The sequence below is a fragment of the Pelodiscus sinensis genome, unplaced genomic scaffold (genome assembly GCF_049634645.1).
Source record: "Pelodiscus sinensis isolate JC-2024 unplaced genomic scaffold, ASM4963464v1 ctg38, whole genome shotgun sequence".
NCBI lineage: Eukaryota > Metazoa > Chordata > Testudines > Trionychidae > Pelodiscus > Pelodiscus sinensis.
In genome coordinates, this window is record NW_027465857.1 from 2398586 (window position 1) to 2469950 (window position 71365).

The window sequence follows — 71365 nt, forward strand, 5'->3', positions numbered from 1 at the left end:
CACAAAATGGGGCCCGAAGCCGAAGGCCCGCAGGGTGCCCAGGAGGTACCCATGGCCCATCCGGTCGAACGCCTTCTCCTGATCCAAGGACAGGAGGGCGAACGACAGACCGTCCCTACACCAGAGCTCTAAGAGATCCCGGACCAGAAAGAGGTTGTCGAAGATGGTTCGGCCCGGGACGGTGTAGGTCTGGTCTGGATGAACCACGTCCGCCAGCACAGACTTTAGCCTTAGGGAGATGGCTTTGGCAACGATTTTATAGTCCGTGCTGAGGAGCGAGACGGGACGCCAGTTCCTCAGATCGCGGAGGTCCCCCTTCTTCGGTAGCATGGCAAGCACGGCTCGCCTGCACGATAAGGGGAGGACCCCGCTCTCCAAGGACTCGGACCGGACCTTGGTAAGGTCCGGGCCGAGGACGTCCCAGAACACGCGGTAGAACTCCACGGTCAGCCCGTCCATGCCCGGGGATTTATTACCGGGCATGAGACGGAGGGCTTTCGAGAACTCGGCCAGGGAGAGAGGCAGCTCTAGCCGGTCCCGGTCGCCCGCGCTGACCGTCGGGAGTTCGTTCCAGAGAACCCTGCGGGCGTCGGCATTGGTCGGATCCGGGGAGAAGAGAGAGGCGTAGAAGGCACGAGCCCCCTCGCGCATCTCCACCGGATCCGTGAGGGGGGTGCCGTCCTCCGCCAGAAGGCAGACGATGTGTCTTTTAGCCCCCCTCTTTTTCTCCAGGGCATAGAAGAAGCGGGAACCTCAATCCATCTCCCGAAGGAGATGGATACGAGAACGAACAAAGGCACCCCGGGCTCGGGCCCTCGAGGACCTTCGGAGTTCCTCCCGCTTCTCCCGGTATGCTCCGCAGAGGGGCGGATCCTCAGAGCCGGTGGCAAGCCGCCTCTCTAGCTCTAAAACCTCCTGCTCCAACTGCTCTATGACCGCATCCCTCCGCCGGCTGGCCCCCCGGGTGTAGTCCCGGCAGAAGAGCCGCATGCGCACCTTCCCCACATCCCACCACTGCCGTGCCGAGGGAAAGGCGCACTGCCACCCGCGCCAGGCCAGCCAGAACTCCCGGAAGGACGCTACAAAGCCCACATCCTCCAGCAGGCTGTTATTGAAATGCCAGTAGGCCGGCCCCGGCCTCTCAGAAGAAAGAGAGGCCTTCACGGCCACTAAATGGTGGTCCGAGAACGGGGCCGGCCTAGTGCCAGAGGAGTGGGCCCGGAAGAGATGATGGCGAGACAGATAAATGCGGTCCAACCGGGATTGGAAAGTCCAATGACCCACCACCTGGACGTAGGTAAAAACCGTTTCCTCACCCAGGTCGAGGTCACGCCAGACATCCACCAGGGAGTGATGGTCTATTATCTCCCTGAGGACGTCCGCGGTGGCCGGGCACTGCTCGGGCCCCGTACGGTCCCGGTCCTCGAGGGTGCAATTGAAGTCCCCGCCCAGAACCAGGCACTCGCCAGGATCCAAAGAGCCGAGGAAGGCAGACGCCCGCTGATAGAAGCGGAGCCTCTCTGAGACGGATGACGGGGCGTAGATGTTGACAAGATTTAATACCAGCCCCTCTATCCGAACCTGGAGATGTAGCAGGCGACCCTGCACGACCTCGGCGGTCCCCAGCACCTCGGGCTGCAAGTTTGGGGAGAACAGGGTAGCCACCCCGGCTTGACGGGCCGACAGGTGGTTGAAATAAACCCTGTCCCCCCACTCCAGCTGCCAGCTAGCCTCGGCGGCCGGAGCTGCGTGGGTCTCCTGGAGGAATACGACAGAGTACCTCCCTTTCCGAAGGAAGGAGAGTACCTGACACCTACGGAGGCTGGACCTGCAGCCCCTGGTGTTTAGAGTGGCAATGATGAGCGCCGGCATCGAGAGGGCTGGGGAAGATCCTTCTTGGCGGAAGTGCCAGCGGCCCCCATTGGGCCTCGCAGCAAACCGTGACTGTGCCCAAAGGTAAGAAGGGCGTCACGGAAGCTGCGGACCCGCTGGTAAGCCGTGGCCTCCCGGTCCCTTTACCCTCCCCTAGGAGGGCCCTTACTATTTGTAGGATGAGATGAAAATCTACCCAGCGCTGAAGGGTGAGAGCGACTTTGTTCTTGGAGCCTCGGATGTCTTCCAAGAAATCACGCATCTCGCCCTTCAGCGCATCTGGCATCGGGCCCTCCAATGCCTTGGGGCCAGACCTCTCCCTGAGTCCCATGACCCATTGACACCAGGTTGTGGGGTGTCTGAGGTCCCTGCTGGGAGGACAGTGGCGGAGGGAGACCGGCCCCAGACGTGCTGGGAGCAGGAGAAACGAAGACCGCCTCCCGGGGGCCAACGTCTAGAGTAAACGTGGCAACCCCAGGGGCGGCAGTAACAGAGTAAGGGGAGGAAAAGAGTTCAGGCAGGGGATCAGGAAAGGGAGGGAGACGAAGAAGAGGGGTAGGGGGAAGAAGCAGTGGAGGACTGGGGAAGAGACAAGGATGGGGGGGGAGGAGGAGGAGGAGGGGGGGCGGGAAGCTCAGTTGGGAGGGGGTGGAACAGGGATCAGGAGAAGGAGGTGGGCGAGAACCCTCAGCGGAGGAGGCATCGGGATGCGGTGCCTCCTTGCAGGGCAGAGAATCGGTGGCAACGGTAGGGGTAGTAATACTTTCCCCAGTGTTGGGCTCCAGTGCCACAGAGAGTGCAGCACCAGAGGCCTCAGCACCGGGGGTGACGGATATTAACGGGACCTCCCCTCCGCTGAGAGCCCCAAGGGTTTCGGCAGCCGCGGCCGAAACGCTGCCAATGGCCGGGCAGACGGTCACACCCTGGGGCAACTCAGAGGCAGGGAGAAGGGATAGCAGCGAGTCTGAAGGGGAAGGAGAGGTCTGTTGTTGTCCTTCCAGGACCTGATGATCCCCCTCTGAGGCAGCCAGGGTCAGCCCCAAAGCCTCCACCTCCTGAGAGAGGAAGGCGAGCCCGCTGCCCGCCTCCAGATGGTGATCTTTGTCGGTGGCAAGGTCAGCGGCCGCCCCCTCAGCGGAGGTGGGAACAGTGGGAGCATCCTCCACAGATGCCTCCTCTTGCAGGGACCCTGGGAGGGAGCTGTTCACCTCTCCCGCAACCGCCGCGGTCACCTCAACCGCTTCGCAGTGCTGTGAATCGTTCGAGGGCTCAGAGGGTGGGACAGTTTCAGCGTCCATCCCCATAGGTGCAGGGAGGTTGTCCTCCTCCTCAGTGGGCAGGGTGGAAGGCCGAGCACGCTTTCGGCACCTCCCTGTTGTAAGCTCCCATCCCTCGGAAGAAGGGGGCTGGCCCTGATTGGAGGAAAAGCCAGGGGACAAGGGCGATGGTAGGAGGGCAAGGGTAGATGAGGGCTGGGCAGCAGGGGAAAGGGATGCCTCCCCCCGAGGCAGGTCCTGCCCGAGTCCCATCACTGACCCCGCCACCCTCTCCTCCGCGGGCCCGGCCTTGCCGCTTTTGGCGGTGGCAGCAACAGCACCCGCACGCTCGTCTGGGCCCTGCGGAACCCGAGCGGGATTGACGACGGTCACGGTTGGAGGAGGGGCGACCCCAGGGTCCGGACCGTCAGGGCCACCGGTGATGGTAGGGCCAGTGCCCTCCCGGGCGTCGGGGGTCCCGGGTGCCTCTCCAAACCGGGCCAGGGGACAGTCCCTTCGGACGTGCCCCGTTGCCCGACAGAGAAAACACCGGGCCTCCCCCATGGTGTAGTACACCCGGTACCGGGCCCCTTGATGGGGCACCAGAAACGACCCTTCGAGGGCTTCTCCGCCACGTCCCGCCGGCAGTAGTTGGCTTTGTACCTGCCGGCGAAAGGAGAGGACATGGCGGAGGGTAGGATCTTTGCAGCCCAGAGGAAGGGGACTCAGGACTGACAGAGGCCTCCCCAGGGTGGAGAGGAAAGGCAGTAGGGCGGCATTGGGGAGGAAGGGAGGAATGGAGGACAAAACCACCCGTACGCCCAGGTCCTCCAAAGGCTCGAGGGGAACGTGGACTCCCCCCACCGCCAAACCCCTTTCCACCGCCTCCTGGGTGGGGCCCTCGGAGGCCAGGAAGAATACCACCTTCCCGAACATCCTAGAGGCCGCCACCACGGCCGCGGGCCCCACCACGCGGGCCAACGCCCGCACGTAGGTTTCCACGTGGGGCGAGGCTGCCACCAAGAGACAACGGACCCCGTGCCTCCTGGTCAGGGTGGGAAAGGGGCCGCGGCCACCGGGGATGGTATTCCGGGAGGCGGCTTGGGAGCCGGCAGGTGGGAGGGTGGCGGCTACCTGGGCGTACGCCCTGGGGCCCGGGACACCGTTGCCCCCAGAGCTGGTGGAAGGAACAGGGGAGCGGGAAGGAGGGGGGGGCCGCGGCCAGCAGATGGGTCGCGGCTGGGGAGTGAGCCCTCGCCTCAGGAGGTTTTGCCTTCCGGGCGGGGCTCTTGCCCTTCTTGGTCCCCCGGCCCTTCCTACCCTTCAGGGGAAGTTCTTTAGAGGTGACTGGAGGTGCCGCGGCAGAAGCGGTCGAGGCCCCGGGGTCCTCGTCCATTTTTGCCCCCTCTACCATAGTGACGGGGGCCCCCAGCAGCCTCAGAGGGGTTCTTGTTTTTAGGGGTGGGCGAGGAAGGTCTGGCAGGGGTGTCGCTGGACAACCCCTCCATTGTGGTTATAGGTGGGAAGGAAGGACAAACAAACAAACAATTAGGGGAGGACCAAAAACACCAGGGGAGGGAACAAGGAGGGAGGGGAGGAAGGAGGTTCACCGCTCCCCCCCACTAGGCTGGAAGTGGGGTGGAGGGCGACTGTTCAGAAAGGGGAAAACAGAAGGAGTACGGAATACAGCTCCCAGCACAGGACGGTAAGAGCGGCTCCTCCGGCTGCACTGGGAATGAGAGAGGGTCAATCATTGAAAGGCATGTGGGAAGTGAAACGGTGTGTGTGTGGGGGGGGGGGGGGGGGGGGGGGTAACTAAAGAAGAGTGGGAGGCTCAGGTGCCGAACGAGATGCCAGAGGGGGCATGGGCACACGGGTAGAGGAGAGGGGATGCAGGCTGTGCTAAGGGGCCTGCTCAAGAAAGCAGGGGGGCAGCAAGATGCTTCAGGCCGGGGGGGGGTGGGGAGAAGGAAGCTAGTGTGCCCACGGGTACCTGAGTGGCAGGCTCTCTGTACCTGCTGCAGGACCCACCAGAGCAAGGGAGGGGCGGGGAGGCAAGCAGTGGGGCCAAGGAAGGAGATGGCCCCTGCAGCACCTGAGGCTGGGGAGGGAGCAGCAGCAGAAATGCAGGGGAGACAGCAGGGAGCAGAGGGAACCACCCCCAGTCCCAGCACCCCACAAAAGCTGTGCCAGCTGCCACCTAGGGGCCCAGATGGCAAGAGGCCCCTCACAAACACTCACCCCCCCCCCCCACAAACTTGTGGAGGGGAATTAAGAACCCCAGGAGTTGCTGTAAAGCAGCCCCCTTACCTCCTCCACTCCAGGGGGAGTAGCAGCTGCAGGAACGGTGAAGTTCAGGCCTGCAACTGTAAAAAAAAGGGGCCAGACAGTCCCCAAAGAGATGGAAAATGGGGGGTCCCGCTCCCCCCATCAGGGTGAGGCAGCAAAGTCCCCCCTGTCCACCCCCACACCCCCAGCAGCTCCTGCAGCCAGCTGAGGGGTGGGGGGGGGGGAGAGGCTGCCTGCAGACAGAGCAGGCAGAGAGAAAAGGGACCTGGCCCAGAATGTAGCCAGGGCCTGCCTGCCACAACCCCAGTGGCCCCGCCACACACTCCTCCCAAAAAGTGGAGGGAAGGAAAAAGCACAACAAGCCCAGACCAGCAGCCTGCCATGCTCAGTGGAAGAGGGGTTCCTTTTCAACTCCAGTCAGGAAACAGAGCTGGTGGATACAACCGGTTCCAGAGCTTGGTGGAAGGGAAAAGAGACAGAGAGAGTCTGCAATCCTGGCTAATTATGGGCAATTGAGACAGGGTGGCTGCAAAATCAATTAAGGCCCAGGTGAAATCAATTGGGGCTGCCTGGATGCCTATTTAAGAACCCTCCCTGTGGGTGAGATGGAGACCCATGTAGTAAATAAAACAGCTTTGACCTTGTTAAAAGATGATAGTGAGGGAGCAAATCTCAAACCAAGGCAAGTAAGCCATATTACTGTGACTTCTAGACTGTGGGACAGTGGGCTGAATAGGGGTTGGGGCCCGGGAGTGGGACTGATCCTGCCACAGTACATACTTATAGCTTTCTACACAGACATTATACATATACTTGAATAGCATATATGAAATTAGCAGACAGTAATCTTCTATTTGACATTTTGCATAACCCCCTATGTATTACTTCTGGGACCAACTCTCCCCCCCCCCCCCATGTTTCTGTGGGCACACTAGCTTCCTTGCCCCCCGGCCTGAAGTATCTTGCTGCCCTCCTGCTTTCTTGAGTAGGCCCCTTTGCACAGCCTGCATTCCCCTCTCCTCTACCTGTGTGCCCATGCCCCCTCTGGCATCTTGTTTGGCACCTGAGCCTCCCATTCTTCTTTAGTTACCCGCCCCCCCCCCACACACACAGACACACACAGTTTCACTTCCCACATGCCTTTCAATGATTGACCCTCTCACATTCCCAGTGCAGCCGGAGGAGCCGCTCTTACCGTCCTGTGCTGGGAGCTGTATTCCTTATGTAACCCCTCCTGTTGGCTAGTCCAGTGTGAGGTTATTCAGTGTAGGGGAAGCTTGTGACTTCTTACACCACTGTGGGGGGAGGGCTAGGCCTGAGGCTGCTTGGTGTGCTCTGTATCGTGTATGTGTGAGTGCACCTCAGACCAGACCCACTCCGACAAATCACCAGGAACAGGCTTTATTCTGTAAAAAGCATAGAAGAGGAAAACAGTTCAGCAGCCCCTTGTCTCAGCATGCAGCCTGTGTGCTGCTTCTAGCACAGTCCCTGCTGAGACCCTCCTGGGGGCAGAGGTTACTGCACACAACACAGCCCCCTTGGAACACATGTTCCAACTCCCACAGTAACTAAACCCCACGTAACCAAGTCCAGGTTCTCCCTTTGTGTCACTTAAACTCCTCTCAGGGTGCTCTATAGCCCTTTCTGGTCCTACCTGTAAAAACACAGAACAGGAAAACAGTTCAGCAGCCCCTTCTCTCAGCAAGCAGCCTGTGTGCTGCTTCTAGCACAGTCCTTGCTGAGACCCTGCTGGGGGCAGAGGGCACATCCTGGCAGGAACCAGGAAGTTCTCCCAACATGCCGCAGTTTGTAGTCCACAACTTGTAGTTCCCAGGGCTGCTGCTGAAACACACTGGACCTTGGGCTACACTTATTCCTTCCATTTTCCCCTTTCTGAACAGTCGCCCTCCACCCACTTCCAGCCTAGTGGGGGGGAGCGGTGAACTTCCTTCCTCCCCTCCTTGATCCCTCCCCTGGTGTTTTTGGTCCTCCCCTAATTGTTTGTTTGTTTGTCCTTCCTTCCCACCTATAACCACAATGGAGGGGTTGTCCAGCGACACCCCTGCCAGACCTTCCTCGCCCACCCTTAAAAACAAGAACCCCTCTGAGGCTGCCGGGCCCCCCGTCACTGTGGTAGAGGGGGCGAAAATGGACAAGGACCCCGGGGCCTCGACCGCTTCTGCCGCGGCACCTCCAGTCACCTCTAAAGAACTTCCCCTGAAGGGTAGGAAGGGCCGGGGAACCAAGAAGGGCAAGAGCCCCGCCCGGAAGGCAAAACCTCCTGAGGCGAGGGCTCACTCCCCGGCCGCGACCCATCTGCTGGCCGCGGCCCCCCCTCCTTCCCGCTCCCCTGTTCCTTCCACCAGCTCTGGGGGCAACGGTGTCCCGGGCCCCAGGGCGTACGCCCAGGTAGCCGCCACCCTCCCACCTGCCGCCTCCCAAGCCGCCTCCCGGAATACCATCCCCGGTGGCCGCGGCCCCTTTCCCACCCTGACCAGGAGGCACGGGGTCCGTTGTCTCTTGGTGGCGGCCTCGCCCCACGTGGAAACCTACGTGCGGGCGTTGGCCCGCGTGGTGGGGCCCACGGCCGTGGTGGCGGCCTCTAGGATGTTTGGGAAGGTGGTATTCTTCCTGGCTTCCGAGGGCCCCACCCAGGAGGCGGTGGAAAGGGGTTTGGCGGTGGGGGGAGTCCACGTTCCCCTCGAGCCTTTGGAGGACCTGGGCGTACGGGTGGTTTTGTCCTCCGTTCCTCCCTTCCTCCCCAATGCCGCTCTACTGCCTTTCCTCTCCACCCTGGGGAGGCCTCTGTCAGTCCTGAGTCCCCTTCCTCTGGGCTGCAAAGATCCTACCCTCCGCCACGTCCTCTCCTTTCGCCGGCAGGTACAAAGCCAACTACTGCCGGCGGGACGTGGCGGAGAAGCCCTCGAAGGGTCGTTTCTGGTGCCCCATCAAGGGGCCCCGTACCGGGTATACTACACCATGAGGGAGGCCCGGTGTTTTCTCTGTCGGGCAACGGGGCACGTCCGAAGGGACTGTCCCCTGGCCCGGTTTGGAGAGGCACCCGGGACCCCCGACGCCCGGGAGGGCACTGGCCCTACCATCGCCGGTGGCCCTGACGGTCCGGACCCTGGGGTCGCCCCTCCTCCAACTGTGACCGTCGTCAATCCCGCTCGGGTTCCGCAGAGCCCAGACGAGCGTGCGGGTGCTGTTGCTGCCACCGCCAAAAGCGGCAAGGCCGGGCCCGCGGAGGAGAGGGCGGCGGGGTCAGTGATGGGACTCGGGCAGGACCTGCCTCGGGGGGAGGCATCCCTTTCCCCTGCTGCCCAACCCTCATCTACCCTTGCCCTCCTACCATCGCCCTTGTCCCCTGGCTTTTCCTCCAATCAGGGCCAGCCCCCTTCTTCCGAGGGATGGGAGCTTACAACAGGGAGGCGCCGAAAGCGTGCTCGGCCTTCCACCCTGCCCACTGAGGGGGAGGACAACAACCCTGCACCTATGGGGATGGACGCTGAAACCGTCCCACCCTCTGAGCCCTCGAACGATTCACAGCACCGCGAAGCGGTTGAGGTGACCGCGGCGGTTGCGGGAGAGCTGAACACCTCCCTCCCGGGGTCCCTGCAAGAGGGGGGCATCTGTGGAGGATGTTCCCACTGTTCCCACCTCCCTGTTCCAACCCCTCCCAACTGAGCTTCCTGCCCCTTTTCCTCCTTCCCCCCCATCCTTGTCTTTTCCCCAATCCTTCACCTCTTCCTCCCCCTACTCCCCTTTCTCTTCTCCCTCCTTTTCCTGATCCCCTGCCTGAACTCTTTTCCTCCCCTTACTCTGTTACTGCTGCCCCTGGGGTTGCCACATTTACTCTAGACGTTGGCCCCCGGGAGGCGGGTTTCGTTTCACCTGCTCCCAGCACATCTGGGACTGGTCTCCCTCCGCCACTGTCCTCCCAGCAAGGACATCAGACGCCCTGCATCCCGGTGTCGATGGGTCACGGGGCTCAGGTAGGGGTCTGGCCCCAAGGCGTTCGAGCCCCCGACGCCAGATGCGCTGAAGGGCGAGATGCGTGCTTTCTTGGAAGACATCTGTGGGTCCAGGAACAAGGTCGCTCTCACCCTTCAGCGCTGGGGAGATTTTCATCTCTTCCTACAAATAGTAAGGGCCCTCCTGGGGGAGGGTAAAGGGACCGGGCGGCGGGAGGCCACGGCTTACCAGCGGAACCGCAGCTTCCGTGACGCCCTGCTCACTTTTGGGCCCGGTCACGGTTTGCTGCGAGGCCCAATGGGGGCCGCTGGCACTCCTGCCAATAAGGATCTTCCCCAGCCCTCTCGATGCCGGCGCTCATCATTGCCACTCTAAACACCCGGGGCTGCAGGACAGGCCTCCGTACGTGTCAGGTACTCTCCTTCCTTCGGAAGGGGAGGTACTCTGTCGTATTCCTCCAGGAGACCCACGCAGCTCCGGCCGCCGAGGCTAGCTGGCAGCTGGAGTGGGGGGAGAGGGTTTATTTCAGCCACCTGTCGGCCCGTCAAGTTGGGGTGGCTACCCTGTTCTCCCCGAACCTGCAGCTCGAGGTGCTGGGGATCGCTGAGGTCATGCAGGGTCGCCTGCTGCATCTACGGGTTCGTATGGAGGGGCTCACACTAAATCTTGTCAACATCTACGCCCCGTCGTCCGCCTCGGAGAGGCTCCGCTTCTATCAGCGGGTGTCTGCCTTCCTCGGTTCTCTGGATCCTCGCGAGTGCCTGGTCCTAGGCGGGGACTTCAATTGCACCCTCGAGGACCTGGACCGTCCAGGGCCCGAGCAGTGCCAGGCCGCCGCGGACGTCCTCAGGGAGATAATAGACCATGTCATGATTATGAGGGTTAGCCAGCAGCCTGGGGTTTAAGGGGTTAACTACACCTAGCCAGGTGGAGTGACCAATAAGAATGTAGGTGGGACTTTTCAAACTGGGACAAAGGAATTTGGGCTTCTTTTTTTCTTTTTTTCTCCCTTTTGTCTCTCTGAGTGAGTTCTCTGCAGCTACAGAGAGGGACAAGCATGTCTCTCTCTCTCCAAGACACCATTCTTCATTTTCTGTAAGTAGGGTAAAGTTTAGGTAGTTTCGTTAGGTTTTATTGTTTTAAGGGTTGGGTATGGGATCTGAGATCTGGCACTGCTTAAAAGATGTTTTGGCTTTTCTTTGTAACTAAGTTCTAGGCCCATGGAGTTTCTCCATTAGTATATTTTGTTACCTCCCTATCTAGTCATTATGTTTGCAACAGGAATATTGTTGTAATAATAAAGGTTCTTTCTTTTCTTTTTATTAACCTGGCAGTGGTTAATTGTGTGCCTTGATTTTTATTTTAGGGGTAAGATTTCCCAAATGATCTTTCCCCTGATTTCTTTATCAACATTTGGGTGGTGGCAGCGGAAGTTTTATTCCCAAGATCTAGGTTTTTAAGATCTTGGGGGGAAGTTTATACCAAAGCCTGGTAGATAAGGCTTTGGGGTACACTTGCTGGCCCCCACTTCTGCATTTATCATGCCAGAGTGGGGAAGGAGCCATGACAGACCATCACTCCCTGGTGGATGTGGGGAAGTCAGTGGATGTTCTATACCTTGACTTTAGCAAGGCTTTTGATACGGTCTCCCACAATATTCTTGCCAGCAAGTTAAGGGATTTTGGATTGGATAAATGGATGGTAAGATGGATAGAAAGATGGCTAGAAGGCCGGGCCCAGCGGGTAGTGATCAATGGCTCGATGTCAGGATGGCGGTCGGTTTCTAGAGGAGTGCCCCAAGGTTCGGTTCTAGGACGGGTTTTGTTCAATATCTTTATTAATGATCTGGATGAGGGGATGGATTGCACCCTCAGCAAGTTTGCGGATGACACTAAGCTGGGGGGAGAGGTAGATATGCTTAAGGGCAGAGATAGGGTCCAGAGTGACTTAGACAAATTGGAGGATTGGGCCACAAGAAATCTGATGAGGTTCAACAAGGACAAGTGTAGAGTCCTGCACTTGGGACGGAAGAATCCCAAGCATAGTTACAAGCTGGGGACCAACCGGTTAAGTAGTAGTTCTGCAGAAAAGGACCTGGGGGTTACAGTGGATGAGAAGCTAGATATGAGTCAACAGTGTGCCCTTGTAGCCAAGAAGGCTAATGGCATATTAGGTTGCATTAAGAGGAGCATTGCCAGCAGATCCAGAGATGTCATTATTCCCCTTTATTCGGCTTTGGTGAGGCCGCATGTGGAGTATTGTGTCCAGTTCTGGGCCCCCCACTACAAAAAGGATGTGGACGCATTGGAGAGGGTCCAGCGGAGGGCAACCAAAATGATTAGGGGGCTGGAGCATATGACTTATGAGGAGAGGCTGAGGGACTTGGGTCTGTTTAGTCTGCAGAAGCGAAGAGTGAGGGGGGATTTGATAGCAGCCTTCAACTTCCTGAAGGGAGGTTCCAAAGAGGATGGAGAGAGGCTGTTCTCAGCAGTGACAGATGGCAGAACAAGGAGCAATGGTCTCAAGTTAGTGGGGGAGGTCTAGGTTGGATATTAGGAAAAACTATTTCCCTAGGAGGGTGGTGAAGCACTGGAATGGGTTACCTAGGGAAGTAGTGGAGTCTCCATCCCTAGAGGTGTTTAAGTCTCAGCTTGACAAAGCCCTGGCCGGGTTGATTTAGTTGGAATTGGTCCTGCCTAGAGCAGGGGGCTGGACTTGATGACCTTCTGAGGTCTCTTCCAGTTCTATGATTCTATGATGTCTGGCGAGACCTCCACCTGGATGAGGAAACTGTATTTACCTACGTCCGGGTGGTGGGCCGTTGGGCTTTTCACTCCTGGTTGGACCGCGTTTATCTGTCTCGTCATCATCTCTTCCGGGCCCACTCCTCCAGCATTCGGCCGGCCCCGTTCTCGGACCACCATTTAGTGGTCTTGAAGGCCTTGTGGAATGAGGAGTAACAGTTAATCCGAACTGAGGACTTAGTTCGGATTAACTTTAAACTGACGCGTGTAGCTGCGGGCAGTTCGTTTGAACTAAGGGGGATTCAAAAATGGCGGCCAGATGGGAACATGCAAATAAAGCCCGGGATATTTAAATCCCAGGCTTCATTTGCAACTCCGGTTGCCTGATTTGCCTACCTGGATCGAATTAACGAGCTAGTGTAGACATATCCTGAGTGTGTATTCACAATTGGTGTGAGCAGAGGAGCTATGGAAAGTTCTCCTTGCCCAGTCCCGTACAGAAAACATGCCAAATTCACTTTCCTATCACCTTTGCAGGAAGAGAGATTGTGTCCCTAAGGAACTTCCTATCTCTGGGTCTTAAGAGCAGGCCTGGGAGAAGGTCTGCGAAACTCATGAGCCCAAACCCTGAGGTCGGAAGAACTTTCTTTAGGATTCTTGCGCCAACATCAACAATCTCCAATGCCTGGTGTGTCAGGTGGCCTTGGCATGTTGGTAGCAGGACTTCTGCAATCTTCTGACCTGGTGTGATGGAGATCTAATACTGCAGCAGCCCCCAGGGCAGCTGATGGAAGAGGTGGTTGTGCCTTCCCCATTCTAAGGCCATCAGTGTGACCATCAGTGTATTTTTATGTGGTTGCTCACAGGGGATGAGCTTACAGACATTTATGTATCTGGGTGATTTGCTATCAAGAGTGCACACCTCCTAATTACAGTTCAGGTTCTTTGTTACAGCTGTGTCTAGAGCTTTGCCGGAGAAAAGTGCCAGTCTAGACGCGGATCTTTCGGAAAATAAAGCCTTTTCTGTAAGATCCCTTATTCTTCTTAAAATAAGCTGGAAAAAAGCGGCAGCCATGTTTATGCAAATGAAGTGGGGGGATTTAAATCCCCGCTTCATTTGCAATTGCGGTGTGTCTAATTTGCATCCCCTTTACGGAAAAGGGATGCAGTCTAGACACAGCCTACATGTATTATAGTAGTAGTAGCAGGTGCAAGGATGTAACGTTTCCACGCCATCCCCACTTTTCAGTTGCTCTTACCTTTCCAAAACTTTCCTCTTCTGGCTGATATTCTCCTAGTTTGGAGCATTAAAAAAAAATCCCTTTCCCATAAGAAACAAAGAAATTCTGAAAGTTTTTTTTATTTAAAAAAAAAACAAACCCAAACCTAGTGCTGAAATGTGGAAGGAGAGAGTTTTAAAGTGCCTTCGAGTGTTCCAGTGGAAGCTGTTTCTGATGCGACTGGGTTATGGCCAGATGAAAATAACACTCGGTGCTCATGCACAATACATCTTGCACAGAAAACAGTTTTTGCTATAATAAATAATACAATAGATCTTTTTGAGAAATGGTATGTAATCATATAACTTAAAGCTGCAGGCTTTAGTAGGGAGCGACTCCCTTGACATTGATAGAGTACATTATATACCCATGAAAAACTAATGTGACTGAGTGAAGAAAACACTCTAGATAGATATATACACACACAAAGAAGAGGGGAAAATTAAGGTTGTGCAGACAACCTCAAGTTTATCACTTTCTGAGTTCTGAATGTTTGCCACCTTACCATACTGCTAGTACAGTATTCCTGAATGACAATCGTTCCAGATAGGATATGGAGTGATCAAGGGTTAATCAGCTGACAATGGGACTGCTGCATTACTAGGGCCTTACCAAGTTCACAGCCATGCCAAACACATCACAGGCCGTGAAATCTAGTGCCCTCCCATGTAATCTGGCCTTTTGTTTGCTTTTACCCTATGCTATACAGATTTCACAGGGGCGACCAGCATTTCTCAAATTGGGGTTTCTGTCCCAAAAGGGAGTTGCATGGGGATCACAAGGTTATTTGAGGAGGGGTGCAGTTTTGCCATCCTTACTTCTGCTCTGCCTTCAGAGTTGGGCAACTGGAGAGTGGTGGTTGTATTATTGGCCAGGTGCCCAGTTCTGAAGGCAGCACCCCACCAGCAACAGCAGCGAAAGGTGACAATACCCTACCCATGTTGCCCTTACTTCTGTACTGCTGCTTTCAGCTCTGGGTGGCCAGAGAGTGGTGGCTGCTGACTGAGGGCCCAGCTTTGCGTACAGCAGTGTAGAAGTAAGGGTGGCCACACCATACCATGCCAGCCTTACTTATGCTCAGCTGCTGGTGGTAGCTCTGCCTTCAGAGCTGGCTATCTGGCCAGCAGCCACCGCTTTCCAGCTGCCCAGCTCTAAAGGCAGTGCAGCCACCAGCAGCAGCAGCACAGAAATAAGGGTGACAATACTGCAACCCCCTACAATAACCTTGCAATCCCCTCAACTCCTTTTTGTGTCAGGGCCCCTACAATTCTAACACTGTGAAATTTCATATTGTAAATGTCACGATTTCAGATATTTAAATGTAAAAAATACTGTGACCATGAAATTTACCAAAAAGACCATGAATGTAGTAGGGCTGTATGTATTACCTACCCTTGGCTTCAACCTGTCAGGATTAGGAGGGGCACCTAATCAGCAAATCTCCCAGGCCTGGTCTACACTGGAAGTTTAGACCAAATTTAGCTGCATAAGTTTGATTTTTCTAAACATGTCTAGACTATGGGAGGAGCAGGGCTGGGCCCAGCAGCATCACCACCCCCTACTGAGCACCTCCATCCTGGCTGCTTCTACCCGGGTCTGGCTTTGTGTGGCAGCCACCCCTATTGAATGCTGCTGCTGCATTCAGTGCTGCACTACACTCAAGGGCTACATCTACACTGGAAGCTTCTTGCGCAAGAACAGATGTTCTTGCACAAAAACTTGCTGGCTGTCTACACTGCACACGTGTTCTTGTGCAAGTAAATTTACAGTCTAGCGTTGTAAAACAGGGCTTCTTCCGGAAGAGTTATTCCTCTCCCCACGAGGAATAAGCCCTCTTGCGCAAGAGCTCTTCCACAAGAGGGCAGTGTAGACAGGCAACATGAATTTCTTGTGCAAGAAATCGCTATGGTTAAAATGGCCATCGGAGCTTTCTTGCGCAGGAGAGCGTCTACACTGCCATAGATGCTCTTGCGCAAAGGCACATGCCAGTGTAGACGCTCTCTTGTGGAAGAGCTTTTGCACAAGAACGCTTCCGCAAAACAGTTCTTGCGCAAGATCATGCCAGTGTAGACGTAGCCCTGCAGGTGTTTTCTCAGCCAGCTGCTTGCATCCTCCCCATCACACCACCTTCTGCTTCCCACTCTGATCAACAGCAGAGGGACTGGTCCCTCCTCCCTTTCAGTCCTTCAGGCCCTTCTCTTCCTTGTCCTTGTTTGGCTGCTGATTAGCCAGTGCAGCCAGTCTCTGTGCTCAGCTCGGCTGGAATGGGGATAGCAGTCCAGTGTCCAGGTGAGCCTGGGCTGGGCAGTGTGGGACAGCCAGGCTCCCCTACACATGCTGTTCCAGTCCTAGCCACCAAGCAGTGAGAGACCTGGCAGGATTCCCTTTGTTCCAGTGACATTATCAAGCCTACATAACCACTGGCACCTACTCTTTGCTGCTGTACTCACGTTGTTCCCTCAGTTCATAGATTTTAATCTCTGCCTCGGGATCTCATCCCTTACTCCACCAAAGGGTGGAGAGTCTGCTCCAGAGCAATGGTCACTCTATTTTTTTCCATCCATGTGCAGAATATATTTTATGTGCACCAAGGCATGTGCAGATGTGCACCACCTGTAGAAACACATGCTTCTGGCTGTGGGCACTCTGCCTAGATCCACCCCTGAGCATAGTGCAAGGAGTAGGGAGTCTGCCGAATCCTGGTGAAGTGTACAGCAAAGCACTGGGGGAGACAGGAACCTCAACACTTCATTGACACCAGGAACTCAACTAGGGGAGCGGGAAGTTAAGTGACTGGGTGGCATGGGGGGTGGGACAGCTCTCCCTACTTCTAATGCAGCCCTCACAGGCACAGGGAGAGAAGGACAGACGAGGCAGCATTGTTGAGCTGAGGGGTGAAACCTGGGAATGTAAAAGCAGTGAGAGGTAGAGCCTGGTTTGAGCTAAGAGCACCTTGAAAAGCAGCTGAGCTACAGAGATGCTCTTTCTCTGGTCTCCAGAGAGAAACTGCTGCTCTTTATGGTTCTGTAGGGAGGTGGGCAGCAGCTCTCCAGCTGCCAGGGTGACCAAAGTGATTGTATGCTATCCAGTGGTGGCAACTCATCACTGGACAGCAGATTGTGACTGTCGTGGCATGTCCCCACAGAGTCGTGCACGCATCTCAGCCAGCTGAACAGGTGCCTGCCAGACCTCATGTCTCCTTGGTGAGATGTTTGCAGAGGGGTTTGCTGCATTAATTGGCCTGTACCTGACAATGAAATGATCCAAGAGGAGAGTATCTTCCCCAGGGATTTTGGCACACACCTGAGCCTTGGTGCTGCAGGTGAAACTGGGTGGAAACTGGCCCGTACTGGGTGGAAATGAGAAAAGTATATGCAGTCCAACCGGGAGTGACACGACCGATTGTCCTCCACCCAGATGTAGGTGAAGGTGGTGTTGTCATCCGGGTTGTGGTCATGCCAGACGTCCACCAAGGAGTGGTGGTCTACAATCTCCCTGAGGACATCTGCCGCAGCCTGGCAGTTCAAAACCACCCTTGAGGACTGGGATCGCTCAGGAGTTGAAAAGTCCCTGACCAGGTATTTGTGAGGATCCAGGGTGCTGAGGAAGGTGGCCACCTGCTGATAGAAGGTTACCCGGTCTGGGTCTGCATTTGGGGCGTAGACGTTGACCAAGTTCAACATCAGTCCCACCACGCGGGCCTGGATGTGCAGCAGGCAGCCCAAGACAACCTCGGCTACCCCCAGAACCTCGGGCTGTAGGGCGGGGGGAACAGGGTGACCACCCTGGCTGAGCGGACACCAAGGTGGCTAAAGAACACCCCGTCCCCCGACTCCAGCTGCCAACCAGCCTCGATGGCTGGAGTCATGTGGGTCTCCTTGCAGAAATGCCACCGCATACCCCCCCCTCCCGAAAGAAAGAGAGCACCCGGCTCCTGCAGAGACTGGCCCTACAGCCCTGAGCATTTAATGTCGCTAAGATGGTATACTGCATGTTGAGTGCTGGGGTGGATCCTCGTGGGCAGGGTCATCGTTGGCCTCCCGCAGGTTCCACTGCAGACCACTCCCTGACCCGAAGGCCAGGAGAGCGTCACAAAATTTTGGGGCCTGGCAGTAGGCTGCAATGGCCTGACTCTTGGTCCCACTCCCCTCCTGCAAAAGGGCCTTTGTGGCCCAGAGGATACAGTTAAGATCCCCCCAGTGCTGAAGGGCGAGCTGCACCTTGTCCTTGGCCCCGCGGGTGTCCATGAGGTTTTTCTCTGGCTGGGCCCCTGGAACTGACATTGTGAGTCATGGAGACAGGCAAACAGGGATCAGATCCCTGGCACAGCACCAAAAGCAGCGGCGTCGTGCTGTCTGTTTCCATCCCCGGTGGGAGAGGGAAGCCACTATGGGACTAGGGATAGGGGGAAATGAAAACCACCCCTCGAGGGCCGCTCGCGGGTAGCGAAAACAAAACAGCCCTTGTGGGGGTGGCAATAACGTTGGGATGGGGTGCTGGTCGGGGGGGGGGGGGAAATGGGCATCACGGTGTGGATGAAAGGAGGAGTAGGGTCAGGATGGGGAGCGGATGTCGGGCAAGGAGTGGGAGTAGGGGGGATGAGAGTGGTAATAGGAGTGGGACTGGGAGTAGGAATGGAGGTGGGACTGGGACTGGGGCTGTGAGTAGGGATGGGAGCAGGACCAGGGGTAGGGACGGGAGCAGGGGAGGGGTCAGGATAGGGAGAAGGGTCATGGCTTATAAACGGGGCAAGGGTACAGTCCCTAGGGCCTAGGCCATTGGGTTGCGGTGTCTCCCGAATGGGATCTGGGACTGAGGGGATGGAGGTGGGGAGGGGACCTGCACCGACTGTCTCGGCTCACAGGTCATGCCCACACTTGGCCCCTTGGTCCCCAGGCAGCCCCCCCCCCCCTCCAGTGCGGCAGCCCCTTCTCAGGGAGCCCACTCCACACCAGCAGCAGTGAGACAGCCCTTTATCAGGGGGTCCACTCCAGTGTGGCGACCCTGTCGTGGGGTGCCCACTCTCACCTGGGGGGTCTGCCCCTCCGCCTCTGGGCCGATGCCTCTCAGGGCCTTCAGCCTGCCTCTGCCGTGAGCCCCCTCGGTGGGCCCACTCCCTCTGGACCCCCGGGGCCTCCACTCCCGGAGGGAATAGTGCCACCCTGTTCTCTAGACCAGAGCAACTCTCAGCCAGCACAAAACAGAAGGCTTTATTGAGCTTTGAACACAGCAATGGGTCTCTCAGGCCTGTAAGCCTGCCCCGCTCCTCCTACCCCGTCCCAGCACAACGCGTCAGTCTTCCCTGCAGCCAGATGGGCTCTACCTGCTCTGCTCTCTGTCCAGATCAGAAGACGGTCTTCCAGCAGCGCCTCCAATATCCCCCAGCTACAGCCCCTGCCCTGTCCATTGTCTTCTCTCCAGGTTACAGAGTCGCATGGGCCCCTCTCTTCTCTGCCTCTCCTCTCCTCCATCCAATGTTCTCCCCTGGCTAGAACCAGCTGGGTCGGTTGCTGAGGTCTCCCCTCTACAGCCCATTGTCTTTCGTCTGGCCGGAACCGGTTGTGTCCTCTGAGTGGGCTCGGCCGAGCACCAGATCCCGGGACTGGAGGGATGATAGGAGTTACTATAGAGAACTTTCTGGGTGTCTGGCTGATGAGTCTTGCCCACATGCTCAGGGTTTAGCTGATCGCAATATTTGGGGTTGGGAAGGAATTTTCCTCCAGGGTAGATTGGCAGAGGCCCTGGAGGTTTTTTGCCTTCCTCTGTGAAACAAGGAGTAACGGTAGTTCGGACTAGGAAGCCTAGTCCAAACTACCTAGTCCGTGCCGCGTGTAGCCGCGCGGCACGGAGTCCGCACTAGCGGACATTTAAAAATGGCGGCGCCTGGCTTTATGCAAATGAAGGCCGGGAAATTCAAATCCCGGGCTTCATTTGCAACTCCGGTTGCCTACATTACCACCCTAGTTCGAACTAGGGTAGTAGTGTAGACATACCCTATGAGACTCCAGTTCTGGGCTGTTCTCTGAAACAACAAACTGCCTCCCCCTTGTAATATTTAACCAGCAACATCTGGGCACTGTGTGCCCCCTCTGCATGCAACCCCCCTTCAAACCCCCAAAACTCCCCACCGACGCTGGGCTCGGATGGCTGGGTGGATCGCATGTCAGAAGCCACGGTGTCAGTTAGAATGGTGAAAGCTGGTGGGCCTCCAACCAGCTAGAGGGAGGGTGACCGCTCCACTCCAGAGGTGGGGGGGGTGCTCACAGGCCGGGGACCCAGCCACTCGGTGCCAACTGTCGCCACTAGGGGCTTGGTGGCCTCAGGCGGAGCGCCTCTAATAGCCGGGCCCACGGGTAGTATTAGGGATGCCCCAAGGGTGAGAGTGGGGGTGGTAGCCTGGGGGAAGGAGAAGGAGGAGGGAGCCTGGGGGAAGGAGAAGGAGGAGGGGGCGGCACAGCTAAGTCGCCACCCAGACTGAGGCTCTTCGGCAAAGTGTCATCATCCCCCTGAACAAGCGGGGTCAGCGCCAGGGCCTCGATCTCCTCAAAGATGGAGCTAAAGTCCATCCCCACAGTCCTCCCTCCTGGCCACTGAGGCAACAATTGCTTTGGTGATAGCGGCAGGGGGTGCAGATGGTAGAGGAGCCGGGGGGAGCTCCATCCGAGGCCTCCTCAGGAATGGACTCTGCGAAGGGGACGGGGGCACCCCCCTCTGCTGCCATGGCGTCCTCGGCCAGTGCTGTCCGCTGATGCTCATTGAGGGAGATGTCAGCAGTGCTGGCCCCCCTCAGTAATTTGTGTGGGGCCTTTCCACCCTCGTCATCGGAGGGGGGAGATTCGGCCCATGAACCACGGGCCCTGTGCTTCCCCCGGACAAGCATCCAGTCCTCCGAGGCGGAGGGCTGGTCAGCAGGGGCAGAGCGGGGGGGGCGCAGATGATACTCCAGGGGGTCGAGGAGGCAAGGGAGGAACAACAGAGGCAGGGAAAACTTCTCCTAGGGTGAGCCCTCTCTCTCGCCTGGTGACAACCACGCCACCCTCTCAACTGGACCCAGGGCCCCACCAGTTCAGATTGTACAAAGGTGAGGCATGCCTGCTCGTCAGGGCGTGCTGGGACGAGTGTCCCCAGTGCCCATGAGGAGCCATTGGCAGGAGGAGGAGGAGCAGCCACAGAGGCCAGACTGCCGAGGGGATCGGCAGTGTTGGGACCGGTGCCCTCCTGCACCCCAGGGGTCCTGGATGCCTCCTTGGACCAAGCCAGGGGACGGTCCCTCCAGATGTGCGCCATCACCCAGCAGAGGAAGCACCAGGTCTCCCTGGAGGAATAGTGGACCCGGTATAGGGCCCCCTGGCAGCACATCAAGAAGGACCCCTTGAGTGCCACCCCGTTACGCACTGCCAGTGGCATCTGCAGCTGTACCTGCTGGCGGAAGGACAGGATGTGATGGAGGGCGGGGTCCTCGCAGCCCAACGGGAGAGGGCTGATGGTTGACATAGGTTTCCCCAGGGTGGAGAGGGCAGGCAACAGGGCGACGTTGGGCAGGAAGGGAGGGACGGAGGTAAGAACTACCCATACGCCCAGGTCCTCCAGCGGCTCGAGGGGCATGTGCATGCCACCACGGCCAAGGACCCCACCACACTCGCTATTGCCCACACGTATGTCTCAATGAGGGGTGAGGTGGCGACCAGGAGGCAGCAGACACTGCTTCCTGGTCAGGGTAGAGAAGGGGCCCCAGTCACCAGGGATGGAGCTGGAGTCAGCAGTTGGGGTAGATGTGGTGGAATGTGTGGATGGGGGGGCGGCGGCAGCAACCTGGGCATACGCTCTGGGGGCTGCAGGTGGAATACCCCCAGAGCTGGTGGGGGGATCAGTAAGGGAAGGAGGGGTGCGGCAGGTGTCGGGGTCACAATGGGTGAGGCAGCCTCAGCCGTGGGGGTTCTGGCCTTCTGAGCCGGGCCTTTGCCCTTCTTCTTCCCCAGGCCCTTTTTGCTGATTGAGCTGGAGGCTCCTCCTGAATCGGGGGCGTCGGCCATGGCAGTGGCAGAGTCTGGACCAGGGGTTGGGAGGTCAGCCGCAGTGGTCTTCGGGGTAGTTGGTGACGGGGGCTTTGGGGTTAGCAGGGGTGGGGGAAGGGGCAGGGACCTCTTCCATCACAACGGGAGGGGTTGGAGGAGGCAAAGACAGTGAGTGAGGGGGTAAAGGTCGACTGCTCCTCCACACCAAGCAGCAGGCAGTGGTGGAGGGCATCAATGGAAGGGAAGGGTAGGAGGGGAAGTGAGGCGGGCCAACCACTCCTGCACACTGAAACAGAGGCAAGGGATGAGCGCAATGAGTGAGGGGGCAACCGAGGGAAAGGGAATATCAGCCACTCATCCTGGCTAGACTGGAGGCCGGAGAGGAGGGCACCAAATGAGGTGGAGGGAACCGAGGGAAAAAGGGGGGATGCAGGAACCACTCCTCCCTGCAAGGCTGGAGGCAGAGGAGAAGGGCACTAGAGATAGGGGTACAGACGCATGGGGAGAGGGGGCATGACTGGGAAGGAGGGGAAAGTGTCCACTCCTCCCTGCAAGGCTGGGGGCAGAAGAGGAGGGCGCTAGAGCGAAGGGCAGGGACACAAGGGGGTGGGGTGTGCAATTGGGGATGGGGAGAGCAACCGCTCCCTCCCACTAGAGTGTATGAAGGGAGGGAGGGTGTCGGAGGAGGAAGGGCGTGAATGGGGCAACTGAGGGGAAAGGCAGGAAAGGCAACTGCTCCTCCCTGCAAGGCTGAGCTTGTGCTTGTGAGTGAGGCTTTTTTTCCCCTCCCCTCCCCTTCTCCCTCCCCCTCCCCTTCACAGAGTGTGTGCTCTGACTGGCAGGTGGAAACTGTTGGCTTCTAATTAAAGTTTGAATTGTAGAAGCCTGTGTTGATTGGCTGAGCCTTGGTAGAGAGAGGGACTTTCAGGCAGTCCAGGGCTTTATAAAGCAGTGAGCAAGCGACCAAAGAGCTTGCGAACAGGTGAATGCTAACAGGGAGTTTAGAGAGGGAGTTGGGAAGGGCGCGAGGTTCTCTTACTTTTCTTTTAAATCCTTTCTCCAGGACAGCAGGGATGGATGGTGATGGGTCTGCTGTTGTTACCTGCACAGCGTGTGCCATGTTTGTTTTCCTCCCAGAAGAGAGAATGGATTTCATCTGCACTAAGTGCAAGCTGGTCGCCATTTTGGAAGAAAAAATTAGAGGACTGGAGGCCCAAGTGTCGACCCTACGCTCGATCAGAGAGGATGAAGACTTCCTCGATAGAAGGCAGCGTTTAATCCTGCAAGCACGGCAGGCGGAAGAGCCAGAGAAGGCAGTACGCGACCAGGAAGACAACTGGCAGCAAGTAACTTCTAGAAGGGGGAAAAGGCCAGCACAGGAATCCCCCAATGCTATAGAGCAGTGGTCCCCAACCTTTAGAGGCTCTCAGGCGCCTGGGGGGTGGGGCCACTCACGCGCCGGGCGCCCGGGGGCAGGGCCGTGCATCTGGGGGCACGCCAGGAGACGGGGATGCCCTTGCACCCAGTGCCGGCGCTGGCATGTGCCCCAGGGCTGGGGCTGGGGCCGCCCGAGCGCCTTGCACCCGGGGCCGAGGCTGCCCAAGCACCTTGTGCCGTGGGGCCGGCGCCGCCGCCCGAGCCGCGCGCCTGGGGCCAGCACCGGCACCGCTCGAGTGCCGCACGCCCGCATGTGCCCTGGGGCTCAGGCCGCCCAAGCACTGTGCACCCAGCGCTGGTGCGTGTTGCGCGCCTGGGGCCGGCGCCTCCTGTGCGCCGGGGGCGGGCCGGCCCAGGTTGTCGGCGGGCGCGCACAAATGCCCCAGCGTTGGGGACCACTGCTATAGATGTAAGTAATCGCTTTCAGGCTCTCTCCACAGGCTCTGCAGTGCTGAATGCTTTGGAAGGGACCTCACAAGGAAGAAACCAGAAGGGAACACCATCTACTGGAAGGCATGGGATGCGCAGTCCTAGGGATGGGGGTTCCACGGCCACCACCCCCAAAAGAAAACAACGGGTGGTGGTGGTCGGGGACTCCCTCCTAAGAAGGACTGAGCCATCCCTCTGCCGTCCGGACCTGGAATCTCGAGACATGTGCTGCTTACCGGGAGCTCGCATTCAGGATGTCACTGAGAGGCTTACAAAACTGATCAAACCTTCGGATCGCTACCCCTTCCTGCTTCTCCACGTGGGAACTAACGATACGGCCAAGAATGACCCTGAGCAGGTTACTGCGGATTATGTAACTCTGGGAAGAAGGATCAAAGAATTGGAAGCGCAAGTGGTGTTCTCGTCCATCCTTCCTGTTGAAGGGAAAGGACTGCGCAGGGATCGTCGCAGAGAGGGCTTTGGTTTCTTCGACCATGGGACTCTGTTCTGGGCACAAGGATTGTTAGGAAGAGATGGGATCCACCTAACCAAGAGAGGAAGGAGCATCTTCACGGGCAGGCTTGCAAACCTAGTGAGGAGGGCTTTAAACTAGGTTCGTTGGGGGACGGTGACCAAAACCCTGAGGGGAGTGGGAAAGTCGGATACCGGGAAGAAATGCAAAGAGGAACGAGCAAGAAAGGAGGACCCCTGATTCGAATGGAGAAGATAGGGCGATCAACTGAGGTGTTTGTACACTAATGCAAGAAGCCTGGGCAACAAACAGGAAGAACTGGAGGCCCTGTCCCAGTCCAAGAAATATGATTTAATTGGGATAACGGAGACTTGGTGGGATGACTCGCATGACTGGAGCGCTGTCATGGAAGGGTATAGACTGTTCAGGAAGAACAGGCAGGTGAGAAAAGGAGGAGGAGTTGCACTATATGTAAAAGAGCACTATGATTGCTCAGAACTCCAGTACTGAATGTAGAGGGAGAAAAACCTGTTGAGTCTCTATGGGTTAAGTTTAGAGGTGCAAACAACAGCAGTGATGTTGTGGTTGGTGTCTGCTACAGGCCACCGAATCAGGTGGATGAGGTAGATGAGGCTTTCTTCGGACAACTGAGAGAAGCTTCCAGATTGCAGGCCCTGGTTCTCGTGCGGGACTTTAATCACCCTGACATCTGTTGGGAGACAAATACAACAGTACACAGGCAATCCAGGAAGTTTTTGGAGAATGTTGGGGATAACTTCTTGGTGCAAGTGCTGAAGGATGCAACCAGGGGCCGTGTGCAGCTTGACCATCTGCTCACAAACAGGGAGGAACTAACAGGGGAAGTAGAGGTGGGTGACAACCTGGGAAGCAGTGATCATGAGATGGTAGATTTCAGGATCCTGACCAAAGGAAGAAAAGAGAGTAGTAAAATACACACCTTGGACTTCAGAAAAGCAGATTTTGACTCCCTTAGAGATCTGATGGGCAGAATCCCCTGGGATGCTAACATGAAGGGGAAAGGAGTCCAGGACAGCTGGCAGTATTTTAAAGAAGCCTTATTGAAGGCACAGAAAGAAACCATCCCGATGTGTAGCAAGAGAGGCAAACATGGTAGGAGACCGGATTGGCTTACGGGGGAAATCCTTGGTGAACTGAAGGAAAAAAAGGAAGCTTACAGAAAGTGGAAACTTGGATAAATGACCAGGGAGGGGTATAAATGTATAGCTCAAGAATGCCGGGGGGTTATCAGGAAGGCGAAAGCGCAATTGGAATTGCGACTGGCAAAGGATGTGAAGGATAACAAGAAAGGTTTCTACAGGCATGTTAACAAGAAGAAGGTGATCAGAGAGGGTGTGCGGCCCCTAATGGATGAAGGAGGTAACCTAGTGACAGATGATGTGGGGAAAGCTGAAGTACTCAATGCTTTCTTTGCCTCTGTGTTCACGGACAAGGTGGGCTCCCGGACTTGTTTTTCCTAATATCCAACCTGGACCTCTCCCACCACAACTTGAGACCATTGCTCCTTGTTCTGCCATCTGTCACTACTGATGGGATGAAGATGGGATGAAGATGGACAGCTCTTGGTGGGTAAAAAACAGGTTTAGGAACTATTTAGATAAGCTAAACATACATAAATCCATGGGTCTGGACTTAATGCATCTGAGGGTACTGAGGGAGTTGGCAAATGTCATTGAGGAGCCTTTGGCCATTATCTTTGAAAACTCGTGACGATCGGGAGAGATCCCGGATGATTGGAAAAAGGCAAATGTAGTGCCCATCTTCAAAAAATGAAAGATGCGTGATGGAGGGAACTATAAGCCAGTCAGTCTTGCCTCAGTTCCTGGAAAAATCACGGAAAGGATCCTTAAGGAATCCATTTTGAGGCACTCGGAAGAGAGGAATAGTCCGCATAGATTCACAAAGGGCAAGTCGTGCCTGACCAATCTGATTAGCTTCTATGATGAGGTAACTGGCTCCGGGGACATGGGGAAAGTCAGTGGATGTGATATACCTTGGCTTTAGCAAGGCTTTTGATACGGTCTCCCACAATATTCTTGCCAGCAAGTTAAGGGAACGTGGCTTGGATAAATGGACAGTAAGATGGATAGAAAGACGGCTAGAAGGCCGGGCCCAGCCGGTAGTGATCAACGGCTCGATGTCAGGATGGCGGTTGGTTTCTAGCAGAGTGCCTCAAGGTTCGATTCTAGGACCAGTTTTGTTCAATATCTTTATTAATGATCTGGATGAGGGGATGGATGGATGGCACCCTCAGCAAGTTTGACACTAAGCTAGCGGGAGAGGTAGATACGGTTGAGGGCAGAGATAGGGTCTAGAGTGACTTACACAAATTGGAGGATTGGGCCACAAGAAATCAGATGAGGTTCAAAAAGGACAAGTGTAAAGTCCTGCACTTGGGACGGAAGAATCCCAAGCATTGTTACAGGCTGGGGACCAACCAGCTAAGTAGTAGTTCTGCAGAAAAGGACCTGGGGGTTACAGTGGATGAGAAGCTGGATATGAGTCAACAGTGTGCCCTTGTAGCCAAGAAGGCTAATGGCATATTTGGTTGCATTAAGAAGAGCATTGCCAGCAGATCTAGAGAAGTGATTATTCCCCTTTATTTGGCTTTGGTGAGGCCGCATCTGGAGTATTGTGTCCAGTTCTGGGGCCCCCCACTACAAAAAGGATGTGGACGCATTGGAGAGGGTCCAGCGGAGGGCAACCAAAATGATTAGGGGGCTGGAGCATAGGACCTATGAGGAGAGGCTGAGGGAGTTGGGTCTGTTTAGTCTGCAGAAGCGAAGAGTGAGGGGGGATTTGATAGCAGCCTTCAACTTCCTGAAGGGAGGTTCCAAAGAGGCTGGAGAGAGGCTGTTCCCAGTAGTGACAGATGGCAGAACAAGGAGCAATGGTCTTAAGTTGCAGTGGGAGAGGTCCAGGTTGGATCTTAGCAAAAACTATTTCCCTAGGAGGGTGGTGAAGCGCTGGAATGGGTTACTTAGGGAAGTAGTGGAGTCTCCATCCCTAGAGGTGTTTAAGTCTCGGCTTGACAAAGCCCTGGCTGGGTTGATTTAGTTGGGATTGGTCCTGCCTAGAGCAGGGGGCTGGACTTGATGACCTCCTGAGGTCTCTTCCAACTCTATGATTCTATTATTCTATGAACATCACAGCAAACTGACCAGTGGTGGGGGACGGGCAGACTAGGGAACTACATGCGGATGGGACAGGGCAGGTGTAGCCAGACAGGAACCCCCACCTGTAACATCCATCTTGCTTGCCCCTCTCTGAGATGCCTGGAGCACACAGGGCACACAGAGCAGTAAAATCAGCATAGTCTTTGAAGCCTTGACAGGAGGCCCGGATATGCTAGCTCACAGTGACCCTGGATGGCTGTAAACCGAGATACGCCAATTGTTGACCTCGAGGCTGCGAGAACTGCCTTGGCTGGCACCTATATTGATACGAACACACAGCCGTTCGCGGGGGCGGGGAGGAATCTCCCGCCCAGTAAAGAATGTCCAGTACTAACAATTTAGTTCTCTCTCTTGCAAGTGTAAATTAACTTGAAACTCCCTTGTAAGAACTGGCGCCACAAAGACAGACCAACACAATTTGGCATCTTAGATAAGAAAGAGGATACGGGCCCCCAAGGGTATAAAGATGGGTTCAGAGCACACTTACTCTGAGCGTCAATCTACCATGTATCTGCTGGTCGGGTTAGGTGTTTGACCTCCTGAGGTTCCAAGGGGACGCCCACCTCGTATTCGTCTTTCCTAGGAATTGAGAGACCGGCCCTGGCCTGACACGCTGGGACTGAGAGGCACAGAAGGGGGTAAAAATTTTACCTGGATGTGTCCTTTGTCTTAAGTGTACACATAGACTTAGAGCTCTTTAAAGATTAAGCTGTCACTTGGTACCATTATTTCTATTTTCTATCTTTATTTTCTTTGTAACCATTTTTAAGATCTATATTTGCTAGCATTTAAGAAATAGAGCAATAGCCGTTGTAACCATATGATTTATAAGCTTCTTTAATAAACCTGTAACTGTTTAAGCTTTAACCTGACTCCTTCAGTTGCTGTATCAGAACCAAGCACAATTTAAAAGAACTCCAGCCGGTCATAAGGGACAGATACAGGCAGAGCTGGGCATTTGGATCGTGTCGCCTCCAGGGGACAGATCCGTGGGGCATCTCTCAGCCTTCCCTAGGCTGCCCGCTGCAAAGGGACCTCGGTCCTAGCAGGTAAAGACACGGGTGTAATAAGCTCTCCCTGCAAACTTTGGGGCGTCTGTCAGCCTGTTGGCTGCCCGCCACGAAGGGACCCCAGTCCTAGAGGTCAAGACACGGGGTACATCTACACTACAACGTTAATTCGAACTAAGTTAGCTTAGTTCGAATTCACTAATTCGAACTAATTCGAACTAACGGATCCAGACTAAAAAACTAGTTCGAATTAGCGTTTTGCTAATTCGAACCAGCATGTCCACATTAAGTGGACCCTGAGCCAGGCTTAAGGATGGCCGGAAGCAGTGCCGGCAGGGCATCAGAGGAGGACTTAGAGCATGGAGCTGCTGCCTCAGGCTAGCCGAGGACTGTGCTTAAAGGGTCCCGACCCCCACCCCGGACAGACAGTTCTCAGGGGTGCCCCGCTTGCAAAGCAGTCCTGGCTTGGATTGCCCGGAGTACCCACACTGGGCACATCACAGCACTCGGCCATCAGACCGGCTGCTCTTGCCGCAGGCTGCCATCTGGGAAGAGGGGGCAATTGGGGGGCTGCAGGAGAGCTTCCACCCCCAGAAGCCCACAGAGCCAGCCCAGTCCTCCCCATCGGGGGCTCGTGCCCCATTCCTCCCTCACCTCCTGCCACTTACCCTTTCCGAGCCCCTCTTCTTGATGTACAAAATAAAGATAACGTGTCTTCCAAAATGGAATCTGTCTTTATTGAACAAAACTGGGGGAGACTGGGAAAAGGAGGTGGGAGAGGGGAGGGAAACTACAATGATCAGAGGTTTGGAAGAGGTCCCATATGAAGAGAGGCTAAAGAGACTGGGACTTTTCAGCTTAGAAAAGAGGAGACTGAGGGGGGACAGGATAGAGGTCTCTAAAAGCAGGAGTTGGGTGGAGAGGGTGCATACAGAAAAGTTCTTCATTAGTTCCCATAAAGAAGGACTAGAGGACACCAAAGGAAAGGAATGGGTAGCAGGCTTCAAACTAGTAACAAAAAGTTGTTGTTCACAAAGCAAAGAGTCAACCTGTGGAACTCCTTGCTGCCGGAGGCTGTGAAGGCTAGAACTAGAACAGAGTTTAAAGGGAAGTGAGATCAAGTCATGGAGGTTGGGTCCATGGAGTAGTCTTAGCCAGGGGGTAGGAGTGGTGTCCCTGCCCAAGGTTTGTGGAAGGCTGGAGAGGGATGGCACGAGACAAATGGCTTGGTCACTGTCTTCGGTCCATCCCCTCCAGGGTCCCTAGGGTTGGCCGCTGTCGGCAGACAGGCTACTGGGCTAGATGGACCTTTGGTCTGACCCAGTACGGCCATTGTAAGCTCAGGGCTCAGGGTCGGGGGTCTCACTGGACCCCCTTGATTCTCTTGCACACCTGCTCCTGGGTGGCCAGGCTGGCAGCTCTCCTGCCCTAGCTGGCCACTTTCCTGTGCCTGGTGCGGAGATCGTGGACAAGGTCCACGATGTCCGCACTGGACCAGGTGGGTGCCCGCCTCTTGCGGTCCCGGGCAAGCTCCCGGGAGCCGCCAGCCTGGTCCCGGGAAGAGGGGGAGGGCTGGGGGGCATCGGGTGGGTGGCTCGATCCGTGCCAGGTGCAGGGTCTGCTGGCTGGGTGCTGGCAGGCTTGCACCTGGCACGGGCACCGTAGCCAGCCCGTGCCCCTTTAAGGGCTCCGGGGCCGGGAGGGGGGCAGAAGAGTTTCCCTGGTGTTGGCCAGAGTGGCCACCAGGGAAACCTGGGGAGGGCTAGCCTCCCACTAGTTCGAATTAAGGGGCTACACAGCCCTTAATTCAAACTAGCTAGTTCGAACTAGGCTTAATCCTCGTAAAATGAGGTTTACCTAGTTCGAACTAAGCAGCAGGCAAACAAACAAACTTTCAGGGCTGGGTGGGGCAGGCAACAAACTAAGTCTCAGGGATGCTGTAGCAGGGAGGGAAGAAGAAACAAACTGGGCTGCTAGGGCGGGGAAGGCAGTAGGGAGGCCATCTGCTGTGGTGGGGAAGCAGGGGGGCAAAGTAAGGGGTGAGGGAAGGCCCCGCAGACAAATGTAGCTGAGGGAGGGGGGCCAAGTTGGGGGGGCGGGGAGTGCACCCACAAGCGCTTGTGGGGCTGTCTCTCACCCACTGCGCAAACAATTCAAGGTGTAAAAGGGAGCGAGCAGCTAGCCCTGCTGAGGAGCGAAGAGCAGGTCCTGGTGGTACAAGTGTGTTGGTCAAGGGGGTGGTGGCAGTAGGAAGGGGGGACAGCTGGTCTGGGAGGAAGGCTCTGTGCCTCTCCCCCAGCCCCTCTCTCAGCAACTCAAGTTACCATCACCGCAGGAGAACAGGTGTTAAAAACTCAGTCCCAGAAAACCCCCTCCACAAGTCCAAGTGGTGGTCCACCTCTTTCTCCTCCTCAATGGGGCGCAGGTATTACAGCAGCAGCAGGCGGCCGGTAGCCAACCAAGGAAGGGCCTCTCAATGGTGGGTGATGGTGGGGTCCTCTTCATCTCTCACTCCGGGAGGGGGGATCAGTAGCCCCCCCACCCCCCCGCAGACAGCAGCAAGTTGTGGGTGGCAGCAGCAGGAACAGTCCTGAGAGGGAGAGGCCCAGCAACAGGAAGGCAGGCAGGTAGGCAGCCGCAGGGGAGAGCTGGACAGGAAGGGCTCCTCGCAGCAGGAGCAGCTGGGGAAAAAGGGAGGGAAGGGTGCCCTGTAGCACAGGACGGCAAGGAGCAGCTACGTATCAGAGGGGTAGCCGTGTTAGTCTGAATCTGCAAAAGCGACGAAGAGTCCTGTGGCACCTTATAGACTAACTGAAGTGTAGGAGCATAAGCTTTCGTGGGCAAAGACCCACTTCGTCAGATGCATCTGACGAAGTGGGTCTTTGCCCACGAAAGCTTATGCTCCTACACTTCAGTTAGTCTATAAGGTGCCACAGGACTCTTCGTCGCAAGGAGCAGCTACCACACCCTCCTCCTTCTCCTGGAGCAGGGCACATTATTTGAAACCCCAGGGGGTACAGCTCCCGGAGAAAACCCAGAAAACAGGGCCTGAAGGCCTGCAGAGTGCCCAGGAGATACCCATGGTCCACCCTGTCGAACGCCTTCTCCTGGTCCAGGGACAGGAGGGCGAACGACAGACCATCCCTACACCCGAAATCTAGGAAAATCCCGGACCAAGTACAAATTATCAAAGATACTATGGCCCGAGATGGTGTAGGTCTGGTCGGGTTGGATCATGTGTTTGAACCACGCCCAGGGACCATCTAAGACCTGTTGATGGTGAGGAACCCCGATGGGCCAGCGTGTACTCCACCTTAATCCCATGGCCCATAGAATCATCATAGAATACTAGGACTGGAAGGGACCTTGAGAGATCATCGAGTCCAGTCCCTGCCCTCATGGCAGGACCAAATACTGTCTAGACCATCCCTGATAGACATTTATCTAACCTGCTCTTAAATATCTCCGGAGATGGGGATTCCACAACCTCCCTGGGCAATTTATTCCAGTGTTTGACCATCCTGACAGTTAGGAACTTTTCCCTAATGTCCAACCTAAACCTCCCTTGCTGCAGTTTAAGCCCATTGCTTCTTGTTCTATCCTCAGAGGCCAAGATGAACAAGTTTTCTCCCTCCTCCTTATGACACCCTTTTAGATACCTGAAAACGGCTATCATGTCCCCCCTCAATCTTCTCTTCTCTAAACTAAACAAACCCAATTCCTTCAGTCTTCCCTCATAGGTCATGTTCTCTAGACCTTTAATCATTCTCATTGCTCTTCTCTGGACCCTCTCCAATTTTTCCACAACTTTCTTGAAATGCGGTGCCCAGAACTGGACACAATACTCCAACTGAGGCCTAACCAGCGCAGAGTAGAGCGGAAGAATAACTTCTCGTGTCTTGCTAACAACACACCTGTTAATGCAAGGTCATCCAAAGACTGTTCCCCCAAGACACCACCTCATATACAGGTACAACAAGTCACAGCTCACTGCTGACATATCAGGTTGCCACCTTCTGATGCTGTCAGGTTACCACCCTCTGATGCAACTTAGATACCACCCATCACTCTGTACCTCGTGGTTTGATTAGATAATTTCTATCCATCATGCTGTCATTTTAGACCCTTTCCTGAACCTGGGTTTGTATCTGTGAGGAGTGGGTACCAAGGTCTTTTTTAATGAGCTGGTGGTACCATGTGATTTCAACTTATGACCAGTACCAATTATTGCTCTGCAGTTGGTACCTAGCACCAATTAGTATTTTGCTCTTTCAGCCCTGTTTGTGCCAAGTTCTGTGAGCAGGGGCCTGCCTCTTGCTCACAGCTTAGCTTTGCTTTATGTTAGCCATGTTTTGTCCATTGTTAGTTAGGCCTCAGGCCTCAGACCAGTCCTGTGCTGCATGGGCTTATGTTTTAGGCCTTCATCTTATTTGTTGGAAACCAAAAATGTAGACACTGTGTAGATTCAAGCAGGAGGGTTTATTACACACAGCGCTGGCGGAGTGTCACCTTGCCGCTTGGGCTCAGCGAACACTGCCAAGTAAATGATTACAAGACACTATAAAGGGAGCTGATGGGCGGAGAGAAACGACAGAGAGGGGCGTTCCCATACCCCTGGATAGGTTCTAGCAGCAAGATATTATGAGCCAATAAGCCAAAAAAGCTAAAAGATTACTTAGTAACTCCGCCCACAGCTCAGGTTAACACAATTGCTAAACACAAGTATATGTCCCCAACCCTCCCCCCAAAATGTGCGAGGCGTAGTTACATTCCACTTGGGATGCGTAGGAGTGGTAACGGTGTTTCCCCAATAGGTGATAGGTATGGTCCATAGGTGCTTGTCTAGGGGTATAGAGCAAAAAACATAACAAAATGAGATATGCAGCAAGCAATTATTTAAAGTATACCTTTGATAGATTTGCAAATTGGTCTTGTGAATGGGGGCGCTATCTCTAGTTCCTTAGCAACGATTCATGGCTGACCTTGAAAAGGTGGCTGTTGTTTCTTTCTCAGGAGAATGGCCCAGACTCTGAGGCCCCTTCCAGGGCTTTGGCCTTGCATGGGTGTGTGAAACTTATGATATGAGAGTTTAGTTATGGTTCCCTACTTAATATTATGCTTCTTTGGTTTCTACTTTAGGATAAACAGGCAGGGTTGCTTTTTATGCTCATCCTGTGTTCCCACTGAACTCAAGGCTTTAGTCAGGCCAGCTAGGCCTTATGGGTCTTTGGCTAAACTTTCTAGAGGCCTGCTGTTCAGTTGGCCTGAGACCATAGTTTAAGGGCCTGCTGACTATCACAGTGGGTTAAAACCTGTTCCTACATTACTACAGGGTCGTGTGACTCCCTAAGAACTTCCCCCACCTCCCTCTACCAATCAGAGTGTAGCACTTCCCCAGAAGTTCCAGCGCCACACAAAAGAGGCCATCTTGTTCCAAGAGCGCATGTTTCAGAAATCGTGGAAACGCTGAGAGGAAACATGGACTCCTTCACCACCCCCTCCAGAACTTCAGACATTGTTTTAGCGTTGAGGGCCTTGGACCGCATGCAGAGAAAGCACTACATCAACAACAGTTCCAAGGAGGAAGGAGGGGCGAAGAGGGGCCCTTTACCCCGCTGTTATTGGAGATGCCGGAACCCAACCTCCAAACCCAACCGTTTACAGGGCAGCCCAATGAGCCTCTCATTGTTCACCTCTGTGGAAGAAGGCAACTGCGGCTTGCAGGAATCTCCAGAGAACAAGGTGAATGGAAAAGAAGTCAGACAGGTAAATGAATGATTGAGGTTGGGGCATAATGGGGGTTGTGTGAATCTAACAACCAGCAGCAGGAGCGTACTCTTTTTTTGACAATCTCTCAACAGCTCGACAATGCTTTTTTAGAGGCCTTAGAGAAATTGCACATCGGTAGTCCTGCAGGAGTGAATCTATCTCATGTCAGCTGGTTTTGCTCATGTCTAATGCATAGATCTCGAGGACTAAAGGACAAAGTGGAAGAATGAATCAGCTCGGACTCCCTATTGGTGATGCTGGTGGGTGTCATGGCGCCCATGTTGCAGATGGCTGTAAAAGCACATGTTAAACCATGTGATTAATAAAACTTTATTAAATTTGTACTTATAATGTCTTTTACTAACACAAGTGACAGTCATGTCTACTCAGATGGCTCTGTTAAAGAAAATATATTACAGCCCTGGGGAAGTTGAGAGCTTTGGTAGGGTCAACCCTCTCTTTCAAGCAGCCAAAAAGCATAGTAACACTGAATAGAAGACAGGTAACATCATGGCTTTCAGACCAGGACGCTTATGCTTTACACAAACCAGCTCAAATACATTTGGAAAGAAACAAGACCATTGTCTCAGCTGTGGATGCACAATGGCAAGCAGATTTGGTGGATATGCACCTGTTCTCCAAACACAACAGTGGTTTTAAGTACACTTTAATAGTGATAGATATTCTATCCAAATATGCCTGGACCTTAGGCCTAAAGGACAAGACGGGCAGTGAGGTAGTCAAGGCCTTTAAAGCTATTTTCAGCGAAGGTCGCGTGCCTCAAAAATTACAAACTGATTGGGGAAAAGTATTTTTAAACAAACCTTTAAGTGGTTGTTAAAGCGGCATGGTGTCCACCATTTTGTTACTAACAATGAAGTCAAAGCAGGGGTTGTGAAGCAATTTAACAGAACTTTAAAATCTAGGCTGTGGAGATATTTTACAGCCCACAATACCTTTCACTACATTGACGTGTTACCTGAGTTTATAAAGAGTTACAACTGGAGCTTTCACAGAACTAGATATACCAGACCAGCTGACGTTAACCCCTTGAATTCTCTGAAGGTGTGGAAAACTGTTTATGGAGACGGTTTTAAAATAAAACTGGTTGTTGCCCCTTTTAGAAAAGGCGACCATGTGAGACTATCTAAAACCAAAGGAGCTTTTGAAAAAGGTGATGAACGGACGTTTACCGATGAGATATTCATAGTGGATGAAGCCTTAACCAGGGGCCAGAGACCTGTCTACCGGTTAATAGATTACAGGGGTGAGACAGTGACAGGGTCTTTTTACCCTGAAGAATTACAAAAAGTAAACCCCAAACAAGACAGGATTTACAGGATTGAGAAAGTTCTAGCAGGGAAAGGGAGAAAAAAGCAGCTATTGGTAAAATGGTTGGGGTAGCCCAGCAAGTTTGACAGCTAGGTAGAAGCTTCTCAACTCTGTAACATTTAGGCATGAATGAAAGCAAAGAAAGAAATGGAGGACGGTGGCTTTTACATCACTTTGCCCAGCAACGCCAGCTCTGGGGTTTTTCCCCAAAACACCAGCTCAAACTTTACAATACAGGTAATAAAGCCCTCGGATCTCCCGGGTGCCTGGGAGGTGGGGCTAGTGGAAATACAATACCTGCACAGCTGGAAGAATAGTACTGAGGGGACCCCTTTCCAAATCACCTTTGGAGAGAAAACATGGAGTTATATCCTGAGACGAGGTTATTACTCAGCCATACACGAATTATTGGAACATATGAACAGCGTTGTGGTGCATCATTCTGGACCACCTGAGGTGATCATGCACTATGACCCTGTGGGTAGAAAAGTTAGACTTAAATCCACCGATGTTACTTACACGTTTTCTACTCTTGGGGAACTAGCTAACATTCTGGGGTTGGCCTCCAGGCGCAGTGTCCAGAAAAGCCCCTTCTCAGCAGACATCACAGGGGGTTTCAACTCCTTTTATCTATACACGGATATTGTAGAACACCAGTTTGTGGGGGACTTTTCTGTTCCCCTGTTATGCTGCGTCCCCATCAGAGGAAATAACAATGCATTTGTTACCATCACCTACGATAAGCTTCATTACGTACCCATCAGTAAACACCACATTGACACCATCACCATTGAAATAAAAAGATCAGAACAGACACGTCTCATTTTGCTTCAGTAAGGTGATTGTGAAGCTGCACCTGCATTCCCGGAGAAAACGAGGTTTCCAAAAAAGCAAAACACTGTTATGGTGATCATAAAAAATTACGGCGACCCCAAAGTCTACACAGCAACAATTACAAAGTCCAGGCTGGATATGCCCTTCCTGGTTGTCATGGGGGCCCTGTGCTGTACGGGGCTGGCATGGGTGGAATATTCCATAGTCTCTTTCAAAAAGCCGTACCGCTTTTGCGGAGGGGGCTAGAGATTATTAAACCCCACGTAAAAACAGCCACTCAAAACATAGCTAGAGATGTGATAGGTCACGTTTCCCATGCTGTTCTGGAGAAGGTGGGGAATCCAGCTGCACAGGAGGGGTCAGGGCTGATGTATATTAAAAGGAAGAAGAGAACGAAAAATGCGTCATATCTGCGATGCACAGGCACCTGAAACCCTTTAAAAGAAGAGCTTTGATATGCAGGACTGGCCATAAGCAAAAGTCCAAGAGGAAGCCAGGGCGAAAGAGGACATGCTCTGTACCTGGTAAAAGAGATATATTTTAATCAACATGGCTTTGGTTCACTGCGGGTCTGAAGAGTGCACCAAATCCGAACTCGACTTGTTCAAAATAGCCCCTACGCAGACCAGCACTGAGAAAAGCATCTATATCAAGGTGCCACCTCTGTCAGCCATGACGGAGGCTGCCCCCATCAACTTTTTTTATAGCAGGAAATAGCATAGATTATATGGATTTAAACAACACGCTACTGTACCTTTGTTGCAAGATAGTAAAAGGAGATGGAACTGCACTACCCAGGGATGCCGTGGTAGGCCTGGTGAATTATCCAGTGGCCTCTGTTTTCCGTCAGTTGGATGTTACGCTGGGAGACCACCTAGTAAGCCAAAGCAACAACTGTTACCCTTACAGGGCCTTTATCGAATCGGTTCTCAATTACAGCGACAACACTCTCGCTACACAATTTTCCACCAGCCTGTTTCACAAAGAAACTCCTGGATAACACACACACACAAAAAACCCAGAGCTGGATGGTGAGAATCTAGGATTTGTGAGGCGTGCAAGGCGGACGGCCCAGAGCAGGACAGTAGAGTCACTGGGTCATCTACACAGCGACCTGTTTTTTCAAGAAAACTTTTGTTGAACGGGGTGGATGTGAAAATGAAACTGACGCACAGTAAAAATGCCTTCTGCTTAATGGGCAATACGGCTGGGGGCTTTAAACTGCACATTGTATCAGTGTCCCTCTTTGTGAAGAAAGTGCAGGTGGCCCCAGGTGTCCGTCTGGGGCATGCGGAGGCCCTGCTTACGACTAATGCTAAGTACCCGGTGGACCATGTGGGAATGAAAGTGTTTAGCATCCCCATGGACAGCAGGGTCAGTAACCAGGTGAACCTGTTCTTGGGACAGTTACCCAAAATGCTTGTCCTAGGGTTTGTGGATAATGACACCTTTAGCGGAAGTTATGCTAAAAACCCCTTCCATTTTAAACATTATGATATTAATTTTGTAGCCCTGTATGTGGATGGAGAACAGATACCAACCAAGCCTCTGCAACCAGACTTTGAGGCCGGACGCTGTGTGAGAGTGTACATGAATCTGGTACAGACAGCTGGCAAGCGCATGAAAGATCCTTCTCTGTTAACTGACTGTGAGGCATTTGCACGGGGTTACATCTTGTTTGCCTTTGATCTGTCTCCCTACTCGGAATGCACCGATCACTATTCCCTGATTAAAACTGGGAACCTTGGAGCAGAAATACACTTTGGGAAGGTTTTGACGGTCACCATCAATATGATCGTGTATGGGGTTTTTGACAACGTTATAGAAATAAATCAGAGGAGAAACATTCTGTTTGAATACATGTGAAGATGGACACCGTGCAGCTCACATGTGTCTTATCAACAGACCCTTATACAAAAGAAAATTTCTTAGATGTGTTCCCTTGCGATTGGCTCCTTGGTGGCAGGCTGCCTCAGAGCCCCCTGGGTTTGGTGGTCAACACGCACCCGTACAACCAACAAGGAGAACACTGGCTCGCCTTTATATCTGGTGGTGTGGAACCGTGGAGAGTTTTTTGACTCGTACAGGCATCCCCTGAATAGTGCGTTGTTTCCTAGAAGCATCATGAAATTTTTAAACAAAAATGCCACCAACATTTACAGGGCCCCCCTCTCTGTTGCCTGCGGCTATCACTGTGTGTTTTTCTTTCATTACCATAGCAGGGGTTAATCTTTTGACCAGATTTTAAAATTGTATTCTAATGACTTAATGCAAAATGACCGGATGGATGGTGATGAATTTTGTAAAAAATAAATTTAAATTCTTGGGCATGCCTAGTCTTGCTCAAAACATGTTTCAGCAAACTCAGACATGTGTATCGTGCAATGACTTTCATAGTCATGTTGCTCAATAAAGCACCCCAGGTGAGGGGTTTAAAGGCAATTGATGTTTGTTTTCCTAATTTTTATTCTTAAAACAGTGACCAATTCAGAAAAAAGTACACAGAATTTTTTTGAAGTATAGACGTCTTTTATTTAAAGCAAAACATGATCAGGTTCAAAATTATTTTTAGAAGATGAAAAACTTCTCACACACAGCCATTTATATAGTTTAGCCAATTTTAATTTTTTAGATGGCAAAAAAGGGGTCGGTGTTTCTCGATTTACCCAAGCGTCAGCAGCTGAGGCCTTCAGGCGTTCCAAAAGATCTCTGTTGTCTGCACTGCCCATGATGGAAGCTGGGACATTTAGTTCTGCCATGACATTCATAAACATATCCCACCCTTTAGGTACATGTCTGCTAGGGACAGAACACATATGGGTGACAGCTCTGACTAAGTCAAGCATGTTAGAACCTTTAACCACTGAGCCTTTGTACACAAACGCTCCTTTATCATTCCAGGAAGAGAGTTTTATCCTGGCCCAGCTTATTTAGCAACACTGAGGCGTTTTTCTTATAATGCTTATTCACGTTATCCAACACCTCCTGAACAACAGAGTCTGAGGTGTTTGCTGTTTCTGGAGGCTTGGCCATCACACTCTGTTTTGGTAGAAACAGACTTATTTTCCCTTTATCTGCATTGCTTTGCCTCACATACATTAGGTACCTTTGAAGCACAGTGCTGTAAAATTTAGCCTTTTCATATTCGGCTAAGTCAGTCCTTTGAATTACAGACTTCATTTCAGCATCCAGTAAGTAAATTATGGTTGTTCTGATATTTTCCTCCACTGGAGGGGGAGCCCTTAATTGCTCCAACTGGTGGCTGGGCACCAGGTACATTTTTTCTGCATACTCCATTATCAGTTACGCAAAAGCTTCTTTATCAGAGGGCTAGCAAAACTTAACAGAGGGCCGATAAACCCCCCCAGACTGCTTCACCAGATGCTTCTTTCCTTTATGTGAGACCCTTTTATTAGACAGCATTTTTATGAGCATGCGTTTCTTTTTCAGTGGTATTTGTGAAAAGGGAGAGTGAGTGGAATTCCCCTCTGGGGGATAATTTAGAGGACCTTACAAGTGAGATCCCACCAGATCAACACATCACTGAGTTTGCGTCAGCAGGCCCGAAAACATGCGGGTACAAGCTGTCAGGAGGAAAGGCGTATATGAAAGTCAAAGGGATTACCCTAAACGTAGCAAACTGTGGAAAAAAATCAACTTTGACAGTTTGAACAGTCTAGTCTTGAGCCCTGGGGGAGAACACCCCAAATAAGATAGAGGTGCATCAACCCTCGATTGTAAGAAACAAAAATCAGTGGCAAATAGAAACAAAGACCCTTAAGAAAACACAGAAAGTTGTTTACAGCAAGAGGGTCGTAGGAGAAGGGTTTAAAACACTGCCCTGTGGCTTTGGAAAATGGATATGAGGTGGAAACACCCCTTCTCTGTCATTCTCGCAGGACCTAGCAACTGCGGGAAAACTTATTTATAAAAAATGTGTTAGATAATGCTGAACAAATGTTGTCTGTTACACCCGAGAACATTCTTTAGTGTTACAGTTGCTGGCAACCTCTGTATAAAGAACTGCTCTTTAAATATCCCTTTATAAATTTTGTGAAAGGGCTGCCTGATGCTTTGGATGATGACCGTTTGTTTCCTACCAATAAAGTGAATATGATTATCATAGATGATCTGATGAACTCTGCTTGTGAAAGTGATGAAATTGAGAAAGCCTTTATCAAGTACATGCATCACAGGAACCAGAGCATTATGTATATAGTCCAGAATGTATTTTGTTAGGGAAAAAAGAGCCGTACGATTATTATAAACGCTAAGTGCATGGTTCTGTTAAAAAGCCCAGGGATAAACTACAAATCGCTACGCTCACTCAGCAAATGTACCCCGGAAAGGCTCAATTCCTTCTAGAAGCTTTTGAGGATGCTACCAAAAGACCTTATGGCTACCTGGTGGTGGATTTAACTGCCTCCACGCCAGAAGCTTATAGACTAAGAACCAGTCTCTTCCCTCCAGACTGGCCGGCGGTTTATACTTTGAAAAGAACAGCTGGGTATAAAAAGAGATGATTTATTGGCCGACTCTTTTTAACAGCAGGATTGCCGACCGAGGGTTCGGATGGGGGCCCAAACCCCCTACCAAATCAATTCCAGACACCCTTCTTAAGCAACCAGCTTTATTCAGGAATGCATTCCAGGGCAAAAACCTCCAGGATACTCTCAGGAAAAAAAAAGTTTCTGCAAAGTTTCTGCAACTGCCCAAACAAAAGGCAAGGTCTTTTGTACTTTCTTACATGGTAATTACGCCTCTTTCATTGACCACTTACAATTGCATGCATATACAGGTCATGCCCCTTTGCACCAAATTCCCTCCAATCATTATTTCTCCCCTCACAGTCCCTTTGCAGGCCTTACAACAGGTTCAAACCAGTTTCACCTGTCCCCTCCTTTTGTATACCTGTGTTCAAGCACGTACCTCTTTACAAAGACCAGACTTAACACCCAGGTCACAGCAGGGGTCATACTGACAACAGTTAAGTTTATCCTTCTTTCCCCCCTTTGATCCACTTGTGGATCACAATTAATTTTAAGCATCCTTTCCCATTCATCCTCAAACGTGCAAGTGTCTTTGTAGTCTTTCTCGGGAGGGTTCTGTACATTTAGCAGAAGCATCTGTTGTACCTTGCTTTCTGCTACATTCTCTATCTTTTGTAAGCACCTTTTAATACAGCATAAGGCTAGCTGTATCATTATGTATATAGAGCATATTAAGACAAGGAATATCAATATTCCTCCCACCACTTTCTTCATGAGTTCGCTTAACTCTATTCCCAACCAATTCAAAGGATTCCAGTCTTGCAACTGCTCTCTAAATGTTTTTTTCTGGACGGACAATGTTTGGATTTCCTTTATCCTTGTGGTTAGGTTTGAACTCACATCAGAAACTTTAACACAGCACTCTGGGCCTATTAATCCACATACCCCTCCTTGAGCTGCTAGTAGATAGTCAAGAGCCAGTCTGTTTTGCTGGGTAAAGATTCGCAATTCATTTAAATTTTCTTGTACCACACCTAATGCCCCCTCTGTCGTATTCATGAATTTCTCCATAAGCAGGGACATTGTTTTTAAATCATGATTTGTTTTTGCCTGCCCTACCCATGGAATGGTAGTTTCAGCTACTGCAAGGGCAGTTTGTCCTATCCAGTTCCATGCTTTCTCCCAAGACCCGTCCCGCTTGTTCCTGATATGCCCTGGTGGCAAAGTGTCAACAATCCTCATAGCTGGTGCCACAAGACCGAGGTAACAAAACCCTGAGGCATTCTGCGGAAGCCTTTTATAGGCAAATTTACCGCATATCCACCAATAATTATACATGTTCCATGAGTCAGACTGATATATCATCATGGCTCGGTTCCCAAAGGTGGTGTTACCTTCCTTGCAAAGGTCTGTACTAGTGGTCCCTCCCCATATGGTTGTTATTTCTGGTTTGAATAGAATACACCAAAGGTTTGCGGTAGACATAGTGGAACCATTATGCCATACATGTGTCCCATCCGCCTTTGTTAGAATGTGTGTGCAGCTTGATTTCCCGACAAAGGTGGTACCTGTAAGATTCCTACATAGGGGGCTTGTACCACTGAATGATAATTGGATGCACCCAGTCTGGTTGAACCACACAGTTTGGTCATTTTGTTCCAGTAATGCATCACTTACTAGTCCAGTTTTGTTTAACGGAAGGGCACCTATTGGGTATCCACTATGCGCGCTTTGTGGTGCCCAGGCACACACCCAACAGTTAGTTTTGTTTGCGGCTCGTGCCATACCTTCTGCCAACTGCAGAAAGGTGTTACTACCAATACCAGTCCCCCCTTGGAGCCAAATAAGGCCTATACAAAGGAGGAACAAGAGTTTAGCCATTCTGCAGGGATTGTAATCCTTTCAGCACTTGCGCGGACGGAGGTTATAAGTAAATCTAGAGGAAGGAAAACAGCTTTCAGAAAACCCACCGTCCTCTGACAGAGTGCCGGTAGGGTCAATGGCAAGGTCGGGTGTAGATTTTTGTGGAATGTCAATGTGACTAGTAGGACCAGAAGGGATCTGGCCTGTAGTGAGAGCGTAGTGAACGAGGTCCAGGTCTTTGATTTCCAATGATGTATATCCCTCGTTCAGGAGAAGTGATTCAATTTCTTTCTCAGAAAGCGGTAGAAAGTCATTCTCTTCTGGCTCTGGGCTGACAGGTTCAGTAGGAGGCGATATGTCGGGAGAGCCTGCGGCCACTTTAGTCCAGTATCATAGATAATCTTGCTTAACTTCCGTTTGATGTCGAGGTTTTTCCTTTCAACATGCCCTGAACTTTGGGGATGGTATGGAGTATGGAGTATGGAACCGTTGTTCTATGTGGAGGGCTCTACACAGATCTTGCAGGATTTTGGCCGTGAAATGGGTTCCTTTATCCTAGTCAATTTTTAAAGGGATTCCAAATCTGGGAACCACCTCAGTAGCTAATTTCTTCACCACAGTAGTGGCGTCCGCTCGGCGGCAAGGGAAAGCTTCCACCCAACCACTGAACACACATACAATAACCAGACAATACTTGAACCCACAGGAAAGGGTTAACTCTATAAAATCAATCTGAAAATATTGAAAGGGTCCATAGGCCCAAGTATGAGCACTCAGAGTAGTCTTTTCTCCACCCTAGGTAGAGAACTTTTGGCAAGTAGCACAATTGCTGGTGATTTTAGTAGCAGCTTGGTGAATCCCGGGCGCATACCAATGCTTCAGAATCTGGTCCGCTACCCCCCTTTTGTTCATATGTCCTAATCCATGGGTAATGGTAGCCAATTGGGACACCAACGTAGAAGGAGCCACAGGTCGTCCATCTGGTGAAAGCCAAATGTTATTATCTTGAAGACGACACCCAGCTTTGTACCAGTTGTGTTGTTCCTTCTCAGGTGCCCTAGAATGCAACAGGGATAAATCATTTAGAGTCAGGGGAACAGAAACAGCAACCAGGATTTGAAATGGAGCTGGAGGTCCACAGGCAGCTGCATTCCTGGCTGCAAAATCTGCCGTCTGTTTCCTACTGATACAGTATCAGTTTTATCAGTATGAGCACTGCAATGCATAACAGAAATAGCAAAAGGTAATTGAATAGCAAGCAAGAGGTCATTAACAAGGGATCCATTAGAAATGGCACTTCCCGAGGACGTTAAGAATCCTCGATGTTTCCAAATCTGACCTACAGAATGACAGATATTAAAAGCATACATTGAGTCAGTATAAATGTTAACAGATTGATCAGTAGCTAAAATACAGGCACGACTGAGAGCAGTAAGTTCAGCTGCTTGTGCACTTTTTATCCCTGGAAGAGAATGAGCTTCAATTATTGCATGATCAGAAACAACAGCATACCCGCTTATTAGGTTTCCCCTTTCATCCCTTTTACATGACCCATCAGTGTAATACACTAAATCAGGGTTTGACAAAGGAACGTCCCTTAGATCGGATCGCAGGGTACAAGTGAGGTCCACCAATGCCAAACAATCGTGGGGTTCCATCTCATGGGGCTCTCCATCAGTAGGGTTAGGGAAAAGGGTGGCAGGGTTTAAAGTAGAACAGCGTACTATAGAGACATTCTGGGCTCCTAAAAGGGCTTTCTCATAGTTAGTCAGTCTTTGCATTGACAAATGCTGGGTCTTAGTCTTATTCAACAAAGCTTGCACTGCATGGGGTACAGCAAGTGTTAGGTGGTGACCCAATACCAGGCATTGACTTTTTTCTAATAGTACAGCAGCTGCGGCCACAGCTCTAAGACACGGGGGGAAACACTTTGCTACCGGGTCAAGCTGAGCACTAAGGGTACGTCTAGACTACATGGCTCTGTCGACGGAGCCATGTAGATTTGTTTGCTCAGCAAAGGGAAATGAAGCCGTGATTTAAATAATCGCGGCTTCATTTACATTTAAATGGCTGCCCCGCTCTGCCGATCAGCTGTTTGTCGGCTCAGCGCGCTAGTCTGGACACTCCCCTGCCGACATGAAAGCCCTTTATGGACCTCCCCGGTAAACCTCATCCTACGAGGCATAACGGGGAGGTCAATAAAGGGCTTTCAGGTCGGCACGGGAGCGTCCAGACTAGCGCGCTGAGCCGACAAACAGCTGATCAGCTGTTTGTCGGCTCAGCGCAGCAGCCATGTAAATTTAAATGAAGCCGCGATTATTTAAATCGCGGCTTCATTTCCCTTTGCTGATCAGCCTAATCTACATGGCTCCATCGATGGAGCCATGTAGTTTAGACACACCCAGTGAGAAGCTGGCAATGCGAATTACCTAGGTTTGGAGGGTCGGTGTATTGTGAGGGATTTCGTTTTGTGAATCTTGAGTGAATAAATTCAGCTCAGCAGGTTGTTGAAGCCATACATAGGGGGATACAGTTAGCTCTCAATGACGTTAATGGGAGGGTAGGCCCTAATGATTTTGTTCAGTTACGTTTAGAGAGCCATAATTTAACTAACCCTTTGTTTTCAGTCAGAAGAACTAGGAATGAGCTGTCTACTGAGGATTTCTTAAATCAAACGTCAAAACTGTTAGGGTATGTCTACACTAGAAAGTTAGTTCGAACTAACATCCGTTAGTTCGAACTAACTTTCCTAGGCGCTACACTAGCGCTCCGTTAGTTCGAACTTAATTCGAACTAACGGAGCGCTTAGTTCGAACTAGGTAAACCTCATTTTACGAGGACTAACGCCTAGTTCGAACTAGCTAGTTCGAACTAAGGGCTGTGTAGCCCTTTAGTTCGAACTAGTGGGAGGCTAAGGCTTCCCAGGTTTCCCTGGTGGCCACTCTGGCCAACACCAGGGAAACTCTATTGCCCCCCTCCCAGCCCCGGAGCCCTTAAAGGGCCACGGGCTGGCTACTCACTTTGTGCCAGTTGCAAGGCTGCAAGCACCCGTGCCTGCACAGCCTGCACCTGCCACACAATGAGCCAGCCATCCGAGGGCTCCCAGCCCTCCACTGCTCCCCACGACCAGCCTGGCGGCTCCCGGGAGCCTGCCCGGGGGCGCAAAAGGCGGGCGCCCGCCTGGTCAAGTGCGGAGATCGTGGACCTCATCGAGGTTTGGGGGGAAGCCTCCAATGTCCACGATCTCCGCACTAGCCACCGGAACGCGGCTGTCTACGGCCGCATGGCTGCCAGCCTGGCCGCCAGGGGCCACCAGCACAGCCGGGAGCAGGTGCGCTGCAAGATTAAAGACTTGCGGCAGTCCTACTCCCGGGCCTGCCAGCCAGGGGCCGACCCGGAGGCCTGCCCCTACTTCCATGCCCTGGACCGCATCCTGGGGCCTCATGCCGTCCCTGCCCCCCGGGACGTGATTGACCCCGGGGCAGAGGGACCGCTCCTGGACACGGAGGAGGAGGAAGAGGGCTCTGAGAGCCAGGAGCCTGCCGCCAGCCTTCCCAGGACCCGGGACCCCCGAGGCACCCCACAGAGCCGCTCGCCTGCATCGTCAGAGGCCGGGGAGGCGTCCACCTGTGAGTACCCTCGTGTTCCCCTTATGTGTACGGGGGGCTGGGGCGAGAGGGAGCCCCGGGACCGTGCGCCTGGGCCTTGCCCACCACGGAGCAGCAGCTGGGGATCCTGCAGGGGCCCTGGCCTTGCAGAGGGGAGCTGGGTTTCACACACCTGGGCCCCTGGGGTAATTGACCGCTGGTCTTCTTGCACTACAGCTGCAGCACCGGGGCCTGCAGGGCGCACCACACCGCCTGCAGCAGCCGCCCGCGCCCGGGCAAGCAGGACAGCCAGGAACCAGGAGGACTACCAGAGGCGGCATCTCCGGTTCCTGGACCGACAGCTCCGTCTCCAGGACCACTGGGTCCAGGAGGACCTCAGGCTGCGCCAGAGGAGTCTGGAGGCCCTGGAGGAGCAGGGCCGTGCCCTGCGAGGCCACCTCCAGAGCCTGCTGGACCGATTTCCATTTCCTCCTCCCCCTGCTCCCCCTCTTTCTCCCCCTGCTCCCCCTGCTCCCCCTGCTCCTCCTGCTTCCGCTCCTGCTTCCTCCACACCCCCTGTCCTCTCTGCCCCCCCCTCCACAACCATTCCCCACCGACGCCCCCGGACCCGCAGTGTTTTTGTTTGAAAAACAGGTGTCTTTATTTGACAGTAGGTAGGGAGGGGAAAGGGGAAGGGGGGGGGTAGGGTGGAAGAAGGCCCCGGTGGGGCATGCAGGGAGAGGTCAGTCCTCCTCCTCCTCCACGTGGAAGCTCTCCCGCAGGGCTTCTCGGATCCGGATGGCCCCCCGCTGGGCTTCCCGGACGGCGGCGGTGCGGGGCTGACCGTAGTGTCCAGCCATGCGGTCAGCCTCAGCCATCCAGGCTGGCAAGAAAGCCTCCCCCTTCCGCTCACACAAATTGTGGAGCACACAACATGCCGCCACCACGGGAGGGATGTTGTGCTCGGCCAGGTCCAGACGGGTGAGGAGGCATCGAAAGCGGGCTTTCAGTCGCCCGAAGGCCCCCTCCACCACGATGCGGGCCCTGCTCAGCCTGTTATTGAAGGCCTGGCGGGAGGGATTGAGGTGCCCCGTGTAGGGCTTCATGAGCCACGGCTGCAGTGGGTAGGCGGCATCCCCCACCAGGCAGACGGGCATGTCCACGTCCCCGACCCTGATGTGGCGGTCGGGGAAGAAGGTCCCGTCCTGCAGCCGCTGGCACACGGAGGAGTTCCGGTACACCCGTGCGTCGTGTGCTTTGCCGGACCAGCCCACATTTATGTCCGTGAACTGTCCCCGGTGGTCACACACGGCCTGCAGGATGACGGAGAAGTACCCCTTGCGGTTCACGTACCGGGACGCCTGGTGTTCCGGGGCACGGATGGGGATGTGCGTCCCGTCGATGGCCCCCCCGCAGTTGGGGAAGCCGAGGGCGCCGAATCCCCGGATGACGGCATCCGGGTCGGCGAGGCGGACCACCCTGCGGAGCAGCACCCGGTTGATGGCCTTGACCACCTGCGGAGAGAGACACAGCAAAGCGTCAATCAGTGGGGCGCCCGGGTGGCTGGGAGCGTTCGTGCCCTGGCAGTGCCCCGCGCCCCACTCCCGGAAGCAACCCCCCTGGCGGCGTGTAGTACGGCCGGGACAGCCCGACCCCTCCGGTGCGGGGCGCCTTCGCCTCCTCCCGCCCCCCCGCTTTGTCCCTGGGGCGGCCCATCCCCTCCTCGCACCCCCCCTCCCCCCCGGCTCGGTGGCTGACGAGCACCGTACCTGCATGAGCACTGCTCCGACAGTGGATCTCCCCACGCCGAACTGGTTCCCGACGGATCGGTAGCTGTCCGGCGTGGATAGCTTCCAGAGGGCGATGGCCACCCGCTTCTGGAGGGGGATGGCGGGCCTCATGCGAGTGTCCCTTCTTTGCAGGGCAGGGGCGAGCCACTCGCAGAGCTCCAGGAAGGTGTCCCTCCTCATCCTAAAGTTCTGGGTCCACTGTCGGTCGTCCCAGCGCTCCAGGACGATGCGGTCCCACCAGTCGCTGCTGGTGTCCAGACGCCAGATGCGGCGGGGCACGCCGGTGCCGGGGCGCCGCCGCGGCTCCTCCACGGCCCCCAGGGCGGCCAGGCGGAGAGGCAGGGGGCTGACGTTCCCCAGGTGGTGCCAGGCAGCCTCGAGCCATTGCTGGCAGGCTTGCAGCAGCAAGTCCAGAAAGTGCACCAGAAGGTGCAGGGCGAGCCGTGGCTCCATGTTGCCACCTGCGGCGGTCCCCCCCGAAGGGAAGCACTGACACAGACGGGCACAGAGACCGACGCTTTGCTGTCCCTCGGCGAGGTTGGCAAGCAAGCAGGAAAAGCTGAGAACCGGCTGTCCAGGGGGGGTCCCTTTAAGCACGAGCCTCAGATAGCCTCAGACAGCAGCCACACAAAGCAACTGCTGACCTGATGCCCTGCCAGAACCGGTTTCAGCTGCCCTTAAATGCCCCCCTGCGTCCAATCAGTGTGGACGCGCTAGTTCGAACTAGCAAAACGCTAGTTCGAACTAGTTTTTAGTTCTAGATGCGCTAGTTTGAACTAGCTTAGTTCGAATTAACTAATTCGAACTAAGTTAGTTCGAACTAGCGCTGTAGTGTAGACGTACCCTTACAGAGTAATAGAGAGCTGCACCTCAACGGGACGTTGCACCTTGTGATGGTTGTAAAAAAAATGGGCAGGGGTGGTCATAGAGTTTTAAATTCTATCCTCAGTAGTCAAATCGCCCATAAAAAGAGACAGTATTTAGTAGACCAGACTTACACCGGTACCAGTTTGTGTTTTGCGGGTGAGCTCTTGGCCGTCATGTCTGACTGTAAACCTACGGACGTGAAATTGTTAGAGGGGGCGAGAAAGCTGTATGAGAAATTGGGGTGGTCAGATCAAAAAAAGGTTATGCTCAGTGACGTAGTAGTGTTTGAGCAACATTTAGGCGTCAGCATACAGGTGGTGCTTTATGCTGCAAAAGGCGGATGAGGCTTTTTTAAACAGGGGGGGCCAGTGTACACCAATACTTTTTTCATGCTGTTGCACTATGGTCATTATTACGGGATGTGAAAAAGTTGTTTGGTGTGACAAATTAGTGAGTTTTGCCACATGGTGTACAGTCACGACCACTCTTGCCAGTATCGTTGCCGCCTCTGCTTGAGCGTAAGGTGCTCTGACTGCATGGGTGTGAAGGTGAGGTGTCCTAGCTGTAGGCTATATTGTCGATCCAAAGAGTGTTTAGACAGACATGTAGACTGTACATTGAAAAAACTAGTCGAATGCCCATCTAAAACTTTGTGCGATGAGCGTCAGTCTTATGTGAACAAGCAGCACAAGTGTAAAGGGCGGCACTGTAAACAGTGTCGGGGCTTGAGTGTCAGTGATGTAGACAGCCACCCATGTTTTATGGATCACATTAAAAAGTAATTTTTTTATGATTTTGAATGCATGCAGGAGACTGGTTTGCACATACCCAATTACATTTTTGCCATGTCCCTAAATCCGGAAAAAACCTGGGAATTTAAGAGTAATGAGTGTCTTTCTAACTTTAAGACCTTTATTGGAAAAGAGTTCCGGGACTACACATTCATAGCACACAGTTCCAAAGGTTACAACGCGTACTTTGTTGTGAGACAGTTACTGAAGGAAAAGATGGGCGCAAAACTGATCACTCAGGGCAGTAAACTAATGTGTGGGGAAGTTAGGGCCTTGGGCATTTGTTTTATAGACTCTTTAAAAGTCTTGCCCATGAAGCTTAGCAAGCTCCCACAGGCGATGGGGTTTGAAGGGTACAAAGGGTATTTCCCATTTTTTTAACACTTTAGAAAATCAAAATTATGTGGGATCTATGCCCAATGTGGAGCACTATGGCGTAGACAGCATGATGCCCGGGGAGAAAGAAAAATCCAAGGAAATGAGACTTTTGACTTGCAGAAAGAGCTTGCATATTACTCTCAGCAGGATGTTAAAATTTTGAGACAGGCTTGTATGGTGTACAGAGAAAAGATTATGAAAATGACAGAGATGGGAGATATAGCAGATAGAGGCCTTGGTAAACTCACCAAGATAAAACCATATAGTGATCCTTTCCAGTACATAACACTGGCATCCGTCTGCATGGCGATGTACAGATTTATGTTTTTGGAGCCCAGATTTATGTTTTGCTTTCCCCTCCAGACAATTACCACAGGCAGAAAAAGAGATATTCAACTCCATCTATTCAGTGGCTGTTGTATATCTCTCACAAAGAAAATATACAGCTATGGCATGCTTTACAGGGTGGGGAACTACAGGTAGGCCCCTACTTCTTAGATGGTTACGCCGATGTTGATGGGGTGCGCACAGCCTTTAAGTTTAACGGGTGTTTTTTCCACGGCTGTGTCACCTGTTATTGTGAAAAAGCCCAGAACCCTATGACAGGGACAACTTTTGTGTTTCTTTATGTAACCCCCTTTTTCCTCCCCGGGTTACTTGGGAGCAGGTCACACTCACAGGTATGCCTGGGCGCCTGATGTTTTTAACATAAAAGGAGATCCTGAGTACCCCAGTGGTGATGGTGTTTAGTTGTGGATTCCCTATCCACCCCCTTGCTGCAGTCCCTGGCTCATAAAGAATATACAATGGTGGTGCCTCTACCTGGCTGACCCTGTACACACTTAATGGTGTGCCTTGGGAGCCTCCAGGAATAGAATTATTCCAGTAATAATCTGGACCTAACTCCAGGACAATTATAAATAATATACATATAATTAAAAGCGGCGAGTGGTCCTGGGGCACCTCAGGGTATGTCTACACTACAGCGCTAATTCGAATTAACTTAGTTCGAATTAGTTAATTCGAACTAAGCTAATTTGAACTAGCGCATCTCGACTTAAAAACTACTTCGAATTAGCGTTTTGCTAATTCGAACTAGCGCATCCACACTGATTGGACGCAGGGGCGCATTTAAGGGCAGCTGAAACCGGTTCTGGCAGGGCATCAGGTCACTAGTTGCTTTGTGTGGCTGCTGTCTGAGGATATCTGAGGCTCGTGCTTAAAGGGACCCACCCTGGACAGCCGGTTCTCAGCTTTTCCTGCTTGCTTTCCAACCTCGCCGAGGGACAGCAAAGCGTTGGTCTCTGTGCCCGTCTGTGTCGGTGGTACCCTTCGGGGACGCCGCCACAGGTGGCAACATGGAGCCAGAGCTCGCCCTGCACTTTGTGGTGCAGTTTATGGACTTGCTGCTACAAACCTGCCAGCAATGGCTGGAGGCTGCCTGGTTCCACCTGGTGCACGTCAGCCCCCTGCCTCTCCGCCTGGCCACCATGGGGGCCATGGCACAGCTGCGGCGGTGCCCAGGCGCCGGCGTGCCCCGCCGCATCTGGCGTCTGGACACCAGCAGCGACTGGTGGGACCGCATCGTCCTGGAGCGCTGGGTAGACCAATAGTGGACCCAGAACTTCAGGATGAAGAGGGACACCTTCCTGGAGCTCTGCGAGTGGCTCGCCCATGCTCTGCGCAGAAGGGACACTCGCATGAGGCCCGCCATCCCCCTCCAGAAGCGTGTGGCCATCGCCCTCTGGAAGCTCTCCACGCCGGACAGCTACCGATCCGTCGGGAACCAGTTCGGCGTGGGGAGATCCACTGTCGGAGCGGTGCTCATGCAGGTATGGCACTCACCGGCCACTGGGCCGGGGGTGAGGAGGGCTGCAAGGAGGGGATGGGCCGCCCCAGGGAAAACGGGGTGACGGGGGGGGGGGGGGAGGAGGCAAAAGTGCCCCGCACCGGAGGGGCCGGTCTCTCCCGGCCATACTACACGCCGCCCGGCGGGGGTTGCTCCCAGGAGTGGGGCGCGGGGCACTGCCAGGGCACGAGCACTCCCAGCCACGCGGGCGCCCCAGTGATTCGCGCTTTGCTGTGTCTCTCCGCAGGTGGTCAAGGCCATCAACCGGGTGCTGCTCTGCAGGGTGGTCCGCCTCGCCGACCCGGACGCCATCATCCGGGGGTTCGGCACCCTCGGCTTCCCCAACTGCGGGGGGGTCATCAACGGGACGCACATCCCCATCCGTGCCCCGGAACACCTGGCCTCCCAGTATGTCAACCGCAAGGGGTACTTCTCCGTGCTCCTGCAGGCCGTGTGTGACCACCGGGCACAGTTCACATACATTAATGTGGGCTGGTCCGGCAAGGCACACGACGCCAGGGTGTACCAGAACTCCTCCGTGTGCCAGAGGCTCTACGCCAGGACCTTCTTTCCCGACCGCCACATCAGGGTCGGGGACGTGGACATGCCCGTGTGCCTGGTGGGGGATGCGGCCTACCCCCTACAGCCCTGGATAATGAAGCCCTACACAGGGCACCTCAACCCCTCCCGCCAGGCCTTCAATGAGAGGCTGACCAGGGCCCGCATCATGATAGAGGGGGCCTTTGGGCGACTGAAAGCCCGATTTAGGTGCCTCCTCACCCGCCTCGACCTCGCCGAGCACAACATCCCTCCCATGGTGGCAGCATGTTGTGTGCTGCACAATTTGTGCGAGAGGAAGGGGGAGGCTTTCCTGCCAGCCTGGATGGCTGAGGCTGACTGCATGGCTGGCCAGTACGCTCAGCCCCGCACCACCGCCGTCCGGGAAGCCCAGCGGGGGGCCGTCCGGATCTGGGAAGCCTTGCGGGAGAGCTTCCAGGTGGAGGAGGAGGACTGAACTCTCCCTGCATGCCCCACTGGGGCCTTCTTCCACCCTCCCCCCCTTCCCCTTTCCCCTCCCTAACCTCCCTTCCTAATGTCAAATAAAGACGCCTGTTTTGGACAAAAAACCTCTCTTTATTTTACATAACTGGGGTGGGGGGAGGGAGGAGTGAGGTTGGGAGAGGGGAGGGGGAAACCTGGGAGGAGGGAGCTGGAAGGGGGTAGAAGGGGAGGAAGGGAAGGGAAAGCTCAGGCTTGGGGGTCCGGCTGGCTCTCCCATCTCGCAACACTGCGGGTGCGGGGGCCTCAGGGGGGAGCGGGTGTGGAGGGTGGGGCAGGAGGGACGAGGGATGCAGAGGAAGTGGGAGAGGGATCAGGGGCAGCAGAGGGAGCAGGGGCAGTAGGGGTGGGAGGAGGAGCGAGAGCTGGGGCAGCCGCAGGAGCCGGATCAGGAGGAGGCAGGAACCGGTCCACCAGGGTCTGGAGGTGGCCTCTGAGGCCACGGCCCTGCTCCTCCAGCACATCCACACTCCACTGGCACAGCCGAAGGTCCTCCCGGACCCAGTGCTCCTGGTTGCGGAGCAGCTGCTCCATGAACCGGAGGTGCCGCCGCTGATACTCCTCCTGGTTCCTGGCACGCCTGCTGGCCCGGGCTGTTGCAGGTGGGGTGGTGCGCCCTGCAGTCCCAGGTGCTGCGGCTGTGGTGAAACAAGAGCAGCGGTCAGTTCTCCCTGGGGACAAGGTGGGTGAAACCCAGCCCCCCTCTGCAAGGCCAAGGCCCCTGCATGACACCCAGCTGCTGCTCCATGGTGGGCAAGGCCCAGGCGCACAGTCCCTGGGCTCCCTCTCCCCCCACCCCCCTGTACACATAAGGGGAGCATGATGGTACTCACAGGTGGAGGCCTCCCCTGCCTCGGACGACACAGGAGATGTGGTCTGTGGGGTTCCTCGGGGGTCCTGGGTCCTGGGCAGGCTCCCGGCAGGCTCCTGGCTCACGGCATCCTCCGGCTCCTCCTCCTCGGTGTCCAGGTCGGGTCCCTCTGCCCCGGGGTCGATGACCACTCGGGGGGCATGGACGGCGTGAGCCCCCAGGATGCGGTCCAGGGCGTGAAAGTGGGGGCAGGCCTCTGGGTCGGCCACTGGCAGGCAGGCCCGGGAGTAGGACTGCCGCAGGTCCTTTATTTTACAGCGGACCTGCTCCCGGGTCCGCTGGTGGCCTCTGGCGGCCAGGCTGTCAGCCATGCAGCCGTAGACAGCCGCATTCCTGTGGCTAGTGCGGAGGCTTCCCCCCCAAACCTCGATGAGTTCCACGATCTCCGCACTAGACCAAGCGGGCGCCCGCCTCTTGTGGCCCCGAGCAGGCTCCTGGGAGCCGCCAGGCTGGTCCCGGGAAGAGATGGAGGGCTGGGTGGCATCGGGTGGCTGGCCCATCCCATGCCAGGTGCAGGGCCTGCTGGCTGGGTGCTGGCAGGCTTGCAACTGGCACAAACTGTGTAGCCAGCCCGTGGCCCTTTAAGGGCTCCGGGGCCAGGAGGGGGGCAGACAAGTTTCCCTGGTGTTGGCCAGAGTGGCCACCAGGGCAAGCTGGGAAGGGTTAGCCTCCCACTAGTTCGAATTAAGGGGCTACACAGCCCTTAATTCAAACTAGCTAATTCGAACTAGGCATTAGTCCTCGTAGAATGAGGTTTACCTAGTTCGAATTAAGCGCTCCGCTAGTTCGAATTAAGTTCAAACTAGCGGAGCGCTAGTGTAGCGCCTATCAAAGTTAATTCGAACTAACGTCTGTTAGTTCGAATTAACTTTGTAGTGTAGACATACCCTTATAGACTAACTGAAGTGTAGGAGCATAAGCTTTCGTGGGCAAAGACCCACTTCGTCAGATGCATAACATGGCTACCCCTCTGATACTTGATACATCTAATTGATTACATTAGAATGAACACGCCTTTACTTAACAACTTAAAGAAACAGGGTTTAACAGTTTAACATTGTATTTAATCAATTAAAGTACACAGAAGTAATAGGAATTTATCTATATGGAATTTGCACTGCCACCATTTATCCCACCCCAGAGTGTGCACTCCTCTGGATTCAGAGTCCCAGACACTTGCTTGCATAGGCACACTTGAAAGTCTGCAGCCGGAGTGAATACAGCACTGTGCAGGTCCTGGGTGTGTTAGTCCAAGTTGAGCAGCCAGCTGCAAAATTCCTCTGCCACTGGAGCAGGCTCCACCAAATGCCAGCAGCTCTGGTTCACTTGGCTGGATACTCTGCTGCCTGGGACAGACCTCAGAGAATAGACTAACTCTGGGTCCAAAGAGAGGCACTTTCCCAAAGAGCCCATTTACTTACAGCCTCCTCCTGTGTGCTGATTTTTGTGTAGTCCTTCTCAGCCACAGGCGCAGTCAGAGTCTCTCCCCTGTAGGGCAATCAGCAGCCGCTGAAGCAGCCTGCTAGATCCAAGCCCGGCAGGCTCTCAGTCCCAGACTGTAGCTGCAACACAACAGCTCCTGGACTGGATAAGGATCCTCCACAGAAGCCTGGCTCCTCCGTCCCCAGAATCGAGAGCCCCTCTCCCAACAGGCCCGGACAAGCCCTGCTTCCTGTGTTTTCCTCAAGGGCTCATGGGAGTTGTAGTCTCTAGGGCTAGATTGCAGCACAAAGGATCCTCCCAGAAACAGTCAGAGGCCCCTTTAGTAAGGGGACTAAATTTATTACAAGATGCAGCTCAAGAGTGACTATCTGAAAAGACTTGGTTTTTTAGTGAGGACTCTCTAGGAGCACAAGTAGGAGGTAATGCAAGAAACAGAGGTAGCTTGCAGAGTTTTTAAACTGTACCCAGTTGTCCCAGTCTCTTATGCCTAAGGATGCTCTTTTTGGGGGGAGGACAAATGCTATCCACCTTTATTAGAAACCTATCCCCGGGGAAGAAATCCACTATTACGATTTTACCAGTCTGTACACTTTTGTAAACAAAACCAAAGAATACCCTATCGGACACCCTGATATAGTTTATGACAACTTTGGACCCCTTGCAAATTATTTTGGAATTGCTAAAGTTAAAGTGTACCCGTTACGAGGCCTCGTTTTCCCACTGTTATCTGTCAGAATGGGTGGCAAGCTTATGTTCCCACTGTACTGAACCTGTGCAGAAACTGAGCAGCAGGAGACGTGCACCCACACTGACGAGGAGAGGGCCATCCTGGGAACTTGGTGCATGGTGGATTTGAATGTGGCCATAGCCAAGGGGTACACGGTGGCTAAAATCTATGAAATCTGGCATTTTAATGAAAAATCTGACAAACTCTTGAAGGATAAACTTAACTGTTGTCAGTATGACCCCTGCTGTGACCTGGGTGTTAAGTCTGGTCTTTGTAAAGAGGTACGTGCTTGAACACAGGTATACAAAAGGAGGGGACAGGTGAAACTGGTTTGAACCTGTTGTAAGGGCTGCAAAAGGACTGTGATGGGACAAATGATGATTGGAGGGAATTTGGTGCAAAGGGGCATGACCTGTATATGCATGCAATTGTAAGTGGTCAATGAAAGAGGCGTAATTACCATGTAAGAAAGTACAAAAGACCTTGCCTTTTGTTTGGGCAGTTGCAGAAACTTTGCAGAAACTTTTTTTTTCCTGAGTATCCTGGAGGTTTTTGCCCTGGAATGCATTCCTGAATAAAGCTGGTTGCTTAAGAAGGGTGTCTGGAATTGATTTGGTAGGGGTTTTGGGCCCCCATCCGAACCCTCGGATTAAATTCTCCGTCATTTATGGTGTCAGCAGTGGGATGGATCGGGACACCAGGTGATTGTGACGAGACTGAACAGAAAGGCGCCATACAAATCGGTAAGAGATCCGTGTTAAAAAATCTCACTGTTCCTTTCCTCTCTCCTTGTCCTGAATGGCTGCTTTCACTGGCGGTAAGCGTCCACCCTACGTTAAGAACATCCTTCCCAAGCAACTGTAAGTCTTTCTCTTTTTTTTTAATAAGTTTGTTTAAAAGGGGACGGTGGGAAGACACTGAAACAGGGTCAGCTCAGGCTTGAAGCTGAGAGGAAGGCAGGTTAGTGCCGGATTGGAACTGTCTTATAGGTAATAGGACAGGGATTATGGGGAATAAAGGATCTAAGATAGATCCAAAAACCCCATTGGGTAAAATGCTGCAGATTTATAGTCAGCCAGGGAAATTGCCAGCAGGTCTTAAGCTCAGGAGGCTGGCAAAGCTCACACACGCGTGGAATGAATATACTTATGCAGAATCAGAACTACAATTCCCAGTTCAAGGTACCTTTCAATTAGAGAAATTAAATTATTTAAAGGGTGTCTTAGGGTCCAGTCACCCCTCCCAGATGAATTATTGGCACCTCTGGGATGATCAGGCCTCTAAATTAAGAGAGAAATCCATAATGGCTAGCCCAAAGGACTCAAATGAAAAACTGAAAAAACACTTGGCAAAAATAAAGGAGAAATCTGACTCCTCTGAAGTTTGTCCCCCTCCGTACGTTGCTACACCAACACCAAGCATGCCCAGCGGAATCTACCCATCCATCTCAAAACCACCAGCTCCGCTGCCAGACCCACCTGAAGATCTATTGAACCTGTGGGTCCCCAATTTCCCGGCTCCCCTTCCCACCAACCTGCCCCAGCATCAGCAAATATTGCTTACCAATCATTCAGCTGCACCAGCCCAATTTGAATCCCCCGCACATACTCACACCTCTGCAGGGGCGGTGGGGAATGTCAACCTGGCCAATAAAACTTCGGATTGTGAGCATACTCAGAGTCCAGTAATTCTAAAGCGGTCAGAAGTCTCCTAAAAAATGCTGCAGCGAACATTGGCAAAAGACTTAAAGGACCTGGGGTTTGTTATAACTAAAATAGATCCCAAAAATAACTCAGTGACTATAAGTAATGAAATAAGCAAGGATGTGATTATTGAAGTTGGACCTAAAAGTTTTCCTGGACTGTTTAAAGAGAATATTAAACTTTTCCCACTAAGACAATTTCCTAATCCAGCAGGGGGCGCCCCAGCACTTGTCCACGTCCCCTGGACACCTAATGACATCATGAATTTTAGACTTACTCTCCCAAAAATAAGAGAGGATCCTGTGGGCTTGCAAAGGGAGTTGCGCCAGAGTTTTGAAGTTTATCAGCCTACCCACAGAGACATTGACATGCTACTCTCAGGAATAATGGAACCCCATGAGAAGCAAGCCCTTTACACCCAAGCAAGGCGAGGTCCTGGGGTACTCCTGCCCACCTGGGTGAGCAATGGCCCCAAGATTTGCCAGGAATTCCTGCTACTGCTGCAGAACGTACCGGGCTAGCAAATGACCGTACAGGTCTCCTAAATGCAATTACCGAAATGGTTCCAGTGCAAACTGATTGGGCTAAAGTATATAACTGCAAACAGAAGCCAGATGAAAGTCCTATTGATTTTCAGGCAAGGCTCTTTGCAGCCATGAGGACGTACAGCACCTTTAACCCAAATGATGCCAATATGCGCACTATGGTAGTGACCACCTTTGTGCAGAATTTAAGACCAGAAATTGAGGACAAGATTATTAATAATATGATTGCATGGAAAATGGAAACTACTGAGAAAATTTTGGAAGCTGCAACTCAGTTTTTTGACAACTTGCAATTAGAAAAACAAAAGAAAAAGGAACTTAAAAATACCCTAATGGCACTACAAATACAAGATTTACAAGGCCACGGGCAACCAAAAGGTCAGAGGGAAGGCCCAAACAGACCCCGGCGGGGCCCCCAACCTAATGATTTGTGTAATTACTGTGGTGGGTTTGGCCATTGGAAAAATGAACATCGTAAAAGACGACAAACTAGATTTAACCAGGGCCCCAACAGACAGTCCGGACCATCGTCACAAGGACAGAGGTGGCCCAATACTAACCCCTTTCCAGCAGCTGCACCCAACAGAGGCTACCCTCCGGAGGACCGACAAAGGAGTAATCCGTTCTGACTCTGCCCAGAGGTTATTGATAAAACATTGCAATGCTCTCTGTTACCGTCTCTCTCTCTTTCTGCTACACCCGATGCCTTAGTTTCATTTTCCGTTAATGGAAACAAACATGAATTTCTAATTGATACTGGTGCCTCTCTTTCCACAATACGAGAGGATGAAGCTCCCAGTCTGGCCAGAACTGGAGAAATAGTAAATGCTGTGGGGGTGGGGGGAGTAACTATCCCCCATGCAATGAGTGAACCGTGTTCCTTAACCATTGGGCCTTTGACAGAGGAACATGCCTTTCTGTTATCTCCCAGTACGCCTGTAAACTTGATGGGTAGAGATCTGCTGTGTAAATTGAATGCTACAATTTATTGTTCCCCTGAAGGGGTCTTTGTTGATATACCCCATAATCAGGCACCAAATTTCCTCATGATGTTAACAACAGACGACACGGTATAGACCCAGACTCCAAACTGGAGAGTGTGGAACTGGACCAGGTGCCAACGTCTTCGTGGGCTTCTCACTCCAATGAAGTTGGGAAACTGTTAACAGCAGAGCCTGTACGGATCAGGTATAAACACGGCCGGCCTTACCCTCAAGTGTCTCAGTACCCCTTGTCCCAGGAAGCGGAGGAGGGCATAGCGCCTGTAATCTCCTCCCTGTTGGAACAAGGAGTGCTCATAAGAACGCAGTCTGTGTGTAATACCCCAATACTTCCTGTCAAAAAGGAGGGGAAATTTGATGATCAAGGGAGACAGATATATAGATTTGTGCAGGACCTAAGAGCTGTAAATCAGTTTGTTATCCCCAGATTTCCTGTGGTTCCTAATCCAGCAACAATATTGTCCTCTATCCCTGCAGGTGCTAAATGTTTCTCTGTCATAGATTTATGTTCAGCCTTCTTCTCCATTCCCATTGATAAGGATTCACAGTTTTTGTTTGCTTTTTCCTATAAAGGGAGCAGCTGACCTGGACCAGACTTCCTCAAGGATATACTGAAAGTCCCACCCTTTTCTCACAACTGTTAAAAAGGGACCTTGATTCAATCTCTTTGCCAAAAGAGTCTACCCTTGTTCAGTATGTTGATGATTTATTGATAGCCTCACCTAATCATGAAGCATGTAAAACGGATACTGTACATTTGCTGTGTGAATTAGCAAAGAGAGGTCACAAAGCCTCCAAGGCAAAGCTCCAGTTCTGTAAAGCAGAGGTTGAATATTTGGGTCACCTCATATCCCAAGAAGGGCGAAAGCTTACTGATAAATGCATAACCTCTGTTCTTTCTCTCCCTCGCCCAGTAACTAAGAAACAGGTTCGGTCTCTCTTAGGTGCTGCTGGCTATTGCAGACAATGGATTCCTAATTTCTCTGGTCTTGTAAAACCCCTTGTATCTCTGACATGTGACAAGGTGAAGGATCCCGTCCCGTGGTCAGAGGAGGAATAAGAATCCTTTCAGAAAGTGAAGGCTGCTTTGGTCTCTCCACCCTCTCTTGGGCTCCCTGATTATGATAAACCCTTTACTCTTTTTTGCCACGAACAGGATCAGGTCGCTTCGGGAGTATTATGCCAGCCATTTGGAAATTGCCTTCGTCCTGTAGCTTATTTTAGGCTGTGTCTAGACTACATGCCTCTGTCAGCAGAGGCATGTAGATTAGACACATAGGCAAAGGCAAATGAAGCCGCGATTTAAATGATTGCGGCTTCATTTACATTTACATGGCTGCCGCGCTGAGCCAACAAACAGCTGATCAGCTGTTTGTCGGCTCGCACGCTAGTCTGGACGTTCCCCCTGTCGACATCAAAGCCCTTTGTCGGCAGCCCCGTTATTCCTCGTGGAATGAGGTTTACCGGGGCTGCCGACAAAGGGCTTTGATGTCGACAGGGGGAACGTCCAGACTAGCTCGAGAGCTGACAAACAGCTGATCAGCTGTTTGTCGGCTCAGCGCGGCAGCCATATAAATGTAAATGAAGCCGTGATCATTTAAATCGCAGCTTCATTTGCCTTTGCCAAAAAAACAAATCTACATGCCTCTGCCGACAGAGGCATGTAGTTTCAACGTACCCTTAGGGTATGTCTAGATTACATGCCTCTGCCAACAGAGGCATGTAAAATAGGCTACCCGACAAAGTCAATGAAGCCGGGATTTAAATATCCCTGGCTTCATTAAAATAAAAATGGCCACCGCGCTGTGCTGGTTCAGCTGATCGTCACACTAGGCTGTGAGAAGGGGATCCTGTCCTAATGGCCCCCACTGTCACCAGATAAGAAACGGATCTCAAGACGGATAGAGAAAACTTATTTTAACTGAATTTTGTCTGGCAAGAATCTGCTTATCAATAGTTGAGGGTGTGGAATCTGCATTCTATGATTATTGTCCGCACTTTCCTATTGTTTGTCTGTGTGATCTCTGTCTGGTTTGTAGCTGTTTCTGTCTGTTGTATAATTAATTTTATTAGGTGTAAATCAACTAACGTGGTGGGGTAGGATTGGTTAGGTAATTCTGTTACAGTATGTTAGGATTGGTAAGTAAAATTGTACTAAAATAATTGGTTAAAGTATAGCTAAGCAGGACTCAAGTTTCACTATATAAACTGGGGTCCAAGAAGGAGACCAGGAACCAAAAGGAAAGAAGGAAAAGGGGAAAGGCAAGAAGAAGAAGAAGGAAAAGGGAAAGAAAGGAACAGCAAGAAGAAGGAAAGAAGACCTGGAAGAACTCACTTTCAAGACACAGCCTAAGACCAGAGCTGCCAGGGCTCCTCTGCACCACCGTGACATGCAGCAGCTAAGATCCAGAGAGACCGACCTTGCCTGGCCAACAGGGGAAGTCTGCCTGCCTGTATCAGGATTGGTGAGCATGACACTGTGTGCTTAGCATGTGTATTCTGCTTGTTTGGGATTTGTCAATAAATAGAGAATACGAATGTTACTGTGTGAGGCTCTTTCAGTGGCAAAAGATCCTGCAGATCCGCAGGAAGTTATGCCCTAAGCCCTAGGAATTCGTAGAATCATAGAACCATAGAGCTGGCAGAGACCTCAGAAGGTCATCAAGTCCGGCCCCCTGCTCTAGGCAGGACCAATCCCAACTAAATCAACCCGGCTAGGGCTTTGTCAAGCCAAAACTTAAACACTTCTAGGGATGGAGGCTCCACTACTTCCATGGTAATTGGGTAAGGGTGGGTGTGTAAATTAACAGGGTTGCACCTTGAGCCCTAGGAACTGGGTAAAGGCGTGTTTCCCTAAAGTGTGGAAGGGATAGAGAAATTTGTGTGGGTAACAAAACCATTGAGTTCAACAGGATGTGTCAGCTCTATTGAACTCAAACATATCTGATAGATTCGTGGATGTGGGCTTTTTCCTTTTATTTAAAAACACACTTTGGGGTTTTTTCCTCCCCGCAACTTTCTACCACACATCTTTCTGGGTTTTTCAGTAAAATGGACCCTTTATACAAAGTGGGTTTTCACAAAGTTTATTTTTTATTATTATTTTATTTAAAAGACATACAGACCGTGGTGTTCCACCAAAACTTTTACCCATTTAAGGGCCAACACAAACCTTCTGACAGAAGCATAGATGGTCACAAAAGCCCTTATAAATATCTATTGAAATTTACAGCTACCAAGTTTTATCTCTCGTGTGTCCCCTCCCCATTCTCTAACATAACCCTTTTAGCTACCTTACAGATAGTCTTTTTCCTAAGCAAGGTTCTGTAACTTTTTGTACGCACCAGACGGTTAGTATTACGCTCTAAGCAGGTGTCTTCTGGCTTGGTCATTGTCTTTAAAACACTGTGAGGGCCTCGACTGAATTGCACTGCATTTACCAAGGTCACCCCTTGCGCTAAATGTTCCTGAGTTAAGCACAGACATTGCATAGCATAACCCACGGCAATAACACTATTCAATAAGCTTTCCAAACACAGTTCAGCACATAGGTCCCGGAGTTCAAAGTTTATATCCTCTGAAGTCCAAGTCACACAGTCATGGTGCCCCTGGGCTGGCACATCTATGACACAGCCCTCACAGGCTTCAAAAAGCTTTTCCCTAAGACAGGGATTAAGGACAGCATAAACACCAATGTATACAATCGAGCGCATGACTTTTTTACACTTAGGATGTGGCATTGGCCCAGCTAGTTCCATGCCAAGCCTCCTGCTAAATTCTTCATAGCCGTCATCCTGAGCGTTCTCGTCAATGATTTGTATCGCTGTTGAGCAAAAACAAGGTGGGCTCAGTTCGTCTTCCTTGTCTGATGCAATGCTGTTCTGGGTCTTAGGGTCATCTAGAAAGGCATTGTCGAGCTGTCGAGAGATTGCCAGAAAGAAACAACATAAGACCCTCTGGTAATTTTTTTTTTTTAGGTTTACACAATCCCGGTTGGTTCCTAACCCCCCCCCCCCATTACACCCCAACCTCGATTGTTCATTTACCTGTTTGACATCTTTTCCTTTCACCTTGTCCGACTCCCGGGAGCAATGGGCACCTTGTTCCTCCAGGCCGGCACGCTTGCTGGGCTGCCTTGTGAGCGGTTGGGTTTGGGGTTCGGATTCTGTTGTATCCATCAGTGGCTGGGCCAAAGGGCTCCCCTCAGCTTCTCCCTCCTCCTTGGAACTGTCACTGATATAACGCTTTCTCCGCGCGAGGGTCCAAGGCCCTCGCTACTAAAACAAAGTCCGCAGTTCTAATGGGGGAAGTGAAGCAGTCCATGTTTCCTCAGCGTTTCCAAAGTTTTTGAAACACGCACTCTTGGAACAAGATGCCCTCTTTTCTGCAGCGCTGAAATTTCTGGGGAAGTGCTATGCTCTGATTGGTAGAGAAAGGCGGGGGAGGTTCGTGGGGGGGTCATATGACCCACTTCTGGGCCGGTCAACCTGTCCCAGAACTGCCCCAGATTGGTCAAATCGGCTTTCAGGGCAGTCCTACTGGGGTGAAACCCTTCCTGATTGGTAGAGGGCAGTGGGGGAAGCTCTTAGAGGGGTCACATGAACAACTTCTGGGCAGGTAAACCGGTCCCCAAACTGCCCCCCCGATTGGTCAACTCAGCTCTCGGGGCGGTCCTTCGGAGGCTCTTGAAGGGGTCACATGAACCACTTCTGGGCGGGTCAACCGGTCTCAGAACTGCCACTCTGATTGGTCAAATCGGCTCCTGGGGCAGTCCTATAGGGGTGAAACCCTTCCTGATTGGTAGAGGGTGGTGGGAGGAGTTCGTAGAGGGGTCACATGACACCCTTTACTTTTGGTCATGTGTCCCTTTTGACCCCGGATGCACTACCCCAGGGGTGGGCCTTCTGGTGAAAAATGGGCGGGGCCAAAGGGGTCAGAGGCGGAGCCAACGTTTGATTGATGGTGGACCTCTTCTATTACTCACAACTATGACATAGTTGGTATCACAGAGACTTGGTGGGATAATACACATCATTGAAATATTGGTATAGAAGGGTACAGCTTACTCAGGAAGGATAGGAACGGAAAAAAGGGAGGAGGTGTTGCCTTATATATTAAAAATGAATACACTTGGACTGAGGTGGAGATGGAAGTAGGAGACAGACTTGTTGAGAGTCTCTAGGTTAGGTTAAAAGGGGTAAAAAGCAAAGGTGATGTCATGCTAGGGGTCTACTACAGACCACCTACCCAGGCAGAAGAGGTGGATGAGGCTTTTTTTAAACAACTCACAAAATCACCCAAAGCGCAGGATTTGGTGGTGATGGGGGACTTCAACCATCCAGAAATATGTTGGGAAACTAACACAGCAGGGCACAGATAATCCAACAAGTTCTTGAATTGCATCGGAGACAGCTTTTTATTTCAGGAAATTGAGAAAGCTACTGGGGGGAAGCTGTTCTAGATTTGATTTTAACAAATAGGGAGGAACTGGTTGAGAATTTGAAAGTGAAAGGCAGCTTGGGTGAAAGTGATCATGAAAGCAAACTATTCTGCTATATAAGAAACATAGAAAATATGGCAAAAGACTGCTTTGGCTTAACCAGGAGATCTTGCATTATCTAAATATAAAAAAGGAGTCATATACGCAGTGGAAACTAGGACAAACTACAAAGGATGAATATAAATAAACAATACAGATATGCAGGGGAAAGATTAGAAAGGCAAAGGCACAAAATGAGCTCAAACTAGCTAGAGAAATAAAGGGTAACAAGAAGATATTCCCTAAATATATTAGAAGAAAGAGGAAGACCAAGGACAGGGTAGGCCCATTGCTCAGTGAGGAGGGAGAAACAATAACAGGAAACTTGGAAATGGCAGAGATGCTTAATGACTTCTTTGTTTCTGTCTTCACCAAGAAGTCTGATGATGAAAGAATGCCTAACATAGTGAATACTAATGGAAATGGGGTAGGTTTAGAAGATAAAATAAAAAAAGAACAAGTTAAAATTTATTTAGAAAAGTTAGATGTTTGCAAGTCACCAGGGCCTGATGAAATGCACCCTAGAATACCCAAGGAGCTGATAGAGGAGGTATCTGAGCCTTTAGCTATCCTCTTTGGAAAATCATGGGAGACAGGAGAGATTCCAGAAGACTGGAAAAGGGCAAATCTAGTGCCCATCTATAAAAAGGGAAATAAGAACAACCCAGGAAACTACAGACCAGTTAGTTTAATTTCTGTGCCAGGGAAGATAATGGAGCAAATAATTAAGGAATCCATCTGCAAACATCTGGAAGAAAATAAGGTGATTGGTGACAGCCAGCATGGATTTGTAAAGGACAAATCATGTCAAACCAATCTGATAGCTTTCTTTGATAGGATAACGAGCCTTGTGGATAAGGAAGAAGTGGTGGACGTGGTATACCTAGACTTTAGTAAAGCATTTGATATGGTCTCCCATGATGTTCTTATCAATAAACTAGGGAAATGCAACCTAGATGGGGTTACTATAAGGTGGGTGCATAACTGGCTGGATAACCATTCTCAGAGAGTAGTTATTAACGGTTCACAATACTTCTGGAAAGACATAACAAGTGGGGTTCCACAGGGGTCTGTTTTGGGACTGGTTCTCTTCAATATCTTCATCAACGATTTATGTGATGGCATAGAGAGTACAATTATTAAGTTTGCAGATGATACCAAGCTGGGAGGGGTCGTAAGTGCTTTGGAGGATAGGGTCAAAATTCAAAATGATCTGGACAAACTGGAGAAATGGTCTGAGGGAAATAAGATAAAGTTTACTAAGAACAAATGCAAAGTGCTCCACTTAGGAAGGAACAATCAGTTTCATACATACAGAATGGGAAGCGACTGTCTGTGGCGGACCGGGCCGTGTCTGGGCACAGCTGAGGGCGTCCGCTCAGGGCAAAGTGCTCAAATCTGGGGCTCCTTACAGCCCCCAGACTGGTGACCTCTCCAAACAGGCCACAAACCAGTCCCACAGAGCGCTTCAGCAACCTGCCTGAAGCCTCACGAGCAAAACCCCTCCGACACCCCAGCAATATCCGTGCCCCAGATGGCCCCGGGCCTCATACACAGGTGGGGGGTCCTAGCACCCAATCCCACCTACCCCGAACAAGTTCTGTCCGGTTCCAAGAAACCAGCCACAGATCCCTGGTCAATTTACCCTCTGGACCTTACCCACAAATCACGCTGGGCCAATCCTTTAGAATCTATATCTAAAGGTTTATTATTACAATAAAGAAAAGCATGAGAGTAAGGTTGTTAAAGAATAGTACGTTACATGCACCGAATCTCCCAGTTCTCGATGCAGGCTCTAGCAGAGATGTTACAGCTGCTGGTTTAAAAGTTCTTGTTGCACATCCTAGGGTCAGGATGGGTTCACAGGTCTTCCGGGCTCTTCCATCCCTGCACTGCTGCCTCTGGGATGAAGTGCTGAGCTGAGAACAAAATGGCATCGACCGCATGGCCTCTTTATACCTCCTTCCTGTCCTCTTCTTGTATGCAGCAGGTCACCTGGTCAGAGGCCCATCTCTGTGTTTCCTGCTGGCTGCTCTCAGGTGACAGCCCCTATTCTTTGGGTGTGTCCTTGGCCCATCAAGTGTCATTGTCCCACAGGGCCTGGCTAATCAGCCTGTCCATAGCAATGCTTAACCCCATTCAGAGAAATATTCAGCTTCCACACAGATTACAGATTCCTACCTACACACACAGACATTATACACTCACATAAATAGCGTACATAAGATCAGCAAACAATAAGCTCCCATTCAATACCCCACATGGCTCCCTTTTATACCAATTTCTGGGGCCAACACCCCCACCTAGGGGTGCAGCAGCGATCTGGCTGCTTCCCTCCAATTCGGTAATGTGACACCCCCAATGCAAAATTGATGCAGGAAGTGATGCCAGTAACATCACTGAAGGCATCACAGGCCTCCCCATGCTTTGGCTCTGTGTCATCACATGTTCTATCCAATGGCAGAAACAACAGTACAGAGCTGAATGTCGGTATGAGAACCCAGTGTGCCTAAAATAGGCTTCATTATTGCAAGGTCTGCCCTATTGACAACTATGTCCTTGCACTGTCTCACCAACCCAAGGTAGAACTTGGTAAAAACCAGAGCTACTTGGATCTGCTTCTGCGGCATGATCCATAAGTGTGTCAGGTGATTTTGCCCCGAGCTGAAGAAAATAGCGAATTTATCCAGGCCAGCTCTGGCAACTCTCTGAACAACAATTAACATTGTGTGAATGCGGGTATTCTCATCCCAAATAGTGTAGGCATTTTTGCACTTAGCCACGAAAACAAAATGGTGGCGTGCCTCAGTTTCCCGTTTCACACAGGACCTTCTGGCTGGAACCCTTTTTGTACTGTAAAAGGTTCCAAGACTAGTTACAAGCATTAACCATGAACTAGCAACCTCACAATGTCCCCTTATATACCGTCTGTCACTGGGCACATTTCCTGACAAGTTACAAAGTGTTTCCATAAGATCATGCACATTGTATACCGTTACAATTCTCTGCCACAATAATACATTGGTTACAAGAATTAACATCAGTAACAAGAACAATCCTATACCAGGTGTAAATTGACATTCTCCATCAGGCCCCTTCTCTGGCCCCACACCATTGCAGTTTTGGCCCCTCAGGTTTAAACTGCAAATCTTCTTGGCCAAAGCAAGTCCTGCCCCTCCCCCTTGTCCTCTGGGCTCCAGGCCTGAAACCTCTGGCCTGACCAAGACAAAGGGCTGGCTGGGTGTGACTCCCTGGCTCACAATGGCCCTGGAATTCTCCCCCTTCCCCCACTCAGTGGGGTAACAGCAGTAAGCTGTAGACTCCCAAGTCTCTCCTCTGTCCCTCTCTAACCTCTGTTTCCACATGGAACCAGATATCAGCTTCCCTGATAGACTATGAGTGTCCACCGTGTCCAGAGATGGGAGTGTAACTGCCATCTCCTGCATCCTAGGGAGAGTGACCACACAGCTGTTCTGCTCGGCATACTTAGCTACACAGTCCTTCTCCTGAATCTGAGACACTGAATCTGAGACACTAACTTCCCACTCTCCTCATTCACCTGGGAACAATCCTGTCCCAAAGACACTGACTTCCCAGCAAGCTGGTCACACACAGTCACTGGGTTAGCAGCCTGCTCCAATTCTCTGGCTGTTCCTGCCTTACCTGGAACAACCCTCAGTCCTTCCGAGGCTTCACAACCATCCACACTGGATTTGTCTATATCCAAGTCAGTGGAGTCACTGCTAATGGACAAATTCTGTCTGTCAGGCACTGCAACACATGCCTCATACAACAAGCTGCTGCCTTTTACAGGCAGAGCTTTCTCCTGAATGCCTTTTCCAAGCAAGGTCCTGTTACCTCCCTCAGGGTATGTCTACACTAGAAAGTTAGTTCGAACTAACGGACGTTAGTTCGAACTAACTTTCCTATGCGCTACACTAGCGCTCCGCTAGTTCGAATTTGAATCGAACTAGCGGAGCGCTTAGTTCGAACTAGGTAAACCTCATTTTACGAGGACTAACGCCTAGTTCGAACTAGCTAGTTCGAACTAAGGGCTGTGTAGCCCTTTAGTTCGAACTAGTGGGAGGCTAGCCCTCCCCAGGTTTCCCTGGTGGCCACTCTGGCCAACACCAGGGAAACTCTATGCCCCCCTCCCGGCCCCGGACCCCTTAAAGGGGCACGGGCTGGCTACGGTGCCCGTGCCAGGTGCAAGCCTGCCAGCACCCAGCTAGCAGACCCTGCACCTGGCACGGCACAGAGCCACCCACCCGATGCCCCCCAGCCCACCCCCTCTTGCCGGGACCAGGCTGGCGGCTCCCGGGAGCTTGCCCTGGACCGCAAGAGGCGGGCACCTTCCTGGGCTAGTGCGGACATCGTGGACCTTGTCCACGATCTCCGCACTAGGCACAGGAAAGTGGCCGTCTAGGGCAGGAGAGCTGCCAGCCTGGCCACCCAGGACCAGGTGTGCATGAAAATCAAGGGGGTCCACTGAGACCCCCGACCCTGAGCCCTGAGCTTACAATGGCCGTCCTGGGTCAGACCAAAGGTCCATCTAGCCCAGTAGCCTGTCTGCCCACAGCGGCCAACCCTAGGGACCCTGGAGGGGATGGACCGAAGACAATGACCAAGCCATTTGTCTCGTGCCATCCCTCTCCAGCCTTCCACAAACTTTGGGCAGGGACACCACTCCTACCCTCTGGCTAATAGGACTCCATGGACCCAACCTCCATGACTTGATCTCACTTCCCTTTAAACTCTGTTCTAGTTGTAGCCTTCACAGCCTCCTGCAGCAAGGAGTTCCACAGGTTAACTATTTGCTTTGTCAAGAACAACAACTTTCTCTTACTAGTTTCAAGCCTGCTACCCATTCCTTTCCTTTGGTGTCCTCTAGTCCTTCTTTATGGGATCTCAGGAAGAACTTTTCTGAATGCACCCTCTCCACCCAACCCCTGCTTTTACAGACTTCTATCCTGTCCCCCCTCCGTCTCCTCTTTTCTAAGCTGAACAGTCCCAGTCTCTGTAGCCTCTCTTCATCTGGGACCTGTTCCCAACCCCTGATCATGTTAGTTGCCCTCCCCTCTCCCAGCCTTTCTCTTCCCCTCTCCCACCTCCTTTTCCCAGTCTCCCCCAGTTTTTTTCAATAAAGACAGAGTCAATGTTGGAAGAAACGTTATCTTTATTTTGTACATCAAGAAGAAGGGGGGCTAGGGAAGGGCAAGTGGAAGGAGGTGAGGGAGGAATGGGGTACGAGCCCCCGATGGGGAGGACTGGGCTGGCTCTGCGGGCTTCTGGGGGTGGAAGCTCTCCTGCAGCCCCCCAATTACTCCCTCTCCCCAGATGGCAGCCTGCGGCAAGTGCAGCCGGGCTGATGGCCGAGTGGTGTGATGTGCCCAGTGTGGGCACTCAGGGCACTCCAAGCCAGAACTTCTTTGCAAGCGGGGCACCCCTTAGAACTGTGTGTCCGGGGTGGGGGTCGGGACCCTTTAAGCGCAGCCCTCGGCTAGCCTGAGACAGTATCTCCATGCTCTAAGTCCTCCTTTTATGCCCTGCCGGCACTGCTTCCGGCCATCCTTAAGCCCTGTTCAGAGTCCACTCAATGTGGACTTGCTAGTTCGAACTAGCAAAACGCTAGTTCGAACTAGTTTTTAGTTCTAGACGCGTTAGTTCGAACTAGCTTAGTTCGAATTAACTAATTCGAACTAAGTTAGTTCGAACTAGCGCTGTAGTGTAGACGTACCCTCAGTCACAGCAAACTTCTGCTACAAAGACCTTTTACATCTGCACTTGAAAGGGAATCCTCTGAACTGTCATTCATGTTAAAATTTGACACTTGCCAACAAGGACTTAACAAGAATTTGAACTATCTCACCCATTACCAAGATAGTTTCCCCAATTATCACCTGTAATACCATTAACTCACAAACATCCCACTCTCCCTACCTTTAATATCATCAATTCACAGACACTTACCTTCCTCCCCCCCCGCATCCCCCTTCTGTTCTGCAATGTGATTTGTCCTTTTCATATTTGTTCACTTTTTTTAATTGTATCCTTTGGTATATATGGTTGTGACTATTTTCTTCCACTATTTGATCTGAGGAAGTGGGTCTGGCCCACGAAAGCTCATCATCTAATAAACCATCTTGTTAGTCTTTAAAGTGCTACATTGTCCTGCATTTTGCTTCAACTACCCCAGACTAACATGGCTACATCTCTATCACTATTCTGCTTGCTACAAGCACTGCCAGGACTCTCCTCCCTATGAGCTTCCTTAAGCCACAGTTCACCCTTCTCTGGCTCTGCAGTAGCATTGCCCTGCTGAGCCCCAACCAACTCCTCCTGCAATTCCCTTACTCCCTGGGTCATCTCTGGCCTCTCAGGTGGATTCACAGACAATACCTTCTCAGGCACACAGACAGACTCACAAGAGACAGGGTCAGAGGCACCTTCTCTCCCTTTGCAGCTCTCTAGATGGCCGTAAACGCCACACCATCATTAGGCTCCAGAGTTAACAGTCCCTCATTATCTCCTTGTGCCCGGGTTAAGGGGCCACCCTGGTCCCACAGAGTCACTTCCCCCTCTTCCAGCAACACAGCAGCATCAGACACAATATCAAGGTCACCACTGTCTGATCTCTGGGGTTCTGGCAAAACACTGACTGGATCTACCCAAGTGTAACGTGGGAGCCCAGTCCTGCTCCCCGTTGTCTCAGGTTCCCCAGTAAGCCTCTGGGTGCCGGTCCTCCGCTGCGGCGGGGTAGGGGGGTCCGGGCCCACCCTCTCTCCCGGACCCCAGCCCAGGGCCCTAAGGACGGGCGAGTGGCCACCGGCTCCGCTGGGGCGGTGCTTGTCCGAAGCACCCAGGCCTGCCGGGCTCGCCTGCCCTGGGCTGCTTCCTACCCCCTCTCAATTACCCCGAGGCCCCCTCACCGAC

At 52.3% G+C, this 71365-nt stretch overlaps 1 long non-coding RNA gene across 1 annotated transcript; it reads right to left on the reverse strand.

Annotated features, from left to right (window-relative positions):
- Nucleotides 1–32591: 32591 nt before the first annotated feature.
- LOC142823915 (uncharacterized) lies at nucleotides 32592–55116 on the reverse strand. The gene is made up of 4 exons (XR_012898978.1): nucleotides 54896–55116; nucleotides 36684–36803; nucleotides 35393–35439; nucleotides 32592–32836 (listed from the first exon to the last, which is right to left on the reverse strand). It is a non-coding gene; the product is annotated as an uncharacterized LOC142823915 (long non-coding RNA).
- Nucleotides 55117–71365: the final 16249 nt, after the last annotated feature.